The sequence below is a fragment of the Peromyscus leucopus genome, chromosome 6 (assembly GCF_004664715.2).
Source record: "Peromyscus leucopus breed LL Stock chromosome 6, UCI_PerLeu_2.1, whole genome shotgun sequence".
NCBI classification, from domain to species: domain Eukaryota; kingdom Metazoa; phylum Chordata; class Mammalia; order Rodentia; family Cricetidae; genus Peromyscus; species Peromyscus leucopus.
In genome coordinates, this window is record NC_051068.1 from 66,556,261 (window position 1) to 66,617,208 (window position 60,948).

The following is a 60,948-nucleotide window of genomic DNA, read 5'->3' on the forward strand; positions in this document are numbered from 1 at the left end:
CTGTCCTTGGACCTTCTCATGAAAGTAATGTTTTCTGCATAGAAGGATTCATCTAGAGGCTGGGGATGTACTCAGATGGTAGAGTGCTTGCCTTACATGCATCAAGCTCTTGGTTCCCACCTCATAAAACGGGCTGCGGTAGAAGGCCCTGTAAGTGGAGTCAGCAGGATCACAAGTTCAAGGTCTTCCTGAGCTGGATAGCAAGTTGGAAGCCACCCTCTAGTACCTATGTAAATGCTCAGTGCTTGGTGCAAATGCAGTCCAGCATTGTTTAAGAGCACTTTGAGTCCCCCTTTCATTCATTCATCTCTTCAGAGAGAACGGTCACTGCACTATAGTACCACCTGGTGCGGGATACAGGAGACACCAGTTAAGGATGCCCTTTTCTAAGTTCCTATTCTTGAGGATGAAGACAAAGATACTGCAAAGTGACATGTGATGCTGTAGATTTACTTTTCAGTTTTGGATTACATGTGTCTGTGGGTATTTGAATGTGAGGGCATGTGGCCAGTTCAGGCTGGCCTAGAACTTACTTGTAGACCAGGTTGTCAGTGAACTCTGACATGCTCCTGCTCTCTTCCTAGGCTGGGAATAGAGGCCTGCACCATCCCTTCAGGGCTGAGGTAGTGTGAGTGTTTTGACTGTATGTATGTATGTATGTGCACAGTGTTTGTGGTTGGTGCCTATGGAGCTCAGAAAAGGGCACTGGGTCCCCTGTAATTGGAGTTATGGATGGTTGTAAATTATCATGTGGGTGCTGATAATCGAACCTGGGTCTTCTGCAAGAGCAACCATTAAGTGCTGGGATTAAGGGCCTGAGCCACCACTGCCCAGCAAGATAAATGAATCTTTTGGATAAAGTAATAGCTGGGCATGATGGTGCATGCCTTTAATTTTAGCACTCAAGAGGCAAAGGCAGGTCAATCTGTGAGTTTGAGGCCAAAATGGTCTACATAGTGAATTCTGGGCCAGCCAGGACTGCCTAGTGAAAACCTGCCTCAAAACAACAAAAAAAATTTAAAAGTAACTTTTTAATTTTTTGTTTGTTTATGTGTATGAGTATTTCACCTGCAGGCATGTCTGAGTACCACATGCATGTCTGGTGCTTACAGAGCTCAGAAGAGGGTGTCATATTTCCTGGGACTGGGATTACAAGTGGTTATAGCCCTTGTGGCTGCTGGAAATTGAACCCAGGTCCTCTGAAAGAGCAGCCAATGCTCCTAAACACTGAGTCATCTGTCTAGGCCAAGAAGATATTCTTCTTCAATGCATTATAAAAGGCCTTCAGCATCTCCCATCATCCCTTCCTCCTTTCTGAGTGCCAGAAGTACCAGTCCTTGCCCTTGGAAATCCCCAGAGCTAAAAAGGAAGTACCACCAGGACAGACAGAGACACTCTGATAACTTCTCTAGAAATGGGTTCTTCATTTACAGTTGCTGGGGCATGAGAAATCAGAGTCCACAAAAATGCTTTTGTCAGCCCTGTCTTCCTATCACCTCATGGCACAATAATTTAAGCCTGATTAACTCTCTTGGTTACAGTCGGGGAAAACCAGTACCAGTAGTCAATGGTCCCCGCCTTATATGAAAAGGACTCCCCACTAGCCCATCTGAATACACACCTCTCCTTGTCATGCCTCTTCTTTTGTCCTTTCAAGCTGGAGGAGCTGTGGCATTCCAAGAGATTGGCCAAGAATACAGGACTGAGCTAGCCTCTTCAAAGAACTAAGCCAAGGGAACTACACCTGCCGTTGTCATTGAAGGCAGAGACCAGACCCTGGGGGAACAATAAACGGTAGAAGTAGGAGCTGGCTTAGCCCAGTTCCACAGTCTCACATCAACAAGTCAGCCACTGTCTTCGGGTTTCTATTGCTGTGATGAAGCATCATGACTATTAGTAACTTGGGAAGGAAAGGGTTCTTTTGCCTACACTTGCACATCACGGTCTGTCACTGAAGGAGGTTGGGACAAGAACTCAAGGCAGAGGCTGAAGCAGAGGCTCTAGAGAACACTGCTTGTTGGCTCTCTCATCCACGACATGGTTTGCTCTGCAACACACACACCCCACCCCACACCACACACCACACACACACCCCCCCACCCACACACCCAGTGCTGGGATTAAAGGCATGGCCATCACCACCTGGCTTTGATTTCTTTTCTTCCTTCTTTTTTTTTTTTTTTTTTTTTTTTTTTTTTTGAGACAGCTGTAGCCCTGGCTGTCCTGGAACTCCCTCTGTAGACCAGGTCGGCCTTGAACTCACAGAGATCCTCCTGTCTTTGCCTCCTGAGTGCTGGAATTAAAGGTGTGCGCCACCACTGCCTGATTCAGCCTTCTTTCCTTCTTTCTTTTTTCTTCTTTCTCTCTCTTTCCTTTCCTCTCTTCCTTCTCTCTTTCTTTCTTTCTTTCCTTCTTCCTTCCTCTCTTCTCTCTCTCTCTCTCTCTCTCTCTCTCTCTCTCTCAAAGATTTATTCATTCATTATGTATACTGTGTTCTGCCTGCATGTATCCTGCAGACCAGAAGAGGGCACCAGATATCATTTCAGGTCGTTGCTGGGAATTGAACTCAGGACCTCTGGAAAAACGGCTAGTGCTCTTAACCTGTGAAGCATTTCTCCAGCCCTCAGCCTGCTTACCGCACCTACTACCACCTGCCCAGAGATGGAACCACCACAGTGGGCTGGGCCCTTCCACATCAACAATTCATCAAGAAAACACCTTAAAAAAAAGAAAGAAAAAAGGAAAAAAATTCTCCTATATATTTGCTTACAGGCCACTACTATGGAGACATTTTCTCAAGATTCCTTCTTCCCAAGAGCCCCTAGCCTGTGTCAAGTTGACATAAAAAGTAGCCAGCAAAGCCGCTACTTGCACTGTCAAGATCGGCTGGAGAAAGTCTCTCCGGGTACCTACGCTCACGGCATGGCAGCTCTCATCCTCTCTCTTCTCTTCTGCTTCCTACATTTTGGAATTTAAATTTTCAGATTTATAGAAGAATTGTGAAGGCATGTTCAATACACTTAAAACTACAAAGCCGAGAGACTGGAGAGATAGCTCCTACCGAGGACCTGGGTTCGATTCCCAGTATCCACATCAAATGACTCACAAAACCCTGTGTCCCGGCTGGTTTTGTGTGGCAACTTGACACAAGCCAGAGTCACCAGAGAGGAAGGAACCTCAGCTGAGGAAATGCCTCCTTGAGATCCAGCTGTAAGGAATTTTCTCATTTAGTGATCAATGGATGAGGGCCCAGCCCATGGTGAGTGGTGTCATCCCTGGGCAGGTGGTCCTGGGTTCTATAAGAAGGTGGGTTAGGGGCTGGAGAGATGGCTCAGTGGTTAAGAGCACTGACTGCTCTTCCAGAGGACACAGATTCAATTCCCAGCACCCATATGACAGGTAACAACTGTCTGTAACTCCAAGATCTGACAACCTCACATAGACATACATACAGGCAAAAGCACCAATGCAAATAAAAAAAAAAAAAAGGTGGGCTGAACAGGCCAAGGGAAGCAAGCTAGCAGCTCCCACAGGGCGGTGGTGACACAAGCCTTCCATCCCAGCACTTGGGAGGCAGAACTCTGTGAGTTCAAGGTCAGCCTGGTCTACAGAGCGAGTTCCAGGACAGTCAGGGATACACAGAGAAACCCTGTCTAGAAAAAAAAAAAAAAAAAAAAAAAAAACTAGCAGCTCCTCTCTATGGCCTCTGCATCAGCTCTTCCCTCCTGGATCCTGCCCTGTTTGAGTTCCTGCCCTGACGTCCTTCAGTGATGAACAGCAATGATGAAGTGTGAGCCTAGTAAACCCTTTCCTTCCCAAGTTACTAATAGTCACGGTGTTCCGTTGCAGCAACAGAAACCCTAAGTCACCCTGTATCTTCCGTTCCAGGTGATCTGATGCCTTCTGGGCACTTGCATGCATGTAATATACAAAAACTCACTCAGGCATGCACACATACATAACAAACAACAAAAATCCCACTGTAAAGCAGGGCTGAGTGTGCTAGAAACTGAAGATCAGGAAACTGAGACAAGAGGATCTGAGTTCAAGGCTTTTTTTTTTTTTTTTTTTTTTTTTTTTTTTTTTTTTTTGCCAGTCCGGGTTTAAAAAAAAAAAACAAAAACTGAATCAGGTTCAGGTGTTATGGGACACACTTTTTTTTTTTTTTTTAAATGTTTGAGACAAGGCCAGGGGTTGTAGCTCTGACTGGCCAGGAGCTAACTATGTAGACCAGGCTGGTCTAGAACTCAGAGTTTTGTCTAATAGTTCACCACAGAGAAGACAGACAAGGAAACATGGGCAAGAAACACACAGGAGCATGAGAAGCTTTTACTTTTGAGCTAGAAATGTCTGCTACACAGATCATGTCCTGTGGTGGTATTGTGTTCCCCAAAATATTGTGCACCCTAATAAACTTATCTGGGGTTAGAGAACAGAACAGACACTAGATACAGAGGCTAGAAAATGGTGGCACTCATACCTTTAATCCTAGCGTTTTGGAGGCATGGAGCTCTGTGAGTTCAAAGCCACACTGGAAATAGCTAGGCATGGTGACTCATGCCTTTAATCCCAGACAGTGATGGCAGAAAGCAGAAAGGTATATAAGGCGTGAAGACCAGAAACTAGAAGCTTTTAGCTTGGTTAAGCTTTTAGGCTTTCGAGAAGCAATTCAGCTGAGATCCATTTGGATGAGGACTCAGAAGCTTCCAGTCTGAGGAAAACAGGATCAGCTGAGGTGAGGTAGCTGTGGCTTGTTCTGCTTCTTTGATCTTCCAGCATTCACCCCAATACCTGGCTCAGGTTTATTTTCATTAATAAGACCTTTTAGAGATTCATGCTACAATGTCCCTCTGTTCTTACTGTACTAAGGGTTAGTGCAGGCTTAGACACAGAATGTGTTTTTCTCAGAGGAGGCTGTTGGCAACCATAGTGCCCACACCTAATCCCAGCCCTTAGGAGGTGGAGGCAGGAGGATGAGAAGTTTGAGAACAGCTTGGTTACACAAGATCTGGTTACAAAGCAACAACAGCAGCAACAAGAAACCACTGACTTGCTAGAAGCTGGGCACGGCGGTACATTCCCAGCATCCCAGCCCCTGCAGGATCCCAAGTTCAAAGCAAATTGCAGACAGGTAACTGGACATTGGCATGTCTGTTGGTGCTGTTCTTGTTCAGCTGCTGGGAGAATTGATGGGTGTAGCTTCTGACTGTTGCCCTTACCTCCCATCAACTTTGCAACAGAAGAGTCTGCCGGGCATGGTGGCACACGCCTTTAATCCCAGCAGGCATGGATCTCCGTGAGTTCAAGGCCAGCCTGGGCTACGGAGAAAAAGAAATGGCTATACAATCAAAGCTGCCTTGACATGCTGATTTTAGTCAAACACATGACTTAGCTATTCAAGCTTGATGTTCTCCAGCAATTTCATCTCCTCAGGACTTTATTTACTTTTGATGGTGTTGGCAACTGAACTTTGGGGCTAACACTGCTTTACACTGGCTTGTTCTGTAATTCTTTCCCATGTCAAAGCCAAACACCATCTGGAGTCCTGGGCCTAAACCATTAAGGGGGCACCTCAGGCCACTAGGCTACTATGGACGACACCACAGACTTGTGCCTTCATTCTCGCCACAAATGGATATTTTACTTATTATATGCCAAAAAGGAAAAACTATTACTTAGCTTTCACTATTATTACTGAATCTTTTATTAATTATATCAGAATGTAAGCAAGCATCTCTGTAAGGTAGCACGCAGGCTTTTCCCCCTTCTTTATCAGAATAAATGTTGAGGATCTGTGCTCCAGATTTAACTCAAACCCCTTAGCATCCAAAGCTTTTCCCTATGTTGAAAAGCCAGCCAAGCACAGACACACAACCCTCACAGAAGGGAATTTCATAACCTGCGATTATCACTCTCTGCCGTGACAGCTCTTAACTACTCTGTTTAGCACCTCTCGTTTCTACATTTACATGTGGAGATCAGAGAACAACTCACAGGAGTTTGTTCTTCCCCTTCCACTTGTGGGCTCCAGGGATCGAACTTAGATCGTCAAGTTTGTCCGCTGGTGCCTTTATCTGCCGAGACATCTCTCAGTTCCTAGTCTCGGTTTTTTTAAACGCCCCACCACGTTGAGCAGTTTTTCTTTCAACTTTTGCTTGTTTCATAACTCTATAGTTGTCCGAGTGCCTACGTTTTGCCAAGATCAATGCTATGCTCATGGCCACTGACACCACTAGAACAGAAGGCCCTGCAGCGGACTGGAGCTTCATAGCCCCAAGAAAAACAAAAAGGGAAAAGTAGAAAAAGGCAGTTATGCAAACGACCTTTGGAAAGAACCCTTTTCTTTTTCATAAAAGGTAACTGAAGCGTGAAGTGGGCTGTAGTCGCGGGGAAATTTCTTCTCAGCTACAGGCTGGGACTCCACGTGAGCAAACTGAATTCGGAGAAAATCGGTTTCTCTTTTCTTTTTCTTTTTTTTTCTTTCTTTTTTTTTTTTTTTGACTTAAATGTCGTCCAAGCGGCTCGCTTGCCCCCAATAAAGATGGATTTTCCCAGCGCCGATCTCGCTTTTGAATCAAACATGGCAGACATTTTTCTTAAGGGCAAAGGAGCAAACCGGAAAAGTCGCTGGCGCGCTCGTCTCAGAAGCCCCCCGGCGCTTCAAATTGCTTGAGAGTCCAATCGGAATCCAGATTCCTCACCGGAACCGTCCTACCTCACGGCCGGAAGAGGCCGTGCGTCAGCGCGTTGGGGCGGAAGTGGCGGGAGGGCGGTGGTGGGTAGTTGGCGGGTGGTGGACGAGAGCTGGCCGCCATGTCCGCAGGGAGCGCGACACATCCTGCAGCTGGCGGGTAAGGGCTTCGCGGGCCAGGCGGGGGTAGCGAGCGCGGGCCGGGGGAGAGGGCGGCCCGGGGAGGCTGCGTGTGGGCGGCCAGGCCGCTAAGGGGGACGCGTCCGGACGCCGAGGCCGGCTTCCGGAGAGAATGTTGAGCAGGCCTCGGGCGCCTGGCGAGAGGCCGGCCGAAGTGCGAGGGCGACGGCGCGCCGAGGGTTTGAGAAGGGCGAGCCAAGGAGAAGGCGGACGCAGGAGCACGCCGGGCCGGCTCGAGTCTGGGGCTGGGAGTGACGGGAGCAGATCTGCTTTGGAAAGCGGCTGGAAGAAGTGGGACTTTGCGGCGGGGTGGGGTGGGGTGGGGATGTCACTGAGTTTGCGATCGGGGGCATTCTGTGATGAGGACGGAACCCGACAGGGAAAACGGAAGAACGCGTGCTAGGAGCACCACACAAAGGCAGCCTGGGGGCCCCAGCACGTTCCTTTTCCTACCTGTAGGCGCCGCAGCAAATGGGACCAGCCGGCTCCAGCCCCGCTGCTCTTCCTTCCGCCGGCGGCCCCAGGTGGGGAAGTCACCAGCAGCGGGGGCAGCCCGGGGGGCGCCCCCGCCGCTGCTCCCTCGGGAGCCCTGGACGCCGCGGCTGCAGTGGCCGCCAAGATCAATGCTATGCTCATGGCCAAAGGGAAGCTGAAACCGTCTCAGAACGCCACCGAGAAGGTAGGTATTCCCAGGGAAAGACGCGCAGCTGTGTGCAGCTTTGTCGCTCTTCGGTTTCATAATCATTCGGGGCTCCTAGAGTGAAGATCGCGTGTGGGAGCGTGGTCCCTTGTTCAGTTGTTTTTGTGAGGGCGAGGGTTTTCGTTTTTTTTTTTTTTTTTTTTTTTTTTTGTTGTTGTTGTTGTTGTTTGAGACAGGGTTTCTGTATACGTAGACAAGGCTGGTCTCCTGCTGGCAGAAATCTTCCTGCCTCTTGTCTCTCAAGGGCTGGTGATGACAGGTGTGCTCACACCCTGAGGCCAGGCAGTTTTAATTGATCCTGTTACTTTTATGAACTAGTTTTTGTGCTTATAAAACGTGACTCAATTTTTGTAGTGATTTAAAGCAATAGATTCCTGACCCTTTGAAGTTCAGGTAAATCATGTGAATGCGTTTAAAAATATTTATGTGTATGTGTATCTTGGTGGATCCTAGCATTTGGGTGTCGATGTGAGGCGTCTCAGTCGTCCGTCAGGCGCGGCAGTAACCACCTAAACCCTCTGAGCATCTTCCTAACCCTCTGGTGTATGTGTGCTGTGGATGGCATGCATAGGTGTTTGTCAGGAGCACACGCAGGTACACATTGCCGTGGTGAACATCGGAGGTCAGAGGTCCCACCTGGTTTGAGTCAAGGTCTCTGTTGTGTGTGTTTCAGGCTAACCGGCATTTGAGCTCCAGGGACTCTGCTGTTTGTGTCCCTGTCTGGCTCTAGGGGCATGGAGATGACAAATGCAAGCTACCGCATTTGGCTTGGTTCATGTATTCTGGGAATTAAAACTCATGCTTGGCCATCATGAGTGGCCATCTCTCAAGAGCTAAAATAATTTTTAAAAATGTTATTTCTGTAGCCTGGTGTTTGTGGCACACGTCTTTAATCCCAGCACTCGGGAGGCAGAGGCAAGCAAATCTCGAGGCCAGCTGATTTTCAGTGAAGCTTTGCTTTGCCATAAAGTGCAAAATATAAAGCATCATAACTCTGACCCTTAATTTACCTTCTGGTCTGTAGTTTCTTTAATACCATAAAAAATATATGAGGTACCAGTTGTGGTGGCACATGCCGGTAGTATTTGCTGAAGGAGGCTGAGGCAGGAAGATCGCCAGTTCAAGGGCAACGTAGCCTATACATTTTTTTTTTTTTTTTTTTTTCGACAGGTTTCTTGTTATTTGCGCTTTTCTGGACTCATTGGTGACAGGCTGGCTCGAACTCACAGAGATCGCCAGTTGTCAAGGCTGGATAAAGCGTGCCACCACGGCGCTATACATTTTTTATACGGGCTGTGGTGTTGGAGGCACACATCTTTAATCTCAGCGCTCAGGAGATCGGCAGGTAGATCTCTGAGTTCAAGATAAAAATCAACACAACAAAAAACCCCTTGATTGGCTTTTTTCTCTTCTGTAGCTGCAGGCCCCTGGCAAAGGCCTAAGTAGCAGTAAAAGCAAAGATGACCTGGTGGTGGCTGAAGTGGAGATCAACGATGTGCCTCTGACCTGTAGGAACTTGCTGACCCGAGGACAGACTCAGGATGAGGTGTGTGTGACTTAGGAATGGGGGAGGGGGGCCGGGGACTTCAGACACTTGTGAACACAGTGTTCATGGGTGGTTTGGGCTCATACCATCAGGATTGGGTTTAACTGCAGAGGATACTAATGAAACAAATACAGGACAATTTGTATCTGGTGAAATAAATGGAAGGAGTAGTCCTGCTCTCTTCGGGGAGAAATACCTTAAAACCACATCAGAGTTTTATTTTTAATTCATAGTTATGTGTATTTGTAGTGTTTTAGTACTTGTCTGTCATTTTTAATAGAATGTTTCTACTTTTAGATCAGTCGGCTGAGTGGGGCTGCTGTGTCGACTCGAGGAAGGTTCATGACGACTGAGGAGAAGGCCAAAGTGGGACCTGGGTGTGTGTCCTGTGGTTTGGGGAAAACAAGATGTCACGTCATGTTTTGTCTTCTGAGGGAATCTATGTTAAAGGTGTTTAGGTTTAGGTAGTAGCTGGAGGAATGCTGTTGGATTTCCTGTCACAATTTTTTTTTTTTTTTTTTTGTTTTTTGTTTTTTGAGACAGGGTTTCTCTGTGTGATAATCCTGACTGTCCTGGAACTCACTCTGTAGCCCAGGCTGGCCTCGAACTCACAGAGATCCGCCTGCCTCTGCCTCCCGACTGGGATTAAAGGCGTGTGCCACCACTCCCTGGCTCATTTCACAGTTTTTAAGGAGAGAGAAAAAACATGAAAGAATATTATAATGATTAATGCTTAAACATTTTTCCTGGGCTGGAGAGATAACTCAGTCTCTAAAGTGCTTATAGTGAAAGCGTGAAGAATGGAATTTGAACACATAGTACTGTGTTTATATCTCAGCTCTGGATGAATGAGGCAGAAGGATGGATCCCTGGGCTTGCTGGGCAGCCAGAATAGCTGAATTGGTAAGCTCTAGGTCCTATTGAGAGACTTTGTTTAAAAAACAAACAAACCAAGAGTGGCCATTCAGGGCTGGAGAGATAGCTCAGTGGTTAAGAGCACTTCCTGCTTTTGAAGAAGACCCATGTTCAATGCCCAGCATCACATGGTGACTATAACTCCAGTTCCAGGAGATCCAGTATCCTTTTCGGGTCCTCATGGGCACTAGGTATGCATGTGGTTTACAGACATGGATGCAGAAGACCCATACATGTTTAAAAAAAAAAACCTACCCTAAAAAACACTTGGGTTAACCTCTGTCTTCATTGTTCCCTGTACACAGGAACACAATCAATTTCTCTCTCTCTCTCTCTCCCTCTCTCTCTCTCTCTCTCTCTCTCTCTCTCTCACACACACACACACACACACACACACACACACCCCTTTCCTATAGAAATTGTCTCGAAGTTTGTGAAGCCTGCTCTTTGTTGTGAGTTCTTGGCTAGTCAGGAATACTTAGGGGGACCCACAAAAGGGCTTGTATTTTGTTGTAAAGCCTATTCCATCTCCCTCTCCCACTGAGGAGTAAACCTGGTAGTCTACATACTAACTAAACACAGGCTTAAACACTGAGCTACTTTTGCAGACCCTTCACTTTTATTTTTTGGCCCTGTGATAGTTACAGGTATCTAGTTAACCTCAGTTTTATGTTTTCCCTTCTATTAGCTGGTATGTAAGATATCTTTCTTTTTTTTCCCTTTTTTGTTTGGTTTTTTTTGAGACAGGGTTTCTCTGTGTAGCTTTGCACCTTTTCCTGGTACTCACTTGGTAGCCCAGGCTGGTCTCGAACTCACAGAGATCCACCTGGCTCTGCCTCCCGAGTGCTGGGATTAAAGGCGTGCGCTGCTGCTGCCGCTCCGCCGCTGCCGCCGCCGCCGCCACCACCACCACCACCACCACCACCCGGCTCCTTTTTTTTTTTAATGTTGTTTTTGATTTTTTTAAGACAGGGTTTCTCTGTTTTTCTGTGTAGACCCAGCTGTCCTGGAACTCACTCTGTAGACCAGGCTGGCCTGGAACTCACAGAGATGCACCTGCCTCTGCCTCACTCTGCTGGGATTAAAGGTGTGCGCCACCACCACTCGGTATATGTAAGATTTCTTTATACTGTCAGTTGTAAGACAGGGTCTCTTGTAACTCTTCCTGTCCTCCTTATTGATACATAACTGAGTGTGACCTTGAACTCCCGATCCTCTTACAGTGCTAGGGTTACAGGTGCCTATTACCATGCCTGGTGCGCAGTCGTCTGTGTTCACGTTCATGTCTGTAAGGAGACCACAAGTTGACAATGGGGTGTTTTCGGTTTCCCACGTTCTGAGACATGCTCTCACTGAACCTGCAAGGCACTATTTTGACTAAACTGGCCAGTGAGCCCCCAGGGACCTTCCTGTCTCCCCACCCCTCCAGTTCCTGGCTTTGAGAGCATTCACATCTAGGTCCTCATTTTTGTATGACAGGCTTTTTTTTTTTTCTCTTCTTCACTCTGAGTCATCTAACTAGCTTCTAGTTAGCTGGCTTCCTCCTCGCTTTCCTCTTCTATGTGTGTGGGTGCACAAAGCTTTGTACAGGCACAAGGAGCCAGATTATCTTTTATATTTGAGCAGTGTCTCTGACTGAAACTGAGGCTTAAACATTTATGGTTAGGTTGGCTGGCCAGCAAGCTCCTGAGATATACGTATCTCCGTCTCAACTCTGGAATCATAGGTACAGGTACTAATTTCGAGCTTTTTTTGTGGGTGCTAGGAAGTTGAATTCAGGCTTTCTTGCTTCTACAACAAGCACTCTTACACACTGGGGCGGCCATTTTTTCCAGCCTTAGAATTTTTTTAGATCAGGCTCTCTTTGTAGCCCACTTGTGGTAGTCAACCTCAGACTGATGTGATCTCTTTACCTCAGCCTTTTGAGTGCTGGGATTATAGTTATAAACAACCACACCTGACTTTTATTTTGTATTTTAATTTAATTTATGTTTGTGCAAGCTTGTCTGTCTGCACTGTGTGCAGGCAAGTCCCTATCGGGCCAGACAGGAGCGTCAGATTCTCTGGAAGCAGACTTGTAGGCAGTGTGAACAGTGGGTCCTCTGAAAGAGCAACAGCCGCTCCTACCTGTTGAATCATCTTTTCAGTCTCTGACGGTTTTTGTTTTCGTCTTTCAAGACAAGATTTGTCTGTAACCCTGGCTGTGCTGCAGCTAGCTCTGTAGACCAGGCTGGCCTCGAACTCAGATCTGCCTGCTTCTGCCTCCCGAGTGTTGGGATTAAAGGTATGCACCATCATGCCTGGCTCAGTCTCTTACTTTTTACTTTAAGACATTTTGCTGAGTTGCTAAGGCTGATGTCAAACTTGTAGTCCTCCTGTCTCTTAGGTGTATAATGAAACGCAGCATCAATTATCTTTGAGCAATGAGAATAGCTGTAGTCTGGCACTTGAGAGGTGGAGGCAGGAAGATTGCCATGAGTTTGAGGCCTATCTGGGGGACATATGGAGACCCTGCCTCAAGAAACAAATAACAAAATTAAAGAATAGATTTCTAAAATTGAGGCGTTTCGTTTTGTTTGGTTGGGTTTGATAAGGGTCTCAGCTCAGACTGGCTTTGATGACCATGAACTTCTGACCCTCCAGCCTCTACTGCTGTGACAGGTACGTGATCATACCCAGTTTATGCAGTTGTGAGGGCTTCAAGCATGCTAGGAAATTAACTAACTAACAGCAGGCCCTTTTAAGTGCTGCAAATTAGAATTGATGACCCATTTTACTGTAGTGTTCTTTTTTTAGTAATTAACTATTTTTAAGTGCGTTGGTATGAAGGTGTGAGATCTCATGGAACTGGAGTTGAGAGCTGCCGTGTGGGTGCTGGGAATTGAGCCCAAGTCCTCTGGAAGGGCAGCTAGTGCTCTTAACTGCTGAGCCATCTCTCCAACCCTTAACTAGGTTTTGACCAGTTCAGGATCAGCCTTTTTGTATGTTCATGTGTGGGTGTGGGTGTGTGAATAACAACCTTAGTTATTCCTCTGAAGCTGTGGTACTTGTTTTGAAATGTGTTTATTTTATGTATGTGAGAGTTTTTCTTTCATATATGTTGTGTACAGGAGCTGAGAACCAAACTGCAAAAGCTGGAAGTTCTCCCCCCCACTCCCCAGATAGGGTTTGTTTGTGTAGCTCTGGGTGTCCTAGAGCTCACTGTAGATTAGGCTGCCCTTGAACTCACAGATATCCATCTGCTTCTGCCTCCTGAGGCCTGGGATTCAAAAAAAAAAACAAAACAAAAAAACCAAACCACCATGCCTGGTTCCAGTAGCCATTTTCAAAGGCAGGTTCTCTGCTGGCCTGGCCTTCCGTAGGCCATGCTGGCTGACCAGTGAGCCTCCCAGGGTTTCCCTTTCTCTACTTTGTCAGTACTAGAATTGCATACCTGGCTTTTGAAAAGTGGGTTTTAAGGGACCAAACTCAGGTCTTTCCTTTACCAACTGATCTGTCTCCACAGCTCTGGGATCAATCTTTTATATTTCTTTCTCTAGGGATCGTCCATTGTATCTTCATGTTCAGGGGCAGACACGGGAGTTAGTAGACAGTAAGTATTTGGCTCATGTGTGACAACATCAATGTACTGTCCTTGATAACTGCTCTTTAACTACTGTTTATGAATTTCATCAGTGGTATATGAGGGTTTAGAGAGATGGGGGCAGCGTATTTGTGTAATCTGAAAATTGAATTGAGGTTTATATAAATGAACATTGGCCTGTGTTTATACACTAGTTAATTCATTCTTTGGTATGGTTAGTTTATTACTGAGCTGTATTTCCAGCCCCCTTGTGTCGTATCTTACTGTCTGTAATTTTCCCCTAGGAGCTGTAAACCGAATTAAAGAAATCATCACCAACGGAGTGGTGAAGGCTGCCACAGGGACAAGTCCAACTTTTAATGGTGCAACAGTCACTGTCTACCACCAGCCAGCTCCCATTGCTCAGCTGACTCCTGCTGTTAGCCAGAAGCCTTCCTTCCAGTCAGGAGTAGGTTTTGGTTGTTAGTTCTACAAACATGTCTCTCCAGAATAATACATAGTAAGAAAAACGATGCTGAAGTTCCACCCTGAGAAGTACCTGCTTTTTTTTTTTTTTAAATACGTATTTCTTGAGGCAGGGTCTTCTGTAGTTCTGGCTCTCTGGGTTTTGGAATTGAAAGCATGTAAGCTAGGCTGCTGTTGGTATTCTAAAATGTTGTGGGCTATCTAATGTCATCTAAATACATATCTTCAGAATGATAGGATTTAAAAGGGGTCTTGGTAGGTCCAAGGGTATACATACTGTGTAGTGGAAAGATAGTGTTTTATGTTGCATTTAAAAGCTGACAGTTGGAGGACCAAGAAGGCTGAGTCTGATGAAGCAAGACTTTGCTGATACACTCCTCCTAGACAAAGGGGTGGTGAGAGCAGCCCTTTTCGGAGAAACCCACAGGGCGGACTGTACTACCCAACATTGCCTGTACTGTCTTTGCAATTTTTTTTTTTTTAATTTAACATCTATTAAAGAGAAGTGGGTATGCTTACTCAACACTATTCTGGGGTGTGTGTGTGTGTGTGTGTGTGTGTGTGTGTGTGTGTGTGTGTGTGTGTGTGTGTTTATGTTTATGTTTACTTACTGACTAGAATAATTTATTTTGTAGGTGAGGGAGGTAGATAGGTACATGAGCATGAAAGGTTTGAGGTTTTGTAGTTTTGTATTGCTAGTTTGGTAAAGCAGGGCTTTAAATATGCTAGGCAAATACTCTTACCCTTAGCTATACTTTTGTTACCATAAGTTCTCATCAGGTACCCCAGACTAGCTCAGCAACCTTGACTTCTGTTGCTTCTGCCTCCTCCTAAGTGCTAGAATAGGTGCCACCATGCTTGTTTGTTTTTAATGCACTGCTGGGGTCAAGCCAAGTCTTCATGCATGCTGGGTTACCACCCTGCTAACTGCTATATCCCCAGCCCCACAAATTCTAATCTTTATTAAGATGCGGCTTTAGAGCCGGGTGTGGTGGCATACACCTTTAATCCCAGCACTCTGGAGTCAGAGTCAGGTGGATCTACTGAGTAAGTTCCAGGACAGCCAGGACTACACAGAGAAACCCGTCTTGAAAAACAAACAAAAAAACCCCAAAGATATAGGGTCTTAGAAGTTGCTAGCTGTATTTGAACTCACTATGTAACAAAGAATGACAAGAAACTTATGATCCCCCTGCTTCCACCTCCATGTCAGGAATTGTCACCATATGCTACCATGTCCTATTTATGTGGTGCTAGGCAAGCATTCTACCAATCAGGCTACATTCTTAGACACTAGAACCTCCTTGAAAGCTGGGCATATGGCTCAGGCCTTTTTCTAGTTAGTATGCTGTTGCTATGAGAAACATGACCAAAAGCAACTTGAAGAAAGGATAAATCTTAGCTTTCAGGTTATATTCCATCATGGATGGATGCCAAGAGAGAAAGTCAAGCAGGAGCTTGAAGCAGGAACCCGTGGAGGAATGCTGCTCACTGGTTGGCTGTCGTAGCTTGCTCATCTCCCTCCCTCCCCTTCTTCCCTCCTTCCCTCTTTTTCTTTCTCTCCTTGCTTTCTGTTTTTTTCTCCCTGAGATAAGGTTTCTCTGTATAACAGCCCTGGCTGTCCTGGATCTCACTCTGTAGACCAGGCTGGCCCCAAACTCACAGATCAGCCTGCCTCTTCCTCTTGAGTGCTGGGATTAAAAGTGTGCACCACCACCACTGCTTGGCTTCAGCTATCTTTTTAACACAGCGCAGTTCTACCTGCCTAGGGTTGGGTTTTCTGCATCAATTAACAATCAAGAAAATGTCTTATAGAATGCCCATAAGCATTGAGGTTCCCTCTTCTGAGGTTCCCTCTTCTGAGGTATGTCAGGTTAACTATTAGCAGCCACAAGTCTAAATTTGACCATGAGTCTAACCTTGATCAACTTGGTGTAAACACACCATTGTTAAGTTTCCTTAAGAGGCTGAGGGAAGAGGGTTGAGATTATGAGGCCAGCCTAGGCTGCATAGGGAATTTCAGGACAACTGATCCGTGGCTTCACCTTTTCTCTAAAAGATAATCTTGTAGATTATGATAGAAATTTTTGATCCATGTGGAAGTGATCCTAAGTATATACAGGATTATACTACTTTATATAATAGTTTTCTACAAGCTTATTTTCATTATTCTTCCTCTATACTAATCAAAATATTCTGTTCTCTTACAGATGCATTATGTTCAAGATAAATTGTTTGTGGGACTAGAACATGCTGTGCCCACCTTCAGTGTTAAGGAGAAAGTGGAAGGTCCAAACTGCTCCTTTCTGCAGCACATTCAGATTGAAACAGGTGCCAAGGTCTTCTTACGAGGCAAGGGTTCAGGCTGCATTGAGCCAGCATCGGGCCGAGAAGCGTTTGAACCCATGTATATTTATATCAGGTATGGATAAGAGCAGAGAACTTACAAATCCTCCTCAATACAGGCTGGGCTACTTCCTAAAGAACAAGAGAAAATGGACTGTAATAATGGGAAATTCTGGTGTGGTGAAGGTCTGTAATCCTTGCACTCAGATGTGGAAACAGGAGAATCAGGATTCCAAGGTCATCTTTGTGTATGTGATGTCTTGTAACTCTTTATAACTAGTTAATACAAATAACTGAATTATTGGAACTGGGAAGATGGTTCCCCAGTTATGAGCGCTTGGTGTTCTCCCTGAGAACATGGGTTTTGTTCCTAGCACTCAGGTAGAATGGATTATATCCATCTGTAAACTGAGTTCTGGGGGATATGCCTTCGGCCTCTGAAGGCACCTGTACACGAACATACCTACATTTTTATCTTTCTTTTTTGTTTTTTTGGAGACGGTTTCTCTGAGTAATAGCCCCGGCTTCCCTGGAACTCACTCTGTAGCCCAGACTGGCCTCAGAGTGAGACAGATCTGTCTACCTCTGCCTCCTGAGTGCTGGGATTAAAGGCAGGGGCCACCACCGCCCAGCGCACCTACATATAATGAATATGCATTAATGACGCATGTATATAATCTTAGAATTTAGGATAGCTTGGGTTGGACAGATGGCTCAGCAGTTAAGAACACTTGCTGTTCTACAGGACAGGGTTTGATTCCTAGCACCTAAATGGTGGCTCACAACAGTCTGTGACTCAAGTCCCCCTTGGGTCAACACCCTCTTTTTGGCCTCCACAGGCAATTCACATATTTAGTACAAAGATCTATACAGACAAAACACTTTCATGCATAAATTAAAAATAAAGGAACCTATTCTTAAAATTTTTTTTAAAAGTTGAATTAGTAGGGTTAATTGTGGGTTGTGCGATGGTGGCACACACCTTCAATCCCAGCACTCTGGAGGCAGAGGTAGGCGGATCTGTCTGAGTTTGAGGCCAGCCTGAGCTACAGAGTGAGTTCTAGGACAGCCAGAGCTGTTAGAGAAACTGTGTCTCAGAAAACAAAAACAAAAAACAAAGAAGGGTCAATTGTGGCTTTAGCATTCAAGTCTTTGGGTTCTATTCTGTGATTACAAAGACCTTGGTGGTGGTCCTGAGGTTTGAATTGAGGGCTTCTTAGGTGTCAGGCAAACACTCTGCTAGTATACTACCTCAGATCATGCCTGTCAGTGATTCAAACCTCTTCTGATAGTACTGTGCTATTTGCTGGGGATAGGGCTGAGGTGGTATTTCTTGAGACAAGGTCTCTCTACATGGCCCTGACTGTCCTAGAACTCAGTCTACACCAGGTGGGCCTGCTACCAGAGTGCTGGGATTAAAGGCATGCATCAGCACCACACCTGTCTTAAGCTGTTTTATTTTAATGTTTAAACAGGATTTCATGTAGATTGTACTCATCTTGAATTTATCATGTAGTCCAGGGTGACAGAATTTCTGATCTTCCTGTCTCTATCTTCCAAGTGCTAAAATTATGAGTGACACCAGAATCAGTTTTTCTCTTCCCCTCTTCTCTCTTTTCTTTTTTGTGTTTAAATGTTTTGCCTACTTGTGTGTATTTGTACTTTGTACCTGGTGCCAGAGGAATCTAGAAGAGAATACCGAATCACCTGGAACTGGAGTTAAGGATGGTTGTGAACTACTATGTAGGTTCTGGGAATCAAACCCAGGTCTTCTGGAAGAGCAGTAACTGCCCTTAACTGCTGAACCGTTTCTCAAGCTCCAACCCCCCATTGTCTCTTTATATCAAAAAGTACCATTATCTGAGAAGGGTACTATAAAATATATGTGGCAATGGTATATTAGTTATAACTTAAAAGACTTATTTTGTTAAACATGTGTGGTGTTGTATCCACTTAATACTAGCACTTGGGATGCAAAGGCTGATTTACATAGTTCCAGGACTGTCGGGGCTACATAGTGAGACTCTGTTTCAAAATGACAAAAACAAACCAAATAAGGCCTTATGTTTGTGTTCCTTTTAAATGGCTTCAGAGGGCTAGATTTGAGCTATAATGAATATACTAAAGTAAGTGTGTACAATAGCATAGAAAGAGAAAATGAGACTGTTGTTTTGATCTTTTGATTTTGTGGTTTATTCTTTATTTGTAGTCATCCCAAACCTGAAGGCCTGGCTGCTGCCAAGAAGCTCTGTGAGAATCTCTTACAAACAGTGAGTTTGTGTGTATGGCTGGGGATTGAAATCAGGGTACCATGTGTACAGTTGTGGACTCTAGCACTGACCTAAAACCAGCTCCTCCTGGACATGATCTTTAAAAAGTAAATTAAGATATATTATAGTTGCATTAAATTGTAATTAAGCTATGTTAAAACTTAACTGTAAGCCAGGCCTTGGTGGCACATGCCTTTAATCCCAGCACCCTGGAGGTAGAGGCAGGCCGGTGGATCTCTGATGTGCTAGAAGTCTACATTACATACAGTGATGCTGACTGTACTGGCTAATTCAACTTCATGTAAGGTAGAGTACTAGACGGGAGGGAGCCTCAATTGAGAAAATGCCTCTGAGATAGGACTGGAGAGCCAGGCGGTGGTGGCGCACGCCTTTAGTCCCAGCACTCGGGAGGCAGAGACAGGTGGATATCTGTGAGTTTGGGGCCAGCATGGTCTACAGAGCGGGTCCCAGGACAGGCTCTAAAGCTACGTAGAGAAACCCTGTCTCGGAAAAAAAAAAACACAACCACAACAACAACAAACACCAAAAAAGGGAGGGGGCTAGAGAACGATAGGACTGTAGGACATTTTCTTAATTAGTGATTGATGGGGGAAGGCCCAGGCCATTGTGGATGGTGCCATCCCTGGGCTGCTGGGTTTTATGAGAAAGCAGGCTGAGCAAACCATTAGGAGAAAATCAGTAAACAGCACCCTCCATGGCCTCTGCATCGGCTCCTGCCTCCAGGTTCCTGCCTTTTTTGAGTTACTGTCCTGACTTCCTTTAATGATGAACAGTGATAATGGTAGTGTAAGCCAAATAAACCCTTCTGGTAATTGTATATGATCAGAGCAATGGAAACCCTAACTAAGACACTGACCATGGCAGTCATTTAACATGGAATGTTAGACTAGTGTAGCAAATGAGCACAAAGGAAAGTATGATAACAATGATTTCACTGGTAGGTGACAGTTGAGAAAATGTATTTAAGTTAGCCAAGTGTTGGCACACGTTTCTAATCCCAATACTTGGGAAGTAGTGGCAGACAGATTTGTGTGCTCAAGGACAGTCTGTTCTACATAGCAAGTTCCAAGCTATCCAGAGTTGTACAGTGAGACCCTGTCTAATATAATAAAATAAAACACAAAACAAAATGCACTTGAAGAAACTGGTAGATTTCATTACCAAATCATTTGAATAGGTTACTTATGTAAATACTGAAATTCTTTCAGCCTCTCTTGTATTCCAAATAAACTCCTAGTGAAAACCTCTAGAGGCTTTGAGGTTAAGAACACTGAGGCTCTTGAAAAGGATGCATGTTCCATGCACAACTACACGGTGGCTGAAAAGCATCTGTAAGTATGAACATGGTGCACATACATGCCGACAAAGCAACTCATACACAGAAATCTTAAATGCCTAAAACATTGAAACTGATGGTTATTTAAAGAAAACTACCAAACTTATGAGATGACTATAGGTTTGCAATAACTAGACTGTTACATCAGAGTTTTAGATACACTGGTGTGCTCTAGGTATACATTCTAGAACTCTCACACTTACGACTCAAAGCTCTTACAGCACTAGAGTACTAGATGTTTCAGTCACCTGACCTTTCACTGCACCTGTAGTTTACCAGCTTGCCTGGACTAGCTGGCCAGTAACTTGTTCCCTGCCAGTGCTGGGGTCATACATCCCTGACTTGTTTTCTACTTTGAGTGCTGGGTTATCTCAACTCTGTCCCCAGTGTTTGCATAGCAAGATTCTCACCCCGAGTCCGCAGCCCCTAACTCATTTTACTTGATAAACAAATAACCTTAGGGCTCCTTTAGTAGCACCTAATGGGGCCGGGGGTGGTGCATTGTTGTGCACATGCAAAGAACCAATTGGGGAAAGGACTTAATACTTGTGGTTGTTTTTGTTTTTTTGAAACAAGGTTTCTCTGTGTGTAGCCGTGGTTGTCTTGGAACTTACTATGTAGACCAGGCTGGCCTTGAACTCATAGAGATTCTCCTGCCTCTGCCTCCTGAGTGCTAGATTACTACCACACCTGGCAATAATTGAATTCTTACCATTTAGGCTAATAACTTGGAATTTTTGTCATTTCTCTAATTCTGTGGGTCTCTGGATGATTTTGTGCCCAGGATCGAGTAGTTTGAGTATTTGGGATTGTAGTTCTTGCTGATAGTTCCCTTAATTCCCTTTAGAACTTGGCTTAAGAGTTCCCTTAATTCATATTCATATCAGAGCATGGGGGAAATACTTTAATTCATTATTGCTTCGGTTTTTGTATATAATCATACCCCTATAAATATGACATCACTTGGGGCCGGCCTTTATTAACTTCCATTTTACCCCACTTTTCCAGGTTCATGCTGAATATTCTAGATTTGTGAATCAAATTAATACTGCTGTACCATTACCAGGTGTGTATGGCTTAAAGTGTTAAAATATTTGGCAATGATAGTTATGGTTAAGTGTGATCCTTGAGGCTAGACTAGTTATGCCAGGACACTGGTGGTGTTCTCTTCAACTTAGCATAATTTAGAAAGTCATCCATGCCTCAGTGTTTATCTTCCTGGGTGTTGTTTAATAATCAGGTAAAATGTTTCATTTTGCTGCAGCTGATTAAACACTTTTTTTCTTCCCCCTCAGGCTATACACAACCCTCTGCTCTAAGTAGTATCCCTCCTCAACCACCATATTATCCATCCAATGGCTATCAGTCTGGTTACCCTGTTGTTCCCCCTCCTCAGCAGCCAGTTCAGCCTCCCTATGGAGTACCAAGCATAGTGCCACCAGCTGTTTCATTGGCACCTGGAGTCTTGCCAGCATTACCTACTGGAGTCCCACCTGTGCCAACACAATATCCGATAACACAAGTGCCACCTCCAGCTAGCACTGGCCAGGTAGGATACCAGCGTGTGCAGTATGCTGTTGTTGAACTTCAGGAAAACTGGGGCAAGTGCTTTCTAGAAGTCAGTCCTATTCTGTGTTGTGCCCTGTTGTCTTTTGTGTCCCCACACCAACTGACTGAGGACCTTGGGTTGATACCTGTGTGCACCATCCTTAGTTTCCATGGTTTTGAGTCAGCTTCACAAGCCTTGCCCCCAACAGCTGTTTCAAGTGGGGATCATTGGCTTTCTTCATTTGTTTTTTTAAGATCTATTTATTATGTATACAGTGCTCTGTCTGCATGTGTGCCTGCACACCAGAAGAGGGCACCAGATCTCATTACAGATGGCTGTGAGCCACCATGTGGGTGCTTGGAATTGAACTCGGGACCTCTGGAAGAGCAGCCAGTGCTCTTAACCGCTGAGCCATCTCTGCAGCCCTCATTGGCCCTCTGTACAGCACACAGTGACAGCTGTCTTCACTGGGGGCTGCACAGTCTGTGTCACAGGCACTCTTGTTGCTGCTGGCCAAAGCTGTAGAACATACCTACTGAGTGTGAATTCAGTCTTCAATTACGATATGAGGGCAGGCCAGAGTGAGTTCCCTGCCCTTAGCTTAGGATCACAAGGGCAAAGAACACTTGGGAGGCAGAAGCAGGTGGGTCTCTTCGAATTCAGGCCAGCAAGGTCTACATAGTGAGACCCTGTCCCCCCCCCCCCAAAAAAAAAAAAGACAAATCCAGGTTGTGTGCTTGGGATTTCAGTTTTGGGAAGGCAGAGACAGGTCAATCCTGGGGCCTGCTGGCCAACTTAGCTTACTTGGGGAGTTTCTGGTCAGCAAGAGACAGTGTGTCAAAAAAAAAAAAAAACAAAAAAAAAAAACCCCAGGTGGAAGCTTGGGAGAAGCTCAGTGGTTAGTGCTTTTGGGTCTTGCAGAAGACCTGCACACTAGGCTTCGCACTCCCGCCTGTGATTCCATTCCAGGGGGTTTCAGCCTTTCCTACCTTGAATGTGTGTGGCCCAAGGGGTGGATTTGTCTGTGCAGCTGCCCACAGAGGCTGTTGAGGGGCTCACTATGAAGTTCTGACTCGCTCTGTAGATCAGGTTAGCCTTAAACCCACAGAGATCCGTCTGCTGCTGCCTCCTGCCTCTGAGTGCTGGATTAAAGGCGTGCGTCACCACCCACAGCTATATAGTGCATAGTACTCTGGAGTAGTTAAGCCTGTCTTCCCCCCCAAATCCTAGGCATCCTCTTAGTCACTAGAACCAATTTATGCTTATTACAAATCCTTCTTCCCTAGGCTCTCAGCCTGAACACTGTTTTTTGGTCAGTAGAAACCAAAGCTTCGCCAGGCGGTGGTGGCGCATGCCTTTAATCCCAACACTTGCAAGGCAGAGGCAGGTGGATCTCTGTGAGTTCGAGGCTAGCCTGGTTTACAAAGCTAGTCCAGGCTCCAAAGCTACAGAGAAACCCTGTATCGAAAAAAAACAAAACAAAAAAGAAACCAAAGCTTCATTGTCACCTGGAAACTTTTCCCCAAAGTTTTGTTGTGTGTAAATGTGTTATTGTTGTAAACTGTTAAAGATAATGAAGACATGCAAGTTAATGGTTAGTGACCTTACAAATGATTAAATTTTTCAATGTGTTCAGAACTATCCTCATGCTAAGTACAAGTACAATTCATTAGTGCAAGCTTTATTAAAAAGTAACAAAAAACAGATGGTTTGTTTAAAATCAGGTATACTTACTTAATAGATGGTTCTCAAAATCCTTAGAACTGTGCTTCATATAATATTTAAAGTGTTTAATTATTGATACAAAGCTTACTGTTGTTTTGTCTGTTTAACATCAGCATTAACAAAATAAGAAAATTTATCTTTATTACTAAAACTTAAAATTTGCATTCCTTTTATTTTTGGGGGTTTTGAGAAAAGATTTCTCTGTGAAACAGCTGTGGCTGTCCTGGAACTCACTCTGTAGACCAGGCTGGCCTTGAACTCACAGAGATCCACCTGCCTCTGCCTCACGAATGCTGGGATCAAAGCTGTGCGCTGCTGCTGCTGCCACCACCACCCGGCAAAATTCATATTCTTATACAATATAAAAAATTTAATAATAAGAATGTGAACAGGCCTAAGATGAATTTAAAAAAAAGTAGTAAATTAAAATCCAAAAGATTTGAAAATATTAAGAAATATTTAATAAATAATTAATGGTTTAAAAATGCAAACATAATTACATGTTTCTTAAAATCCCTTGGAGGCCAAAGGGGATTAAACAAAAAATGCATTCAATAGAAATTGGATGATTTGAAAGTTTTCTCCTAAAATAATTTTTTTGGTACAGCCTGAAAGTCTTTTACATCAGACTATCTACTAAATACTAAAAACTTAAAGCCTTCCAACAAATTCTTCCTCTGTGAAACTGTTAGACTTCAATATTGTTCATGTTTTATTTCATTTGCAGTATCGGATGGATATGTATTTTAATGCTTTTGTAGTAAAACTTCGTTGTTTTTTCCTTCAGGATTTTCTGATTATTTCTCAGGTACTTCTAAATATCCTATATCACCTAGTAAAAAAGTCTTCTTGAGCTCAAAATTAAAATTGTCCTAGCTGGGCAATTAACCATTGTTAATTTTTGTTTTTAAGTTTTTTTAAAAATAATTTATTTTATTATTATGTGCATTGGTGTTTTGCCTGCATGTATGTCTGTGTGAGGGTGTTAGATCTTGGAGTTACTGACAGTTTTTAGCTGTCATGTGGATGCTGGAAATTGAACCTGGGTCCTCTGGAAGAGTAGTCAATGCTCTTAACTGCTGAGCCATTTCTCCAGCCCTTGTTTTTAGGTTTTATGCTTGCCCTTGGTCTGATAAATGATCAGACTCTGGCAAGAATGGTAATTAAAAGAGGCCTACAAAAGCCTATCCTCTCTTAAAGCCATTATTTTATACACTATAAAGGCATTATTTTATTCTAAGATTCTAATGCATAATTAGTAATGTGTAGACATCAGCTTGACACCTGGAACTCCAGCTGTCTTTGTCTGGCCTTCTCTGCTGTCAGGTATATAGAAATCTGTACTAAAATTTACTAAGGGCATGCTTCATATCTCCTCCTATCTGTCAGCTTCAGAGCACAGTTACAGGTGTGGCATAGGGCTGGGGCTCCAGAAAACGACCATTATATTATACATGGAATTACATTTTCTCTCTAGGACCATTACAACTAGCAAAGGGTTTAACAAGTTTTACAATTATAAAATGTTAGCTGCAGCTGGATGTGGTGGCGCATGCTTATGATCCCAGTATTTGGGAAGTAGAGGCAGGTGAATCTCTGTGAATTTGAGGCCAGACTTGTCTACAAAGCGAGTTCCAGGACAGCCAAGGCTGTTAACACAGAGAAACCCTGTCTCAAAAAACAAATAAATAAACAAAAAATTATATCATGTTACTAAAAAAAAAAAAAATCTCTTATAATCCATAGGGTAAAACTATTCTGGAACACTATAAATAGTTAATTAAAAGATACATGGCTACACCCACCTATATCTCCAAATACTGTTCTGTACTTTTAGTTTACATTTAAAGTTTTTTTTTGCTGTGGAGGGAAAAGGCACACATAGATAAGCCCTGGAGAAGCCAGGAAAAGTTCATCATGCAGGCTTGTCTCTTCAAAGGAAGATGTTACCTGTCTTCCTCCCAGAATGCTGGGAAAGGATGTAGTTTACAACCTGGCAGTCCTTTGCCCTCTGTAGAGTCAGGCTTCACCTATATCCCCAGAATATCATTTTGTTTATCCTAGAATGTCGCCCTTAACTATCAAGTATTTCTTCTCAGTACTTAATACCCTTCCTGTGAGAGATACCAGCTGTATTTACTACAGCCAAAGTAACTTCTGTGTTAACCTAGGGCCAGGCCAATCATGGCCCACAGGCATTATTAATGTTTTCCTCATTCTCCCTAGACCCTTATCTTGAGCATAGTTCTGATTCAACAGTACACATGTATGGAAGAAGTCGTAAGTGCTTTGTAGTGCTTCAGTGAAAACATGTCTTAAGCTCTGTTGTACTCGTACTCACGGGACTGAGTTAATTGACATCAGGAAACTTTTTCTCAGAATTGTGCAGTGCTTAAATATGGCTAAAATATACCTGCTAACTAAGTGAAGCTGGACCAAGTTTTATTCTTACATCACCCAGATTGTTTCCCTGCTGGCTGTGACGCTTTCAGGGATTCCCTCAATCCTCACATTCCACTTTAAAGGGTAATGTTTTTTGCTCCCCAAAACCATTTTTCCCTAAAGGAGACACATCTTAGTGTATATGATAGATGGAAAGTTCTAGAGACTAATCAGTGGAAAGGCTCTGATGTTCTTTTAACATTAGGGAGAAGTTATGCTTGTTTATTTCCAGAAAACGAACGAAGTCTCAGATGATTCCCACTTCAGTCCATCTGACCAGGGTAGTATCCCAGAGTCCCCTAGACAACTGAAATGTGCTAAGATAGATGAAAAACCCATCCAGAGGAATTGCCCCAAATGAAAGAGTGGATGGCTTGTGGAGATATCAAGAATAATTTAGCAAGCTAAGACTTTGGGGAAATAGCAAGGATATAATACTGCTGACCCCAAAATGGTGCTGTTAGGTTTACTCATTGTATTGCATGTTAACGCTCAGCTTGCCAGTGCAGAGTGCTGATGCCTTTTGTCAGGGTGTCAGAAACCTGTCCAAGATTGGGGTCGCGTGAGGAGTCCTGTGACCTCAGTTTCTTCAAAAACACAATTTTCCTTGTATTATGCTGTCTTGCACCTACCAGATGTATCGGATAGGGGTGAGTTTACTTCAGATCATTCTTTACAACTTGCTATTGTTATTTATGTGTGGTTTGCTCTTGTAGTTGTACACTTTACTGATGGGACTCCTCTTAACCCTCAGAACTTGTCTAATGCTCTGAATAGAGTTGGCTATTGATGAAATTTTAGTCCACTTCATTTTTAGGATCCATTCTTCCAGGTCCCCAGATCTTCCAGATCCAGTGGTAAACAAGTGGCACCCAGAATAGGGACCTGAAGGCAGCTATGAGATAAAAACGTTGGGACCCTAAAAAATAGGTGAGACTATGGAGGCAGAAACCAAAGGAAGCCTTTTCCTTGAGTTGAGATTGTGTATCATTTTAAACAGAGGAGCAGCACAAGTATTAAAGTCACTGCTACTAGATTGCTTGCCAGTTGTTTATGATTATAATGCCTGGTTTCCAGAAGAAGGAACTTTAAATGAGGAAGTTTAGGATAGGGTCCAAAAGAATTTTGAAAAGGTTCAATTCTGGGTCAGTTGGGCATTAATTCCGACTTATATCAAAATGCTTAGGAAAGGTAAGGAGGATATTAAGAGAAAGAGATGAAGCCAGGCAGTGGTGGCACACGCCTTTAATCCCAGCACTTGGGAGGCAGAGCCAGGTGGATCTCTGTGAGTTCGAGGCCAGCCTGGTCTACAAAGCGAATTCCAGGCAAGGCACAAAGCTACACAGAAAAACCCTGCCTCGAAAAAGAGAGAGAGAGAAGAGAGAGAGAGAAAGATGGCTGATTTCTTGAATGACTATAAACTGGATGGTCAAACCTCAAATTTGGAAAGAAGAGACAAATAAGATTTTCCCTGTTCAGGCAAAATACAAAATAAAACCAGCACCTTTGATAGCTATGTCAGTGATGACTCCTTCAGCCCCCCCTTTTGTTTATGTTTGTTTTTGTGTTTGTTTCACCGTGTAGCCCTGGCTTTCCCGGAACTCTCTGTAGAGGAGGCTGGCCTCGAACTCACAGAGATCCACCTGCCTGTGCCTCCCAGGTACTGGGATTAAAGGCTGAGCTATCACCATCTGGCTCCCTCAGCTTCCATACTGGAGCCTCCTTTAGATATGTATCCTCCATTGACTGAAAATGACTTTGAAGCGTGTGGTTAGGTATTTGATAATCCTGTCTTAAATTCACTCCACTTCCAAATGAGAATTTGGAAGAGCTTATGGTAATGCTAAATTTACAGCCTCAGCAAGCTAGGGCATGAAATTTGTTTCCCAATTCCTCCCTGGCCTCATGAGCTGCACTTGCCATTTCCTATGCACTAGCCAGTCTATTTAAAATTGTAGAAGGACAGTCAGCACTGGATGGTCTCATGTATTCCCTTGAGAGGCAGGAACTTTTGTATGGACTTGGTCCTTGCTGTATTATACTACCCTTAAGTAATAGTTTTTTAAGAGTGATACAGAACTCAATGGATTTTCAAATTTGATTTGCAGATTACTATGGAAGGATAGGAAATCATTATCCAGCCATGGGATTTTCATACAGGAACTGAATTTGTGATTACAAAAATTATCCAACCTTCTCCCATTCCACAGGCAGATGGATACTTCTGTTCTTGATGGTTCATCTAAGGGTATAGGAGGGACTCATGGTCCAGACACTCATCAATCTAGTAATATTTTCTGCTCCGCTCAGCAGGTGGAACTGGCTGTTTTGGTTCATATATTATGGTTATCTCATAAACCTTAAATATCATTTCCAATTCTGCTTATGTTGTAGGATTATTTCCAGCAATAGACTCCTATTCGAGTATACTCTAACCTCCCTGGTGTGATTGCAGGAAGAAATTAGCAGGCTGATGCGTTAACCTACCCTGTTTTTGCTTCTCCAGAAGAAAATTGGGAGGGGTGTGCATCTGTCATTGCAGATGGATCCACTGAAACATTTGGGATTCCTCTTCTGCTCCTTTGGACCTGGCCATCAAAGACAAGGCAGAGGGCAAGGAGGCAGTGGAAGTCACCAGAAAGATAGCAGACCTCCAGCTAAAGGGCAGAAGATGTTGGCCATTTCAGAAGTTAAACTGGGGTCGAGTTGGGCCCTGTATGCCAGGGGAGAACTTGTTCTAGGAAACGCACAGAGCCCTGTGTCCCCCGAGAATCTTTTCTGGTGACCTATGTGTCTGTTGTGAGTGCCTCTGGGCATGTGTATTGATCTCATGCTCATGTTCCTCCTCCTCCTTTGCTTCAGCTTGTAGATGGGTGGATTCAGGTCCTGTCATTTTCACTAGTGACTCTGCTTATGACTGGACCTTGGGACTGTAGTACACTCATTCAGCTGAAGAAGGAGCTGCATTTAATCTTTCACTGGAATTTGAATCACTTCCCATTTGCACGGGACATTATAACATTTGTGTTCTATTAAAGGCAAAAATGGGCTTATGTTCTAAAAGAGACCAGAACTATTAATTATATGGATCTCTTTTTCAAGCTATTCTCTAGATTTTTCTGATCAATATAATGTAAGCAATAACTAAACATAGGTTATATCCCTGTTCTTAATGGCAAAGTTTCACACATAGTACTTCCACTGTTATAATAATATTCAATATGCTTACTTATTGTATACTCAGCATCAAATGACAGATTTATCTACAACTTCTTAAAACCACTCTGGATTTCCTGCTATTAATGGTGCATGTCTTTAATCCCAGCACTTGGAAGACAAAGGCATGTGAATTTCTGTGTTTTTTAAGACCAGCCTGGTCTACAAAAAAGTTACAGGACAGCTAGGGCGGTTATACAGAGAAACCACATATTGAAAAAAAAATTAAAAATTAAAAAAGAATAAAAAGGGCTAGGCAGTGGTGGCAGACGCCTTTATTTCCAGCATTTGCTAGGCAGAAGCAGGTGGATCTCCAGGTTTAGAGGCCATCCTGGTCTACATAATAGTGAGTTCCAGCACAGCCAGGGCAACACAGAAACCTTGTCTCAAAAAACATAAAATAAAAAGGAGGGTGATGTTAGAACACAGTCCAAGAATGGAGCTGTGTGAAGACTTGTAAGTGCTTGTGAGAAAACGTGGAGAGACCAACAGTCTTGTGACCTCAGTTTCTTAACAGAGAATTGTTTTTGTATTATGTTTTAATGCCCTCCCAGGTGTAGTCGATAGGAGTGAGTTTATTTCAGATTATTACAACTGGCTGTTGTTTGTTTATGTGCCTCCATGGAAAACTATTTGTACCACATGAAGCTTATCTGTCATGTGCAACTTGTCTAATACATGATGCTTGTCCTTGTGATTGAACGCTCTTCTCATGTGAGTCCTCTTAATCCTCAGAGTATAAATTGTCTGGTGCTCTCAATAGAGTTGGCTATTGCATGGGATTTAGTCTGCTTCATTTATCAGATCCATTCTCCTAGGTCCCACTGCCCTAGAGCATTGAGGGGGAGGGATAAAGGCATACCTGTAATAAGAAAGTGTAATATTGTTTTGCCACGCTAAGCGTTGTCTTTATCCTTTAGGACAAGTTGTCTAGATAAAAGATGGTAATACAAATATTTAATCACTTAAATGGGGGTTATTTGGTTGGAGTATCTAATCATTCCACGCACAATAATATGGATTTTAGCATAACTAAGTACTCTTCTAAAAGTTCTGATAATGGGCCAGGTGGTGGCGGCACATGCCTTTAATCCCAGCACTCTGGAGGCAGAAGCAGACAGATTTCTGAGTTCAAGGCCCGCCTGGTCTACAGCATGAATTTCAGGATAGCCAGGGCTACACAGAGAAACCCTGTCTCAGAGGGGAAGAGGGAGGGGCAAAAGTTCTGATAATGGAAACAATAGTTGTATAAAGATGAGAAAGCGAATACGTGATATATTGCTTATCAAAGTTGATATTTCTTTGTGTGAGGGTGCCAGAGCTTTTGGAACTTGAATTACAGTTAGTTGTGAGCTGTCATGTAAGTGCTGGTAATCGAACCTGGGTCCTCTGGAAGAGAAGCCCATGCTCCTAACCTCTGAACCATCTCTCTAGCACCCCAAAGTTGATACTATTGTTTCTAGAATAATGCTGTCTATTCACAATGGTTCAGAAAATAACCTCTGGACAGCCAGGGATTTACAAAGAAATCCTGTCTCCTCCCCTCACCCTACCCCCCACCTCCCCAAAAAAGAAAGGGAGAAATAACCTGGCTTCATTTGATACATGACACTCAAAATCTTTTGTAAGCCGGGGCGGTGGTGGCGGTGGTGGCGCTTGCTTTTAATCCCAGTACTCGGGAGGCAGAGGCAGGCGGATCTTTGTGAGTTCAAGGCCAGCCTGGTCTACAGAGCGAGATCCAGGAAAGGCACAAAGCTACACAGAGAAACCCTGTCTCGAAAAACCAAAAAAAAAAAAAAAAAAGAAGAAGAAGAAGAAAATCTTTTGTATCAGAGTAGACCCATCTATTTCTGGACTCTTAAAAAGAAATTTCTATGACATAGGAGCACTATACACAAATAACAGTGAAGAAATAGAATCCACTGCTCTGTAGAGTTTGTTTTGTTTTTTTGAGACAGAGTTTCTCCATGTAGTTTTGGTGCCTGTCCTGGATCTCACTCTGTATACCACCAGGCTGGCCTCGTACTTGCAGAGATCCGCCTGCCTCTGCCTCTCGAGTGCTAGGATTAAAGGCGTGCGCCACCGCCCAGCTTGTTCATTATTTCTTGATGAGGTTGCCCTATCTCACTGACTCTTACTCCAGGAGATAGACCATAGTGTTACTGTTTTGTTTTCCATGTTATAGATGAAGAAATGGAGGTTGTGAAAAGTTATGTAATAGTTCTGGGGATATGATATGAGGTAAAATCTTAGCCTCAGGCCTATGAGAATGTTAAAGTCCAATTTTATCAGCTAGAATAGTTCAGTAAGAGTATTTGACCTTGGTTTTAATTCCCTGCACCTTCAATAAAATAGAAGTTTAGGAAAAGATGAGATATCTCTCAGTGGTAAGGAAAAGACTAAATTGGGGCATGGGATTAATGGTGGGTTCTTCCATGTGGGCTCCTCATAGTGGACCCATGCCAAAATAAACTACAGTCTTAAACCATTGCCACCAGTAGGTACCTGTGGACTGTGAGTATTAAAGAAGAATGTACAGTTCATAACAATAAAGGACTTTAGTGACTGGTTAGATAGATGACCCAGTAGGTAAAAGGTTTTGCTCGGCATTTATGAGGACCTCAGTCTGGATTCTAGCATCTAGCATTCAGGCATTTCTGCACATAACCCCTCCTGTAACCCCAGTTCCCAGGAGGCAGGAACCAGAAGATCCTTTTGACTTTAATCTAGACCAGAAAGTCATTTCAGGTTCAAGGAGGTGTCCTGCTTCAAAGGATATTTGGAGAGTGAGAGACACTAGATGCCCCCTCTGGCCTCCATTTGTGTACACAAGGTGTATGTACTACACATGTATACATATATGCCACAGAAACACAAAGTTTAAAGAGACTAAATTCTGATGATAATCTCTAATCAATACAATTTTACAATTTTGATAGGATCTTTATATAGCCTTGGCTGGCCTGGAACTTGCTATATAGACCAGACCTGCATACAAAGATCTGCCTGGTTTTGCCTCCTGCGTGCTGAAATTAAAGTGCATGTACTCTTCTGAGATTGTTTTATGTGTATGAGTGTTTTGCATGTATGTGTGTATACATGTATATGCATTGTATTGTGTGTGTGCCTAGTGTCTGAAGAGGTCAGAATAGGGCATTGGATCCCCTGGAACTGGAGTTACAGACAGTCGTGAGTTATGTGGGTCATGAGAACTAAACCAAGGTCCTCAACAGTAGAAAAACTGCTCTTAACCGCCGAGCCATCTCTCTAGCACCAGGTTTATGCGTAAAACAGACCCAAAGTTCCTCAGCTTTGAGTTACAGCTCTTTATGCTAGAGTTGTAAAATGGCATAATAGATAAAGCTGTGGGGTCTTGGATATAATTAGCTGTACAAAGACTCTGGATTTTCCCATATAAAGGGGTACATAATGATAGACTCTCAAAGGATGTAAAGATTAGGTGAATATATATGTTAGTTAGTAATGGAAGTTCTCATTGAGGCATGCTCTTTTCTTGTCTTGAAACTGTTTAGTAAGTTGTGTGTCTTCTCCCAGTGCGCCAGATACAGGAAGGGTCAGCCTGAGGATCAGCACTCACATTGGTTGTCAGTTCTGGGAGGGTCGAAAAAGCAGATTCCTGAAACTTGCTGTCTATTCAGATCTAGTCTCAACATTAATTATTCACCCACCATCTCATACTTTATTCCTCCTTGGTTTCTTTGGTCCTAGAGTCCGATAAGTGCTCCTTTTATTCCTGCTGCTCCTGTCAAAACTGCCTTGCCTGCTGGCCCCCAGCCCCAGCCCCCACTCTCAGCTCAGCCCCAATCACAGAAGAGGAGATTCACAGAGGAGCTGCCTGATGAACGGGAATCTGGACTGCTTGGATACCAGGTTAAATAACTATCCAATTTCCTTTCTTTGTCTTACCCTGCTGAGTTCTCCCTTTACGTAAGACAATTTGCATCCGTATCAACTGTCTTATGAGATAGGAGTTTTGCTTCTGCGATCAAATTAGATTAGGATTTTATTCTTGAGGGATTAATTTAAAGCAAGAGTAGTTATTCGTTGCCATGTTTGTGTTTTTGAGGTCAGTGTGATAAACAGCGTAGAGGGAGGTCTCCTGTGACTGGCAGTCAGGAGTTGTGTTAAAATTTCATGCTTTTTCTGATTTATGACAACACTCTTGAAAGCCACTCAGCAAAAGCTGTCAATCTTCAAATTTAGGATTTCCCCCCCTCAAGACAGGGTTTCTATGTGTAACAGCTTTGGCTGTCCTAGAACTTGCTGCCTCCTGAGTGTTGGGATTAAAGGCGTGCGCCACCACTGCCCTAGCCCAGTTATTTGCACATTTGTATGGAGGTCAGAGGACTACTTGGAGGAGTTGGCTTTCTCCTTCCATTATTTGAATTTAGCCTGTGGGTTTCAATTTGCTGTTCTTTTTGCCCACTTTAAAAAAAAAAAAAAAAAAGGCTGGAGAGATGGCTCAGTGGTTATAAGAACACTGGCTGCTCTTCCAGAGGTCCTGAGTTCAGTTCCCAGCAACCACATGGTGCTTACAGCCATCCATAATAAGATCTAATGCCCTCTTCTGGTGTGCAGGCATACATAATAAATAAATCTCAGAAAAAAAACAATTTCTCTCAGTTCTACCCTGTTCTCCCACCCTAGGAAAAGCCTGTCAAAAATGGAGTGCTAACACATTGTGAACATAGTCATTGATAAGATGATTTAGGGGAGATATCGTTCAGTGGTAGAGCATATGTAGCGCGTGCTGCACAAGGTCCTGGGTGTAATCCCTAGTACCAGGAAAAATGAGAATAGTTTTGTTGCTGTTTCATCAGAAGAGGGACCTTTTATGTTTTATCATAGTCCTCAAGGCATCTTCAGACCGAAACCTTTTGCATTTAATGTCACTAGGTGTCCAGAATCCATTTGGATTTAGAGCCGTTGGTTAAACAATGAATTACACTTTACCCATGACTAAGTTCTGCAGAAACAAGAACCTCTACTTGACTAGTTACTCTCGCAAATCCCAGAGAACATGTAATGCCATTTAATTGATGGCCATGATCAGAATGATGAGGCACTTGGCAGTTACATTAAGGAGCTAAAGTCAATGCAGCAGTTGTAGATTTGCTAATGCTACTGTATTTTTCTGCTCATAGCATGGACCCATTCATATGACTAATTTAGGTACAGGCTTCTCCAGTCAGAATGAGATAGAAGGCGCAGGATCGAAGCCGGCAAGTTCCTCAGGCAAAGAGCGAGAGAGGGACAGGTAAGTTAATTGGATCAGAACAATTAATTGAATCCTGGATGATAGACCCCTTTCACTGTCTCAGGCAGTTATATTCTGCTTTTGGGCATTTCCCTAAGGTTAGGCAGTAACAGAAATGTTAATACCAGCAAGCCATGTTTACTACTTTAGAATGATCGTCTTATACAATGGTGCATGCCTGCAATCTCATCATTCAGTGGGTAAAGGCAGGTAAAAAGTTTGAGGCATGCTAGATTACATGAGACTCTGCCTCAAAAAAAATATAAAAAGGGGCCGGGCGGTGGTGGCGCACGCCTTTAATCCAGCACTCGGAGCAGAGCAGCGGATCTCTGTGAGTTCGAGCAGCCTGGCTACAAGTGAGCTCCAGGAAAGCGCAAAGCTACACAGAAAACCTGTCTCGAAAAAAAAAAAAAAAAAAAAAAAAAAAAAAAAAAAAAAATATATATATATAAAAAGGGTGGACCTAGAGAGGTGGCTCCGGTTAAGAGCACAGGCTACTCAATGAGGGGATCGAGGTTCAGATCCCAACACCCGCCTGATAGCTTATAACCAACCATTGCTAACTTCAGTTTCGGGGTCCACCACCCTTTCCTAGCCTCTTTGGGAACTGTAGGCACATGTAGGCAACATACCCATACACATAAAAATAAAGAAAAATTTAAAAAGAAAGAAAAAGCACCCATGGATGGAGATACTTGGATCAGTGTATAGTTGAGGATTTAATGTTGAATTCTCCTTTCCTGTTGGGACATAGCTTTCACAAAGGGGTAGACAGGTTTGGTAGACGGCGTTGAGGAGGGCAAGGGTAAAGGCAAATGGTTACGGTAGAGTTCACGTTTATCAGCAGTCTTCGATCATTTATATCAACAGTTGCTAATGTTAAACTGACTGGATAATTTAAAAAATTGAATCTCTCTTAAAAGAAAATGTCCTGTTTTTAACAGGCAGTTGATGCCTCCACCAGCCTTTCCAGTGACTGGAATAAAAACAGAGTCTGATGAAAGGAATGGGTCTGGGGCCTTGACAGGAAGCCATGGTGAGTACTGTGTGGCTGGGGGATGGGGGTCACTAAGTAGGGTGGTCGTGAGCTGTTAGTGTTCTAACCTAATGGTCATTCAGATTTAATCCTACCTCTATAATCTACTGGCTAATAATATCTTTTTTTAATTTATAAGGACAGTATATAGCTTTATTTTTAACTATTCTGTGTCAGGAATAGAGTTGCTTGATTTACTATTTTTATACATCTCATCAGTGTTATTAAAATCCTATGAAATACAATGATTGTTGCTCATGTTGTCTGACTGGAGGTCATCTGATACACATTTAGGGAAAGTTAATTTGCTTTTGTGTCGGGGGTGCTGAGCCCATCACCTAGTAGCATTCCGGAACTCTTCATCCTGGGCATGGGATCATTTGTGTTCCTTGCCTCCAGTTGATAAAAATGAGCAGCAGAAGAAAATAGTTTTTTCTTTTCTTCTTTTCTTTTAGCTCTTTAAGAGGTGAAATGTTAGTCCTCAGAGACTCACTTGCTAACTTTCCTTTTTTTTTTTCTTTTTTTTTTTTTTTTTTTTTTCTTTTTTTTCTTTTTTCTTTCTCTGTTTTCTTACATGGTTCTGGTGGATTCTCATTTGCTGGTGCTGGCTGTTTTTCGTGTGATCATCAACGTTTTGGGGTGACCATTGACCCTGTGACTACAAAATGGTGTCCAACTAACCACTTACAATTAACATCTTTTTTTTAATTAACGAATTTATGGTGTTTTTTTTTCTTGGTGGGGAATGGGGTTGGGTTGTTCTCTCTTCTAGATTATCCAGCCAAGAAGATGAAAACGGCTGAGAAGGGACTTGGCTTAGTAGCTTACGCTGCAGACTCCTCTGATGAAGAGGAGGAACATGGAGGCCATAAAAATGCAAGTAGCTTTCCGCAGGGCTGGAGTTTGGGCTATCAGTACCCTTCATCGCAGCCAAGAGCCAAGCAGCAGATGCCCTTCTGGATGGCCCCATAAGAAACAGTGGGCAGACCTGGGACGCTCAGTGACTCTTCTTAGCAATAATGCATGCACTTGATTAAACAAGACTCTGGGACCTGTTCTGGGGGCCGTCTTGGACCTTGAAGACGTTAGGGACACAGTGTCCCCTGTCATAAAGGGACCCCATTCTTTTTAAAACCCTATTTCTGCAGTGGCATAATATCCGTTAAAACTCACTTAGAACCACAAATTTGCGTCAAGCTTTTTACCAGTTGATGAAATGTGCTTGTCCAGAGAAACATCAGGACTGAGTCATTGCCACATATGTCTGACCTGGTCTAGCCTTTTCCAAAGGAATAGCCTCAACTATGTTGTAAAGAAAGTTTTATTTGTATTTTACTACTATTGGGTCAATTTTGATAATAACTGGTTACAAACAAAGCCTTACTATTTATTAGTGGGAAATGGTTTTAAGACCCTTCCTTCCAGTCCTTACATTGAATTCTAAGAGCTCCTCAGCTCTCTTTCCATTTGGATTCTTTCTTTTTGGAAAATGTTGTTGTACTAATTTAGAATGATCAGGTGCAACTGGATCCGGAATAGGAAATGGTAATTTTCCCGTTGTTCTTCATTGGGATGATCCAAAGTTGGCACCTTTTGGCACACTTGTTCCAGGTGGCCATTGCTATTTTACTGCCCTCCTACGCTCCTTGTTTTCAGCTGGGTCAAAGAAAACGTGACTAAAAGCTGGTCAGGGCTGTTCAGAACTCAATACAGAAATGAAACACAGTTATCTGTCTCTTTTTGAACTGCTTGCTGCAAAAATAGAGATTTGATAACTCCGGTGGGATGGTGGACTCCGACTGGAATTGCAACGTGTCCTTTTTCTTGGCATTGCAGGTTTTGCCAAAAGAACTTTTTTGTATCAAATATTGATGTGTGGAAGTGAAGGAACTGGTTGGTGGCTGGCTGAGCCAAGAGTGTCTGAGATACTGACTGTCATTTTTGCACATTTTTGAATACTTTGGAGGCTGGCTTTGTACAAACTTATTCTCTGGTTTCCTCTGTGTTGTAAATACTTAGACCATAATTTCATTATAAATAAATGTATAAATATTCTGCTTGTCATTTCTTTTTCTTCTGCAGCTCATTCATACACTAATATCAATAAACTTTTTTAAGTTATTTATTATTTATTTTTATGTGCATTGTTTTGCCTGCATGTATGTCTCTGTGAGGGTATTGGGTTCCCTGGAGCTAGTTACAGATAATTGTGAGACAGTTGTGAGTTGCCATGTGGGTGCTGGGAATTGAACCCGGGTCCTCTGGATGAGCAGCCAGTGCTCTTAACCTTTAAGCCATCTCTCTAGCCCCTCAATAAACTTCTTTATTCATAGCATCATGCAATTACCCAACAAAAACTTAACAGTCTCCAATATTTGCATATATTCCTTGAGTTTATAACTCAGCAAAGTATATCCTTAAATTCAGATAGTTCTGAGCTGCCATGTGGTTGCTGGGAATGGAACTCAGGACCTCTGGAAGAGCGGCCAGTGCTCTTAACCATTGAGCCATCTCTTCAGTCCCTGTTTTATTTTCTGCTTTGTGCTTTTGGCAGTTGAACCCAGAACTTTGTGTCCATGCTACTGTTCTGTAGATACATCCCGGCCTTCCTCCACTTTGGAATTTTGGAGACTGGGTCTCGTTATTTAGCGCTGGCTGCCCTGGAACTCCGATGTGTAGACATTGAGAGAGCCTTCTGCCTCTGTCTACAGAGTATTGGTTTTCTAGGCCTGTTACCATGTCTGGCTAGCTAGCTTTTTTTTTTTTTGTTAATTTGTTAATTTATTTTGAAGGCTGAGCATGTGGCAGATATGAGTTCAAGGCTAGTCTGGTCTACATAGTTCTAGGACAGCCAGGGCTATGTAGAGACCCTATCTTAAACAACAATATTTTGAGACAGCATTTCTCAGTTACTATTCTATTGCTGTGAAGACATACAATGACCAAGGCAACTCTTTTTTTTTTTTTTTTTTTAAGATTTATTTATTATGTATACAGAAGAGGGCACCAGATCTCATTACAGATGGTTGTGAGCCACCATGTGGTTGCTGGGAATTGAACTCAGGACCTTTGGAAGTCGGTCCTCTTAACCCTGAGCCATCTCTCCAGCCCTAAATCTTTTTAAATAAAGTTTTCCATTTACTTTACATACAGACTACAGTTTCCCCTCCCTCCTCTCCTCCTACTCCCTCCCTCCACCTCCTTTCTACCCACTCCCCCAATCCACTCCTCCTCTTCTGTCTCCTTTCAGAAAGGGGCAGCCAAGGCAACTCTTACTTCAAACAAACAAAACACGAAAAACATTTAACTGGGGGTTTGCTTACAGTGTTAGTCCATGAAATCATGTCTGGAAGCAGACAGGCATGGTGCTCGAACAGTAGCTGAGGGCTACTAATTATTCCCAAACATTTCTACTAACCAGGCACCAACCATTCAAACATGAGCCCTTAGAGGCATTCTCATTTAAACTACCAGCACAGGGTCTTAACAAGTTGATGAGACTCCTTGAAATTGTCACCCTTCTCTACTCCTAGAGTAGGTTGGAGGATAGCTGTTTAACATCACACCCTGTTCTGTAAAAGCTGCAGTCGAGTATGAGGGCACATATCCCAGAACTCAGGTGCTGGAGATGGGGAGATTTTGAATTTGAGGCTAGCCTGGGCCACATGAGATTGATTGAGACCCTCAAAATAAGACAGTACTGCACTTGGAAGACTGAGGCAGGATTGCTATGGTTTTGAGGTCAGCTTGGACTATAAAGGACCCTTAATGGTCCTTTCTGCCTGCTCCTGATCTTCCCTTAGCACTGGTATACCAAGGAATTGGAGGCAGCTTAAACTGCACACCTGAGAGCTTAATAAGCTGGCCTTACTAGTATTAGGATAAGGTGTTTAGGTGGCACGAAGAATTTTGCATTCTTAGATGTAGGTTTGATTCCTATTACCCTAGAAATAAAAGGATTTAAACTATACCAAAATGAACTATCATCACTCAACTACTAAAAATTAACAACCTACCTTTACCCAGTTTATTAGCATGCACAATATTTTGGGGAACACAATACCACACACTCTAATAGCAATTATAGTCCTAGTTAACCTAGTCTTTTTGTTTTTGTTTTTCAAGACAGGGTTTCTCTGTGTAGCTTTGCACCTTTCCTGGAACTCACTCTGTAGACCACAGAATCACCTGCCTCTGCCTCCCGAGTGCTGGGATTAAAGGCGTGCACCACCACCGCCTGGCTAGTTAACCTATTCTTTTACACACTTAACACTTTCCTAACAACTCCAAAATACTTATTCACCACACCAAATGAAAAAGTGAGGAAATGTTTTCATAGAAGGTTTATCTGTTGGTCATAACGAAATCGTAGGTAGGATGCTCGAATCTACCCCCTGTTCCAACAGAAAAGAGAAGTAGAGATTGCAAGCATAATGCAGTAAAGTTTTGCTGTCTGTGATGAGCTGAGTGGATGAAAATAGTGCTCAGTTCGTGCTGGATCTTTTATTTATGAGACTGGTTCTCACTATGTAGCCTTTACTGGCCTGGAATTCATGAGACCTGCTTTTTATTTATGTTTTGTTTCGTTTTGAGATAGGATTTCACTGTGTAGTCCTGGCTGTCCTGGAACTAACTCTAGACCAGGCTGACCTTGAACTCAGAGATTCGTATGCTTCTGCCCTGATATCTAGGATTAAAGGCACCCCACACCTGGCTGATCTGCTTTTTTTAAAAAAAAAATATTTATTTATGTGTATGTATGTTTTGCCTGCATGTAAATATGTGCACCACCTGCATGCCTGGGACCTGCAATCGGACACAAGAGGGTGGTGGATGCCCTGAAACATGGTATGGATGGTTGTGAGCTACCGTATAGGTGCTAGAAACTAAAATTCAGATCCTATGCAAAAGCAACAAGTGCCTTAACTACTGATAATCTCTCCAGAGATCTGCTTTTAAGATAGAGTCTCATGCAGCCCAGGTAATGTGGAACTTAATATGTAAAAAGACTGACCTTTGATCTGCTTGCTGCCAACACCACCTCTCATGCTGGGTTTATAGACATGTACCATCGTATCTGGCTAGTATCTGTCTTAATATTTTTGAAATACAGAACTCCAACTAGAATAACTGGGTGCTAAGAAAATCTGGTCTTGGTTCCAAGAACTCTAGATGTGACAGCTTTTTTGGAAAAAGAAAACACTGCTATGTAGCAATTACCATACTTACCCTAAATGAAATCCTGTATTTTGGTAAGAATGAGGAAATGTGGGTGTTTTTGCTGTACACCTGGTGACAGATTTTCTTTCCCCCTAAGTTACTCACTTTAAAGGTTTCTGTTTCGGTTAGTGGAACACCCATTTTACGTACGTGCAAGCCTTGAGAAATAGTACGTGACCAGAGGGCTTTGCGAGTCAGAACTAGGCGTGGGGTGGAAGACTCTCTGTCGGCTGTGGGCGGGGCTCCGGCGTCACGCCCCGCCCACCGGCGCCATCTTCCTGGACCCGGGCGGGGCCCTGGGCTGTGCGGCGCCGCTCGGGAAGGAACGCGGGCTGCCACCCGGACTGAGCACTGACTTCCGAGCTACAGGCACAGGTGGGCAGGGACGGGGCTTGGGGCTTGGGGTGGCAACCGAGAGAAGACCTGGCGGTGCCAGGCAGCCAGCCCTCAGCACTCATCCGGCTCCTCCCTCACTGCTACACTGCCTCAATCTGAAGAGAAGTCCAGGTTCTCTTTTATTTTCCTGGAAAAAGTAAGTTTAGCGATCTATGATGTGTTTTGGGACTGAGACCTAACGGGGGAGGAAGAAGACATGGGTTTCTCAGCGTTCCGCAATGAGCAGGCTAGGCCGCGGGGTTTGGGGAGGCTGAGGCTCCTAGCCGGTGGCGAGCGTCTCCATCCTGAATTGAGTGTTTTGTGCCTTCTCTAGGCGGCCTTTCCCAGGGGCCCGGGACTGCTCTAGAGGACAATGGATTCTGGAGCTCGCCCAGTTGGTGGCAGCTGTAGCAGCCCTGCAGCGCTATCACGGGAATACAAACTAGTGATGCTGGGCGCCGGTGGCGTTGGGAAGAGTGGTAGGTAACCTTTTCCCTTGGTCAGCAAAGTTTGCACAGTGCCTGAGGGACCAGTCCCCAGGCCAGACGGGTACAGCCTCTTGTGCACAGTTGGTCGTTGACGTACTTGGTGGTCACCGTCCTGAGTTCCGTTTCTTGTTTTGAAGCCATGACCATGCAGTTCATCAGCCACCGATTCCCAGAAGACCACGACCCCACCATTGGTAAGTCGGATCCTCATTTTTATTTCCAGGTACGTCCTGTGAAAGTATCTTAATAGATTAACGTGTTGTGTACGTGATTCATACTTACTTAGACACAAGGATAAACAGTTGAGTATTTTTTCCCGAGACTTCACATGTACATATGCCCTCCTTAGTCCTAGGGTTAGGTTGAGCGTGAATAGACGAACTGCCTTTTTTTAATGGATGTATTCTGTATTGTTAGATTAAAGGCAAGTCTACAGGCTGCTCGAGGAAACCTTTTCTTGCTGTCACTTCTAAGGGTCTGACATGAGACTAACCCTGTTAGTATGAGTCAGCTGATTTGAACTTCCACAAAAGGAAGCAGAAAAACACGTAGAGCCAGCCGGCTGAACTCTTAGAGCCGAACGAACTTCCCCTCGAAGCTCTCCACTTATTTCCTTATCCCTGCAGCTCATTACATAGCAACGTCTTCTTTGTCTTTGTAATCTTTGGCTGTCGAATGTTGGTAGAGTGCCAATAGAATAAATCAGTCTTTTTTTTTCCACACTGGGGATTGAACCTGAGACGTCAAACCAAGCATCCCGGGCAAGCACTACCACTGTGCTGTGTCCCCAGCTCTGTTTTGTGTTGTTTGTTTTACGTTGTGTCGTTTGCTTTTGATTAAAGGTTGAGCCCCAGTTAGCCTTGAACACATAGCACCCCCTTTGCCTTAGTCTGGGATTACCGGCATGAGCCACCGTGCCCAGCTCTATAGTGTGTGGGTTGTATTGTTGTTGTTGTTGTTATCAATTGCTATTTTCTGTAGACTAAGAATGTTCCTCACCCCTAAATCATGAGGAAGCAGTTTTGGTTTGTTTGTTTGCTTGCTTGTTTGTTTGTTTGTGGGGTTTTTTTGTTATTGTTTTGAGACAGGGTTTCTCTGTGTAGCCCTGGCTATCCTGGAACTCACTCTGTAGACCAGGCTGACCTCGAACTCAGAGATCCGCCTACCTCTGCTGCAATTAAAGGCGTGTGCCACCACCACCACCACCACCACCACCCAGCAGCAGTTCGCTTCTGAGTGACTAGATAAAGGAAAAGTAGGGCTGAGGAGGGACAAAAGCCCTGCCATTAGCTGGGAGTGATGGCACACATCTGTAATCCAGCGTGAAGCAAAGGCAAGAGGAATGTGAATTCATCACCAGTCTGGGTTACATAAAGAGTTCTAGGCTGGCCAAGAATACTAGTGAGATCTTCTGTCAAAAGAAAAACAAAAGCCTGCCTGCCGTTCTGTGCCTGTGGTCATCTTATTTAACATATGCTTTACTTGGGTTTGGGGAAAATGGGAACACTTGTCTTGTCAGTGTATGGGAGTTATTATTTTTTGTGCTTAGGGATCAGGCTAAGTACATGCTGTACCACCCACCGAGTTGCATCCTAGCTCTGCTATATCAACTTCAGAACATTGTTTCAGAGATTGAAACCGTGCTGTGGAACTCCGAATAAAGTCAGTTCAGGGTTTAGGATCATTTACTTAGTTCCAAGCTGTAGCTCCAGGCCACTCACCCAAGGCCTCCAGTGCAGAGCCCAAGTTCAAAGTTGTCTTAGTTCTCGTGATGCTTCACTACAGAGACATCGCCTGTGCTCGGTGGCCAGGCGGGGTCAGTATCTGTCCTCCGCCTGGCAGGATGTGTTTGCCACCCCTGCCCTCCTACACTGCTGGCTCCTGAGTGTGGGAAGCCTGGCCGACAGCCTACCACACCCACCTAGTTATTCTGCCCTTGTTTGTGGTGAGAACCAGCCACACCTAGAGATTGGCTAGAAAATGTCACATGATCACCTCAGTTGGGCTGGGCACTGAGACCCTGGCCCAGGCCTCAGGGTCTGGTGGCCCATGTCCTAACGTTACTCCTTTGTAGGAGGGTAGATATGCTCCTACACCTTCTTTATTCTCCTCTGCAGGTTTTTAGAACTATCAAAAAAGGCAAAATTTTCTTTTGTCATGTCCATGATGTTGTCTGTGTTACTGTCCTGTGTTATAATCCTGACCAACTGCCCAGAGCTCATCTTCACTTGGTTCACAAGTGCCACTGATGGTCTTTGATTTTAACATGGCAGTTAATGTGTAGTGTAGTTTAGTTCACTGACCGTCACACGGTTTGAGATGTGAGCTGAACAAACTGTAGGAACAAACTGGGATGGACCTGTGAATTGGCCACTGAAGAAGGCAGTGTGACTCCGGAACTTACTTGAGGGGAGAGAGTTAGGACCCTGAGGCTGAGGAGCATGCACTGTCTGAAACTTGAAGAAGGAAATCCAACTTTTCCCAGGTCTCCTTCGCTGAAAGCAAAAATCTGCAGCAATTGCCACCACCTTAGCATCGGTGGAAAGGTGCTTGCCCCAAAAGCCTGGTGACCCGAATTTCTGCAAAGCCCATGTAAAGGTGTGAGGAGAGACCTGACTCTACAAAGGTGTCTTCTTGATCTCTGCGCGCACGCACACACACACACACACACACACACACACACACACACACACACACACAGAGTCATGCACATACATAATAATATAAATAATCTTTAAACAAAATAAAAACCAAAAGAACTCCAGAAGCAATCCCTTATTTCTTTTTTGTATGTAATTTTTTTGTAAGTGATGTTAAACACTATTTGTTGTGCTTGGGGTTGAACTCAGGACCTTGGGCATACTAGACAAGCACATGACTATCATGCTGCATCCCCAGCTCTCTTATTTTTAATGTAAACCTCATACTTTTTCCACCCCAAGAAGGTTTCATTGGTTTGTTTGCAGGGTTGTGGATTGAATTCAAGGCCTTACGTATATTCTGCAAATACCCATCTGCAGATCTATACCCACTGCCTCATAAACTGCCTTTTAAAAAAAGATTTATTTTTATTTTATGGTTATGGATGTTTTCCTGTATGTCTGTCTGTACACCACAGTTGCCTGGTGCCTGCAGAGGCAGAAGAAGGGCTTTGGATCCTATGGAACTGGAGTTAAAGTTGTGAGCTCTCATGTGGGTGCTGTGAGCCAAACCCAGGTCATCTGCAGGAGCCATAAATCAGTACATTTTTACCCTATTCTGCTGCTCTCTGACAGTATTGTATGATTCAGCAGCAAATGCTCATGTGTCTTGAGCACTATAAATGCATGTGTGTGTGTGTGTGTGTGTGTGTGTGTGTGTGTGTGTGTATACTTATATAAGCAGAGATTTCTTGTCCCAACCACCTGCTCCCAAATAACTGGCAGCCACTTCCCAAATAACCAACTCAGGCAATAGCTCAGGCTTGTTACTAACTAGTTCTTACAACTTAACCAATTTCTATTCATCTGTGTGCTGCCCTGACACTTGTGGTGTTTACCTTTATCCCATTTTGTGTGTCCGACTTATTCTCCATCTGGCCCAAGACTTCTCTGACTCCGCCCTTTCTCATCCCATCATTCTCAGTTTGGTTTTCCCACCTGACTTTTTCCTGTTGAGCTCTTGGCCAGTCAGCTTGTTTATTAAACCAGTCACAGCAACATAGATTCACACAGTGTACAGAAGGATTATTCCGCAGCATACGAACATAGAAGCACATATATATGTGACTGAAATTAAAATCTAATGTTGGGGACCTGTGAGATGGCTCAGACAGTAAAGGCACCTGTCACCAAGTCTGACCTGAGTTTGATCCCAGTGCCTCACATGATGGAAGGAAAGGAGCAATTCCTGCAGGTCCTCTCACCCCCGTCGCCATGCTGTGCCAAGGGTTGGCGAGTTTGCTCACCAGATGCTTACTGCCAAGCCTAATAACTTGAGTTCCATCCTTGAGTCTCACACTTGAAAGTTGTCCTGTGTGGCATTTGTGTGCCCACATGTACACAGAACCCATTAAATAATGTAATTTTATGCCAGGCGGTGGTGGCGCACGCCTTTAATCCCAGCACTCGGGATTATGAGTTCGAGGCCAGCCTGTTCCTGGAGTGAGTTCCAGGAAAGGCATCAAAACTACATGGAGAAACCATCTCAAAAAACCAAAAAAAAAAAAAAAAGAGAGAGAGAGAAAGAAAGAAAAAAAAAATGTAATTTTAAAATGTTAAGAGGAAATATCTTGGGATGTATGTGGCTGGTTTTTTGGTTTGTCTCTGTGTAGCTCTTGCTGTCCTGGAACTCGCTCTGTACACCAGGCTGGCTTTGAACTCAGAGATCTGCCTGCCTCTTCCTCCCCAGTTCTAGGATTAAAGCCCTGTATCACCATGTGTGGCAGTTAATTTTTTTTTACAGATTTATTTATTATTATGTATACAGTGTTCTAGAAGTCTGCATGTATGTCTGCAGGCCAGAAGAGGGCACCAGATCTCATTATAGATGGTTGTGAGCCATCATGTGGTTACTGGGAATTGAACTCAGGACCTCTGGAAGAGCAGTCAGTGCTCTTAACCTCTGAGCCATCTCTCCAGCCCCCGGTTAATTTTAAGTGATTGAAAATATTGAATGGGCTTTTTTTTTCTCTTTTACTTTTCTGTATTTTCCAAGATTAGTATAAATCTACATTAAAGAGGGTAGGTGTGAGGCCGAGCGGTGGTGGCGCACGCCTGTAATCCCAGCACTCGGGAGGCAGAGGCAGGTGGATCTCTGTGAGTTTGAGGCCAGCCTGGTCTACAGAGCTAATCCAGGACAGGCTCCAAAATTACATAGGAACCCTGTCTTGAAAAACCAAAAAAAAAAAAAAAAAAAAAAAAAAAAAGGTAGGTGTGCTAGCATGCACCTGTAATCCCAGTACTTGGAAGTCTGAGGCAGTAGGATCTCTCGCACCAGGAGTTCAAGGCCAGCTGGAAAACATAGAGAAGAGACCTCGTTTCTTTATGTTTTGGTAGTGGGTAGTTTGGTGGTATTCTAATTGTACTGAAATGTAATTTAGGGTAAGCGTTGAGTCAGGATCTCATGTAGGTCAGACTATGTAGCTGAGGATGACTTTGAACTCTTGACTCTGCTCCTTCACTTCCTAAGTCCGAGGGTTATAGCCATACACAACTCTACCTAACTTCCAACTCTGGTGTGGGACATGCCTGAAATCTTATTTGCTGAGGAAGGATGTAAGTATAAGGGCTAGATTGGACAATTTATTTAGGACCCTGTCTCAAAAATAAAATACATCTGGGCTGGAGGCCACAGGCCTGGAATGTTTTTTGAGCTACTGGGGCAGGAGGGTCACAAATTCAAGGACTACCTGGTCTACAGACTGAGTTCAAGACTAGCCTGATCAACTTAATGAGACCTCTCAAAAGTAAAAAGAGCCCGCCCGACATAGTGGCTCTCACCTCTATTCTCAGCATTTAGGGGGCCAAGGCAAGAGGATGACCACTCACTAAAGACTGGACAGGGCTCCAGAGTGAAACCCTCTCGCAGAGCAAAGCACAGTGAGAAGGAGGTGCCTGTATATCACAGTGGTAGAGCGCTTGTCTCTCAGAGCCCTTAGGTTCTGTCTTCGGTGCTTTAAGGAAGAAAAAGTATTAGGAGGCAGGGGCAGGCAGATTTCTGTGAGTTCCAGGCTAGCCTGGTGTACGTATCAAGTTGACCAGCCAGGACTACATAGTAAGACTCTATCTCAAAAACAAAACAAAACAAAAAACAACAAAAAAGTAATAAATTTAAAATTTTTAAACAGGGCTAAAGATATTTCATGCTTGCATCACATGCTTAAGACCTTGAGTTTAATGCCCAGTATTACAACTAACAGTAATATGCAGAAGAGAACTTGGCTTTGCTACGAAGGGATTAGGACATTTTCTAGAAAACAGTGAAGTTGTGAGGGATACTTCATAGTACACCAGCTGTTCTTGCAGGGTCCCAGATTCGGTTTCCTACACCATCATGGCAGCTCACAACCATCTATAACTCTGTTCCGGGTGATCTGGTGCCATCTTTTGACATCTCTGGGCATCAAACACATACATAGTACACTTTCAACCAAAGCACTCATATGCATGAAATAAAAATATGTAAGTCTTTAAAGACTGTCCGGGCATGGGGACTCCAACCTTTAAAACTTCACTCTGGGCTGAGGTATAAAGGAGAACTGTGGCATATGCTGTGTGCATGGCCCCAAATTTGAGCCAGTAGCCCTGGGTTTAATCTTGGCTCCATCACCAATTAACTGCAGTTGCCCTCAGACTCTCAGAGATCTGCTTGCCTCTGTGCCTTGCCTGCTCCACTGGTGGTGGGATTAAGGATGTGTGCCACCATACCTTGCCTACCTTCTTTTGCTGTAAAATGGAAATAATCATAATGGGTAAATACTGGATTATTGTGACTATTAAGTGATTTTGTGTATACAGTTTACTTAGCCTAATGCCTTACCTATACTTTAATAAATTATATAGTTGGGACTAAAAGCGTGCACCGCTACGCTCGGCAGTCAGAATCTTCCTGTGGTGTGTGCATGGTGTGTGTGTGTGGTACACATGCCACGGCACGTGTTTGAAAGTCAAAGGAAAACGTTGTGGGCTCTGTGCTCTCCTAGTTTTGTGTGGGCTCCAGGATTCTAACTCAAGTTGCCAGGTTGGTGGCTTTGCTGAGCACTGCCAGCTGGGCCAATTCCTTCGGCCCCTGGCGTAATATTTTAAAGAAATTCTTTGGGAATTCTCGGGGTGGTTTGAATAAGAACGACACCCACAGGTTCCTGTATTTGAATGCTTGGTCCCCAGGGAGTGGAACCGTTTGAAAGGATTAGAAGGACTGGGGGGTGTGGCCTTGTTGGAGGAAGTCTGTCACTGAGGGTGAGCTTTGGGGTTGCAGGAGCCCTTGGCAGGCCCAGTCTGCGCTCTCTCTCTCTCTCTCTCTCTCTCTCTCTCTCTCTCTCTCTCTCTCTCTCTCTCTCTCTCTGCCTGTGCACCAGGATGTAGCTCTCGGCTGCTGCTCTCACACCATGCCTGCCACTGGCTCCCTGCCACGGTAACAGCAGACTAACCCCCCGAGACTGTAAGCAAGCTCCTGATTAAATGCCTCTTTCAGAAGAGCCTTGGTTGTGGTGTCTCCTCACGGCAGCAGCACAGACCAAGACAATCCTTTTCTTTCTTTTTCTTTCATTTTCTTAAATACTAATTTTATCTGTATGAGTGTTTCGCCTGCATGTATGTCTGTGTACCATGTATGTACCTGATGCCCACCTTGGTTCCCTACAGAGGGCATTGGTTCCTCTGGAACTGGAGTTACAGATGGCTGTGAGCCACCATTTGGGGTCTAGGAATTGAACCCGGGTCCTCTGGAGGAGTAGTCAGTGCTCTTAGCCGCTGAGCCATCTCTCCAGCCTCTCATTTCTTCTCTTTCTTTCTTTCCTTCCTTCCTTCCTTTTTTTTTTTTTCTCTTTCTTTCTTTTTCCTTCCTTCTTTTTTTTTTTTTTTTTTTAGACAGCATCTCCCTCTGTAGCTGTGGCTGAGCTGACCTAGAACGCAGACAAAGTTGGCCTCAAACTCAAAGAGATCCTCCTGCCTCTGCTTCTCAAATGCTCAGAATTAACTTCTAGGTTTAGATTTATAGCTGTGAACATGACCCTGCCGGGTGGTGGTGCATGCTTTAAATCCCAGCACTTGGGAGAGAGAGGCAGACAGATCTCTGTGAGTTCAAGGCCAGCCTGGTTTATAGAGCTAATTCTTGGACAACCAAGGCTACACAAAGAAACTCTGTCTCAAAAAAACAAACAAAACCAAAAAGATACATAACTACCTGTGAACAAAGGTAAACATTATTGTATACACTAATCTATATATTTTGGTGAATTTACAGCATCGTGAGAAAATTAAGCACATAAAAACAACTTAGGGGCCAGTGAGAGGGCTCAACAGGTAAAGCGGTTGCCCTGCTAGCCTAGTGACCTGATTCCCATCCCTAGACTGCAGATAAAGGTATAAGGAAAAAGCAGACTTCATAAAGCTGACCCTTGGCCTCCACATACATGTACACACATATACCCTGCACACACATACACGCCACTAATAATAACATTTAAAAAAGGAATTGGTGGACTGGGGAGATGCTGGGAGGTTAGAGCTTAAGCTAGAAGCCGATTGCATTTCAGATCCCAGAATACCAGAACAGAGGTAATTCCAGCCTCCCAAGTCAGGGACAGAGGCTTCAGTGAGCAGGCTGCCTAGTGAGACCCACACTAACCCTGGGTCTCCACACACGTGCACCTACACACACACACACACACACACACACACACACACACACACACACACACACACACACGGGCATTCATACGTTTACATGTGTGCATACCACACACATGAAAAACAAATGTAAGAACATGAAGCCTGGGAGTATCGCTCAGTGGTAGAACACTACCTAACTTTTGAACCCTGGATTGGAGGTCTGGCTCTACCAAAATAAATAAGTACATAAATAAATAAGTAAATAATTAAAATTGGGTGGGACGGCTTCTCTTGTAGGACAAGTTTTCAAATCCTTGCTTCTTCCCATCCTCCCCTCCTGTAGAAGATGCGTATAAGATCCGGATCCGCATCGACGATGAGCCTGCCAATCTGGACATTCTGGATACAGCTGGGCAGGTACTAAACCCCAGAACCTCTAGGAAGGGGGGCAGCGTTCTGCGGACAGTATCAACTAGTTTGTCTCTGTTAGTTTTTCATGCGCGGCCTCAGGACGGCAGGTCATAGACACGCTGTTGCTTTACTCTGAAGTGGCCAGGGTGTGCGCAGGCCCAAGTTGCAGCAATGCATTATGGGCCTCTGTTTCCCTCCAGGCGGAGTTTACAGCCATGCGGGATCAGTATATGAGGGCAGGAGAAGGGTTTATCATCTGTTACTCCATCACGGACCGTCGCAGTTTCCACGAAGTTCGGGAGTTTAAACAGCTGATTTACCGCGTCCGACGCACTGATGACACACCCGTGGTTCTCGTGGGAAACAAGTCCGACCTGAAGCAGCTGAGACAGGTGAGAAGGAAGGCCTAGCACGGGCCGCCACTGCTTTCTGGAAGATTGCTTTGCCTCCAAATAGAAAATGACAATTAGCCTCTCCCTAGCTTTGGAAATGTCCCTCTAGCTATTAGTTTCCTGTTATTATAGGTAAAAGTCTGGATTTTTAGAAACCAGTGCACAGGGTTTTAGACACATAATAAGCTATCTGTGTCTTAAACCTGTACGCTAAGCATTTAACAGGCTTGGCAAGAGGATCGCCATATGTTTGAGGCCAGCCTAGGCTGTGTAGCCCTAGGCTCAGCCCTTCAGTCAATTAGCAAACAAAGAGATGCCAACAGAGTACTCATTACGTAAAGAATCATGAGCTGTTAGTTTCCTAAATCTTCAGAAATGATGTTTGGATGTGCTTTAGTTGGTAGAGCCTAAATACACAGGGGCCTGGGTTCAATCCCCAATACCGCAAAAAAAAAAAAAAAAATTAATTTATTTGTTTTTATTTTATATGCATTGGTATTTTGCCTACGTGCATGTCTGAGTGAGCGTGTCAGGTCAGTTAAGGACAGTTGTGAGTGGCTATGCGGGTGCTGGGAATTGAACCCAGGTCCTTTGGAAGAACAGTCGGTGCTCCCAACCACTGAGCCATCTCTCCAACCCCCGCCGCAAAAAAAAAAAATTAGAAGTAGCTTTTATTGACACGAGGTCTCAGTAGTAAAGGCGCTTGCTTGCCTTGTAAACCCACTGGCTGAACTGAATCCTTAAAATCCACATAAAGATAAAAGAGAATCAATTCCACAAAGTTGTCTGTTGATCTTCACACAGGTGCTGGGCGCCTTCACACACACATTGTACACACATACACACAATAAATAAGAACTTTCAAAATCATAAAATCAGGCTGGGCAGCGGTGGCACACGCCTTTAATCCCAGCACTCAGAGACAGAGGCAGGCAGATCTCTGTGAGTTCGAGGCCAGCCTGGTCAACAGAGCAAGATCCAGGACAGGCACCAAAACTACACAGAGAAACCTTGTCTCAAAAAAACCAATAAAATAAAATAAAACTAATTAAAACTTGGGGTTGGAGAGCTAACTAAACATTTAAGAACACCAGCTGCTCTTGCAGAGAACTTATGCTCCATTCCCAGTACCTACGTGGTGTGGCTCAGAACCATCTGTACTCCCAGTTCCAGAGGATCTGATACCTCTGGCTTCCAAGGGAACCAGGCACGTACATGGTTCACAGACATACATATAGGCAAAGCAGCCATACACATAAAATAATCATAATCCAGGATATAAATAAGACCGGGCGATGGTGGCGCACGCCTTTAATCCTAGCATTCGGGAGGCAGAGGCAGGTGGATCTCTGAGTTCCAGGCCAGCCTAGTCTACAAAAGTGAGTTCCCGGATAGTCAGGGCTACCCAGAGAAACCCTGTCTCAAAAAACAAACAAACAAACAAAGCAAAAGTATAAAGAAAACTGTCATCATCAATATCTGTATTTACGTGACATTGCTTGATATCTGTTCCAAAAGTCACCTTGAAAGGTGACTCGGTTTAGTCAGTAAAGTGCTTGTAAGAGGGCCCGAGTCCAGTTTTGGCTTGTTTTTTGTTCTTCTTGTTGTTGTTTTGGTTTTTTGAGACAAGGTTTCTCTGTGTAGCCCTGGCTGTCCTGAAACTCACTCTGTAGACCAGGCTTGAACTCACAGAGATCCACCTGCCTCTGCCTCCTGAGTGAGGGATTAAAGCTGTGCATCACCACTGCCCTGCTGGGTTTTAGTTTTTTGTTAGTTTTTAAAGCCAGGCATGGTGGTGTGTGCTTATAATCCAACACTGGGGAGATGGAAACAGGCAGAGCCCTGGGGTTTGCCGGCGTGGTAAGCTCCGGGCCAGTGAGAGACTTTGTCTCAGAAAAGATGTGTAGTTCAGTTGGTAGAGTATCTGCTTAACATGCAGGAAGCTGGGTCTGAGACAGAGGCAGATGGATCTTTGAGTTTGAGGCTAGCCTGATCTACAAAACAAAGTTCCTGGGCAGCTGGGGCTACACAGAGAAACCCTGTCTTAAAAAAACAATTTAACAAAATTATGCAGGCTTTATCCTTAACACTGCATAAAACCAGTACATTCCTGTAATTCAGTCGCTCCAGAGGTAGATGAAAGACTTGTAAGTTCAGACTCATGCTTGGCTAGCCTGGACTACAAGAGACTCGGTCTTTTTAAAAAAAATCTGGAAAATACACTGGAAATAGAATGCTTTGGAGTCATGTAGCGCACTGCATGGTCCCTCAGTCCCGGGGGCTGTGTTCTCTGCTGCCCTCTCCATGGGGACCTCTGTCCCAGGGACGCCCGGTTACTCTTCCCGACAGTTGTCACTGCTGCCCGCTATTCACTTTCTCATGTTTGTGCCTTTGAAGGTCTCCAAGGAGGAGGGCTTGTCTCTGGCGAGAGAATTCAGTTGTCCCTTTTTTGAGACCTCTGCTGCCTATCGTTACTACATCGATGACGTTTTCCATGCTCTTGTACGGGAGATACGTAAGAAAGAAAAGGAGTTAGTGCTGGCCATGGAGAAAAAGTCGAAACCCAAGAGCAGCGTGTGGAAGAGGCTGAAGTCACCGTTCAGGAAGAAGAAAGACTCAGTAACTTGAGGGAAGTGTGAAGCATCTTCTGTGAACTGTGGCGCTGCTCGGAGCAGTCCAGCAATCTGCAATAATGAGCATGCTGTTTGCTCCCTCTCCACTATTCTAAATGTCACTGGTGAGGGGGACGTGTCCACCAGGAGTTTTCAATGATTCACTATTTAAAGTCCTGTCTTAGTTGACTCTGATTTATTAGCCCATCAGAGCTCTGTCTTCTCCTTCATCGTCACATTAGAATTTGGTCTGCCATTGTTTTGGTTATATTATTGATGTAAATTAGTTTGTGTAAATCGTTTATGCCCGGGCGATTGTGTATACCGTGTGCACTTGACTGTGTTTACAAAAGGAGCTTCGTGCTGTATGCTCCTCGCCGCTGACCTTCAACTTGAGCTCCCTGGCTCTGTCTCCCAGAAGGACCTCGGCCTTGTTTTCCCACACTGTACATCTTGGAGACAGAGCAAAAACCGAACAGGGAAACTAATGCTGAAGAGATTGGGGCTGAAGGGGAGTCGGGGTCTGGGGAATGGACTCCTGTCGTGGATTATGGAGGGACGAGGTTTAGGGAGATAGATACCGCTGTATCCACACAGAAGACGGCTGGAAACGTCCAGAGTCAGCAGAGTTCCCACGAGGAGCCTGAGAACTGCACATTTGACCAAAGGCACTCAGGAGGTAAAGAGAGCCAGAAGCGGAAGCAGAATGGAGTTTTCTCCTTAGCACACTGCACTCTCCTTCCACTCCTGACACTTTGAGAACAGCTTCCGGCTCTGGGACCTTTACAAGATCACGCGATTCTTCTTCAAACCCTTTGTGGGGCGAGGCATGGTAGCTCGTTGCTGTATCCTTCTAAGGCTGAAGCAGGAGGATTGCTGTGGGTTTGAGGCTAGCCTGGGCTACAGAATGCAAGCCTGTCTCAGAAAGACAAAACCAAAAATAAATAAATAAATAAATAAATAAATAAATAAATAAATAAATAAATAAGTTCTTTCTTAGGACAGGTATACCACATGCCTTATCCAGGTTTCTTTCCCCTTTGAAGAACTGGGCCTGCCCAGATGGTTTTTAGGCCCTTTAGACCGATGGTATTGTCCAAAGGGAAGAGGCATCAGGAGTCAGAGTAAAATGTAGAGATCAGCAGTCAAAATTGGGGGTCAGGATTCTCTAGGCTCGATCCACGGGTGCTGTCTAGAGTTGAGCACTCTGCTTCGAGAAGACCGTCAGTGGTGAGACCTCGTCGTTAGGCTTTTTTTTTTTTTTTTCTCTTTTTGTGCTGTGTGAGACGCGTTCAGGAGAGTCAGGTCCTGTGTGAGGTGGTCACTCGAGGCCCAGGTGACACTGCTTCAAAGCTGCCACTCAGCTTCCCGCTTCCCCTGGTAAAGGAATGGCAGATGACCCCGCTCCCAGGAGGAGCCATTGCTGGGACTTTTATAATTTTGGGTAGTTGTCTTTTTGAAAGCCCTGGCAACTTTTGCTACTATTCAAAATGTGTTTTTAATATTCAAGCCATCAAAAAATGAAAGACCCAAATTCAAGTCTATGCAACCCGTAACATTTTGGAGAAGCAGCAAAATAGATAGCAAACACAGCACCGATCTCTGTGAACAGTATCTCACCTGGATAAGGACTTTGAGACCGAATGCCTTCGCTGCTTGTTATTGATGATCTACGGGGCTGTCATCAGTGCCAAGCAAGGAGTTGACAGCTACAGCCACTCAAGGTTGTCACGGCAATAGAAAACATTGCCAGAAAGAAAGGCCTGTACTGTAAGACAGGCAAGTTGTGTTCTGTGTGAGGGGAGCAGCAGTGAGTGTTTTTAAGGCTATCCTGTGAGACATTTCATCCTAAGATGGTCCCTTAATTCCCAGTGAGCATTGTATTCCTAGTGCTAGATAGCGGCAGGGGTGCGGCGGTGTGAGCCGGAGCCCCTCCTCAGCGGCAGGGGTGCAGCGGTGTGATCTGGAGCCCCTCCTCAGCGGCAGGGGTGCGGCGGTGTGAGCTGGAGCCCCTCCTCAGCGGCAGGGGTGCAGTAGTGTGAGCTGGAGCCCCTCCTCAGCGGCAGGGGTGCAGTGGTGTGAGCTGGGGCACCTCCTCAGCGGCAGGGGTGCAGCGGTGTGAGTTGGAGCCCCTCCTCAGCGGCAGGGGTGCAGTGGTGTGAGCTGGAGCTCCTCCTCCGCGGCAGGGGTGCGGTGGTGTGATCTGGAGCCCCTCCTCAGCGGCAGGGGTGCGGCGGTGTGAGCTGGAGCCCCTCCTCAGCGGCAGGGGTGCGGCAGTGTGAGATGGGGCACCTCCTCAGCGGCAGGGGTGCAGCGGTGTGAGCTGGAGCCCCTCCTCAGTGGCAGGGGTGCGGCGGTATGAGCTGGGGCACCTCCTCAGCAGCAGGGGTGCAGTAGTGTGAGCTGGAGCCCCTCCTCAGCGGCAGGGGTGCGGCGGTGTGAGATGGGGCACCTCCTCAGCGGCAGGGGTGCGGCGGTGTGAGCTGGAGCCCTCCTCACCATGCGCGGAGCATTCAGCGGCAGGGGTGCGGCGGTGTGAGCTGGAGCCCCTCCTCAGCACTCACAAAGTGAAGGTAACTCACAAGCTTTAGGTCATCAGTATTGTCCAACCCGAAGGCATGAAAATCAAGTATTCTCTGGAACTTGGAAGATAAGATTCAGGAATAAGTTGAAAGGCACTGAGACCGTGTTGAAACGACAGTAGTAATTACAGCCTTGGGAAACTAGCACTAGAATTAGCTGTTTATAATCAGTAGGGAGACATGTTTTCACTCTGATACATTAGCAAAGTGTTGTGTGTCACTTGGGAAGAAGTTCTCCACTGGTGCCCTTGTATAGGAAGGCACTTTGTGCAGCACAATACAAGGTTTTTAAACAATGTGTCGGGTGTTTTGGTTTTCTCTTTTGTTTGGAATCTTTAGAAGAAAAAGTACTTTTTTTTTTTTAAATTACACTTATGATATTCATTAATTACACTCATATTAATCACATTTGTGGTATTCATAGATTACATTCGCAGTATGTATATATGTAAAAATATATATATGTTAAAAAAATATATATGTTAAAAAAAAACAATAAATGTCATTTATTGAAGGAGGGAGGAGGTCTTAAATACAGGCTTACAGCACAATGGGAGAACCCCGGAGGGCTACTGATGTTTTACAGTCTTGCATCTAAGCTGTTAACGCCCATTATTCAGGATACACCGACAAGGAACTTCCCTTTAGCATTCAGGAGGGTGGAACCCAGCGGGGAATTAGCATAGGAGGATATCAAGGTCAAGGTCCACAAGCAAGGCAACAGTTACCCAAAACGGGGGTCAGGGCCCTATAGTTCCCCCTTTTACTAGAAAATGAGCTTCTGACTTGGGTTGCGTGAGACGTCAGCAGGTCACCTTACCCGTCATGGAGACGCCTGCCCAGGCCACACAGGTGCTCTGTCTTAGGTTGGTGAGTGCCCCCCATGCATTACCCATCTCTGAATACTCATCATACAGGCTCAATCGTGTGTGAGCTGCAGAGTTAATTGCTGCCAAAGATCTCAAAGTGGCACTAGGCTTGTAATCTGTGTGTGTGTTCAACACAGAAAAGACCCACAGAGGTCCTAACCCACCCATAGCCAGTAGGCTAAAGGCAACTGAGCCATTCCCTTCCTTAACGAGCCATACTGTATGTTGGAGTCCTTGTAAGATGGTATCCCCAAAGCAACTGGAGCTTGAGTTTATAAATTTCTAATTTTCAAAGCCAATCGAGATGTATATAACTACTGAATTAAATTTATCATGCCCAATAGAATGGAAGATTAACTGTGGTAGCTACTTTTGTTGCCAGGGTCTCCACTGTGCTAGCTGTAGTAAGCAATTATGAAATGGTAATCCCAGAAACAGTAGCAGCGGTGGCCACCATTGCTATAACAGCAACAGTGGCAACAGCAATGTCAAATTCTCTTCTCGAGTGTGTGGACATCCACTGGCATGGATACAACTCCAGTAACACTAACCACCAAGGCCCATTTTTCTTGATCCCAGCATGACTTTAGCTGGCAGTTCTTCTGGAGAATCCAATCTTATGGCTACAGTTCCTAGGCTTACATTAATGCTTGCCAAAGCTGGCCTTATTGGGCTCTCAATCTCCTTTGGCATCAGAACGGTAGATTTTTTTCATGAAGACCCATTAGGTCTCTGTCATGTCGGGCTTCAGCAGCAGCCACAGGGGCGTTCAGTGCTCAGGAATCCAAAGAGGAACCTCATTGTCCTGAGGAAAGACATAAATAGAACCCTGGGGCCACACCAACACTGGATTGGGTCTCCTCCACGTTCTAGCAGAAAGATCTTTCCATCGCTCCAGAGGGTGATTTGCAACAGGAGCCCTCCAGTCTTATCTGCATTGGATACTCCAGCAGAATCCACCAATAAAAAATTTAAAATATATAAAACAAGGGAAAGAATAGGATGTGGAGAGGAATGATGAGTCCCTAGTTCTCCCTTTTTTTACTTTAGTAAAATTTTAATATTTTAAATTTTTCTTTTATTTTTATTTAATTTTTATTGTTTAAAATTAATTAATTAATTTATTTTTCTATTATCAGCTTGATACAGTATGTATTCTTATCTTAATAGTGAGATGTTTCCTTGAGGCTTGCTCAGGAATTGAGTAAAACCGAAATTTATTATAAGCCACAGTCGTCCTAGGGACCTCCATGCTATATATATATATATAGCCTCCATGGTTCTGTGGGTTGCACGTGCCATGGTAGTGTGTGAATGTTGGAGAACGCCTCGAGGGGGTTGATTTTCTCCGTCCATCCTTTTGCAGGTCCCAGAGACTGAGCTCAGGTTTTCGGGTTCGGCAGCAAACACCTTTCCCACTGAGGCACCTCCACCACCCCTTATTTTTAAAATGTCCCCTGCAGGCTGCCGTCTGAGTCTCCACACTACTCCAGCTCCACTTTTGCGAGTGGTCCACAGTATTGAAGGACCTGGTTGCTTGAACTCTGTCTCAGTGTTCAACTTCTGGGAACCAGGCCCTCTAGCTAGTGTGACAGAGTCCTCCACTGAGACCTGAGAGGTGGCATCCGGGCAAAAGCCAGGTGCTCTGAAGGAGGTTGGAGGTCTGTTGCCACCCTCCATTCTGAGCAGCAGGTCGTCTAGTGCATGGAGAGCGTCCTCCAAATCCTTTTCAGCAGCAGAGGCAGCTGGAATAATACAGGGCAATCCCTCCTGCTGACTCAAGGACACCTCTGAAAAGCAGAGCAGCATCATGGGAGATCGCTGAAAAGCCTGAGCTGATCCTGGGCTGGATCAGCTAGTTCAGCCCACCATCGACAAAACCTATGAAGCCCTCATAAGGGCCCTTCCAGGTCAGAGAATTCAGATCCTAACTACTGAGGTGGACCTTAGGGTCCTAGCCAAGACCCGGGCTTCAGCCAGGATATCTTAGACTTTCCCCTGATAGCAATACCACAGTCCAGGGAGACGGCTCAGTGGTTAAAAGAGGGTGAAGGTGAAGCCATGCCTCAAACCAGAGTGTGAGTCCATGGGTCCACCAGGAAGTTTTCCTCCTGGGCTGTGTCATGAGCCCTGCTCACACAAGGTAAAAAATAATGTCAAAAGAAAAAGTAATAATGTCAAACGAAAAAACCCAGCCATCTTGGTCTGGGAAGATTCTCAGTGGCCCAAGACCCTTTGCCAATAGGCCTGAGGCCCAGAGTTTTATCCCTGGGACCACACTGTAGAAAGAACCTGTTGCTGCAAGTTGTCCTCCGACCTCCACAGGCGCACTGTGGCCCTGATGCACACCCACGTGCAAGTGAGTAAGTAAAAATTTTAAGTATCTTAGGGGAAATTTTAATGGTATTAGGGCCCAGTCGTAGCTCAGTGGTAGAGCGAGTTACCTAGCATATACAAAGTTCAGTCAGCATCTCTCCTCCCAAAATGTGAAATACCATCAAATTCTATGTTCTGGAAAATACTGACTCAGAAACCTGAAAATCCCTACCATGTACTTAAGTGTTAGCAAGTTTCCACAGAAGGCCCCCTTTATTCAAAATGATTACATCTCTAAAGAGAAAGGGAAAACACCTAGGGGTACATAGAACCTGTAATCCGAGCATTCCAGGGACCGAGACAGGAAGATTGTAAACTCAGGGCCAGCCTGAGGAACATAGTGACTCCCTATCTTAAAAAAGGAAAGAGCTAGCTACAGTGGTGCACATCTTTAATTCTAGCACTCGGGAGGCAGAGGCAGGTCTGTGAGTTCCAGGCCAGCCTGGTCTACAGATCCAGTTCCAGGACAGCCAGGACTGTTACACAGAGAAACCCTGCCTGGAAAAAAAAACAATAAACAGGGGGCTGGAGAGATGGCTCAGCAGTTAAGAGTACTGGCTGTTCTTCTAGAGGTCCTGAGTTCAATTCCCAGCAACCACATGGTGGCTCACAACCATCTATAATGAGATCTGGTGCCCTCTTCTGGCCTGCGGGCATACCTGCTATATACATAATAAATAAATCTTAAAAAAAAAAAAAAAAACCAGTAAACAAACAAATAAATAAAGAATTGTTCCTCGAATTTCATCATTTTAGCCGGAGCTAAAATTTAGGTGGCTTCACTCAAAATATTTGTTCTTTGATTAAAGATTATTCACCCTGCCCTCCAGACCTCTGAATGCCCTCACTGTACAAATTAATTTTATTTTCTCCCTACTAAGAATTATGAAATAGGGGGCTGGAGAGATGGCTCAGAGATTAAGAGCACTGGCTGTTCCAGAGGCCCTGAGTTCAATTCCCAGCAACCACATGGTGGTTCACAACCATCTGTAATGAGGTCTGGCACCCTCTTCTGGCCTGCAGGCAGACATGCAGACAGAGCACTGTATACATAATAAATGAATCTTTTTTTTTTTCATTTTTCTTTATTAAGAAATTTTCTACTCACTCCACATGCTATCCAAAGACCTCCCCCTCCTCCCACCTCCCAGCCCTCTTTTCCAAGCCACCCCACATCCCCCAATCAAGGTCTCCCGTGGGGAGTCAGCAGAGCCCAGCACACTGAGCTTAGGCAGGTCCAAGCCTGAGCGTTGAGATTAAAGGCATGTACTGCAGCCACCGCCACCCAGCAGAAAAAAAAATTCTTAATGTGAAGGAAACCACCAGAGAGAGTGAGGCAGGAAGGTCTTAAATGTTTGGGGTGTTCTGAAATTGCTGACCAAGTTTTTAAATGAGTTGGCTTTGAGACAAAATTACTGGGATAGTTTAGTTTTGTCTAGTAATCTCTCTTGAAAAAGTTCAGTGTGTGCATTCCTCCGCACACATGATCGGGTTATGAAGTCATCCAGTTTTCTGAACAAAAGCTGCTGGGATGGGGATACAATGCATTTCCTGCCCTTATTGCTGGAGATTAGTACAGCGTGCTCTGAGCCAAGATACATCCAGCTGGCTCCCTAACACCTCCCACCGGATATGTCCCCTCTGCCCTCGCAGAGGTGCGTCTGTAGGGGAGGGAACAGGGGCACGGACACATGCTCTGTATAAATGAGTGCTCCAGTTCAGTGTCTTTGCTGGCTGGAAGACATCATCACACCTACCTACTCTGAAGTGTGTCAGGGGACTGGGAAGACTGTCTGTGGGTAGCATGTCTGCTGCATGAACATGAAGACCTGGGTTTGATTTCTAAAACCCACACTTACAAAAGCCTGGATGTGGTAACTCATACTTAATGCTGGAGCCGATGAAACACAGGATGGGTGAATGCTAGGGCTTCCCCGGCCAACCAGCCTAGCTGCCTTGGTGAGCCCGAGGCCAGTGAGAGACCCTGCCTGAAAACAAAAGGTGGACCGGTA

The 60,948-nt window shown here is 44.4% G+C and overlaps 2 protein-coding genes and 1 non-coding gene across 4 annotated transcripts; all 3 read left to right on the forward strand.

Moving 5' to 3' along the window:
- Positions 1–6,760: 6,760 nt before the first annotated feature.
- On the forward strand, positions 6,761–37,354 carry Khdc4 (KH domain containing 4, pre-mRNA splicing factor). Its single transcript, XM_028890722.2, has 14 exons — positions 6,761–6,851; positions 7,331–7,550; positions 8,989–9,117; positions 9,415–9,494; positions 13,572–13,624; positions 13,900–14,063; positions 16,291–16,502; positions 18,636–18,696; positions 21,062–21,119; positions 21,349–21,602; positions 32,715–32,876; positions 34,151–34,263; positions 35,208–35,299; positions 36,072–37,354. The coding sequence occupies exons 1-14, from the start codon at positions 6,814–6,816 to the stop codon at positions 36,269–36,271; spliced, it is 1,836 nt and encodes a 611-aa protein (XP_028746555.1). The 5' UTR covers positions 6,761–6,813; the 3' UTR covers positions 36,272–37,354.
- On the forward strand, positions 14,404–14,531 carry LOC114707965. The gene has a single exon (XR_003736730.1).
- Positions 37,355–40,111: 2,757 nt separating the features above from the next.
- On the forward strand, positions 40,112–53,580 carry Rit1 (Ras like without CAAX 1). Of its 2 annotated transcripts, none has more exons than XM_028890828.2 (6): positions 40,112–40,894; positions 41,229–41,373; positions 41,520–41,576; positions 50,038–50,111; positions 50,306–50,497; positions 52,895–53,580. In XM_028890828.2, exons 2-6 carry the CDS (start codon positions 41,268–41,270, stop codon positions 53,123–53,125), a joined length of 660 nt encoding a protein of 219 aa, XP_028746661.1. In that variant the 5' UTR covers positions 40,112–40,894; positions 41,229–41,267; the 3' UTR covers positions 53,126–53,580. The 2 variants fall into 2 exon arrangements, with proteins under 2 accessions (XP_028746661.1, XP_028746662.1); XM_028890829.2 differs by lacking the exon at positions 40,112–40,894 and adding an exon at positions 40,908–41,051.
- The last annotated feature ends 7,368 nt before the right edge of the window (positions 53,581–60,948 follow it).

What these genes read in the sequence shown, in the direction of transcription:
- Rit1 (XM_028890828.2), top strand. Translation starts at nt 41,268, where the DNA reads ATGGATTCTGGAGCTCGCCCAGTTGGTGGCAGCTGTAGCAGCCCTGCA. An exon ending in TTCTGGATACAGCTGGGCAG is followed by an intron (nt 50,112 to 50,305) that starts GTACTAAACCCC and finishes GTTTCCCTCCAG; the next exon opens with GCGGAGTTTACAGCCATGCG. An exon ending in ACCTGAAGCAGCTGAGACAG is followed by an intron (nt 50,498 to 52,894) that starts GTGAGAAGGAAG and finishes GTGCCTTTGAAG; the next exon opens with GTCTCCAAGGAGGAGGGCTT.
- Khdc4 (XM_028890722.2), top strand. Translation starts at nt 6,814, where the DNA reads ATGTCCGCAGGGAGCGCGACACATCCTGCAGCTGGCGG. An exon ending in GACACGGGAGTTAGTAGACA is followed by an intron (nt 13,625 to 13,899) that starts GTAAGTATTTGG and finishes ATTTTCCCCTAG; the next exon opens with GAGCTGTAAACCGAATTAAA. An exon ending in TACTGCTGTACCATTACCAG is followed by an intron (nt 21,120 to 21,348) that starts GTGTGTATGGCT and finishes CTTCCCCCTCAG; the next exon opens with GCTATACACAACCCTCTGCT.